This window comes from Mchenga conophoros, linkage group LG8 (genome assembly GCF_057382185.1).
Source record: "Mchenga conophoros isolate Kocher_MC1m ecotype Shallow Benthic linkage group LG8, M_conophoros_male_GT1.1, whole genome shotgun sequence".
Taxonomy (NCBI): Eukaryota; Metazoa; Chordata; class Actinopteri; order Cichliformes; family Cichlidae; genus Mchenga; species Mchenga conophoros.
The window spans coordinates 493,011-551,396 of NC_140533.1; the positions used below are offsets into that span (position 1 = coordinate 493,011).

Consider the following 58,386-nt stretch of genomic DNA (forward strand, 5'->3'; position numbering starts at 1 on the left):
ACTGTTGCACTATGACCCTGCTGGGAACTTGATTCATACTTCAAATTAGGAAATATGTCATTGGTGACAGTAAGTCACTGGGAAAGGAGGATACTGACACTTATAAATGCTTCTGCCTGCAACCATCATCAAAGTGTTCTCCAGTCATTGTATCACACATAGGGATGGGTATCGAAAACCGGTTCTTGTTGAGAACCGGTTCCCACTGTTTCAATTCCTTGGAAGTGTTTGCCATTTTTGCAAACGATTCCCTTATCGATTCCAGTCGCCCTGAATGACGTCATCACGTTGCGGAGCGTCATTTACCTGGCAGGAAACACGACGGCTCAAACGCTCAAAAGTTTGGTTAGACTTTACGAGAACGGATGACAACAGGGCAACTTGCAATACTTGCAAAGTGGATGTTTCATTTAAGGGAGGAAACACTACGAACATGCAAAAGCATTTGCTCACAAAACACACGATGACCTTAAATGAATGTCGTGTTTTTAATTCCGCTCCGGACTCGTGAATCTCAACCCAGCAGCAGCGGTAACGTTTGCACGTCCTCTCCCGTTAATGCGGCAGGTAAATAATCAGCTAACAGTGCATATTATGTTAGCGCGATCTGCCTTATTTCAAAACCTGCCATTACTGCGCATTTAGTAACCATGATGAGAGAGACAGAGTCTGGCTCAGATGCTGGCAGTTCTCGCTGCAGTCTACCGGCAGCGTCTCCTTTCAGGCCAGGATAGACGAATGTCACCGAGCAGTGACTCAGTTTGTGGTCAAAGGCTTGCACCCGTTTGCCACAGCAGATGATTTTCGGTAAGTGAATGTGTTTAATTGTAGGCAGGGACATTTCTGGATATTCTTGTGTAATTGCTACAGAATAATTTATGTTATACTTTGTTATTGCTACAGAAGAATATTTATTTTATTATTTTACATTTACTTTTTTTTTTCCTGGGGACCCTGGGACGCCCCATTGAAGAGCCGTAGGCTGGATCTCTTAAGATCTCACTGTTGGGTTTGTAAGGCCATGTTACTCCTAAATTTCTATCTTGTTCAAAGAGAAGATATAAAACAAAGTTCTAAGCTAATCGACCTTAGTGTTCTCCTTTTTTAAAGAGAATCGATAAAGAATCGAATCGTTAAACAGAATCGAAAATGGAATCGGAATCGTGAAAATCTTATCGATACCCATCCCTAATCACACATACAGAAAATATGTTTTCCTGAAATGTTGTGCTATAATTTTGAGTGTATAACGCTCACCCCTACACTGCAGCAAGCGGGACGATGGACAACTTTCTGAATTTTGGCATTTCAACGAACTCTCCAAATGATACTGTAGAGCGCGACGTTTGCAAAGCACAGAGAGAACTGCAAAGAGAAACTGACACATGTGTTCCTATCATGGAAACACTGAAAAAAGGTCCAGTGTGTAAGTTCGCTGTTTGCACACATGGACATTAGACACACGTCTGCTAAACAGTTGATGTCTCTTCTTTGGTGAGCGCGGATTCTATGAGGACAAACAAAGGAGTGAGTGTCTGCATGTAAAGGTGCGTTAACACCTGTCAGGATTAAGTCAGATCTCCGTTTGAATAACCAGCTAACATGAAGTCACACGAAGGCGAGCACAGAGGTGGTTCTGTGGCAGGACCTGTAAGTGCAGGGTGATCAGAGTCGTGTCCGCAGCTGACTTACCCACTTTATCCACTCCATACTTGTGACCCGCCACCTGATGTGACAGCGGGACGCAGCCGTTCAGGTGAGCCTGGCTCTGGAGCCCTGAGGGTGGCTGGCCGGGCTTTTCTTTAGGGGGTGCGCCTCCGGGGAGCCGAGAGGTCACCCCACCCGCGGAGGAGCTGTGGGCCAGCGCGACAGAGGACTCCATCATCATCTGAGGCTGAGTTCTTGACATGTGTTTAAAACCGTGGATGTGCAGTGCTGGGCAAGAAAGTCACAAGCCAAACGTGTCATTCACATGCTGTCATTACGTAAAGCTCAGGCTACAGCCACGCGCAAATTCAACAAACTGTTCCCGGGCACGGTGCCGTCCAGGCGGGGACAGCACAGCGGCTGCGGCCGCTGCTTCGACCCCTGACACGAACCACGCTGACGGGCAGCGTCAGTGAGCGTACCCCCGCTGTGAGCGCCGGGGAACACGGGCTCTAAAGGCAGAGCTGATTTACTGACTCTCACATCTCGGACAGCAGCATAAATACATCCTGGCCACATCCCACTTCCTACCAGTGTCAGCGCACGCAGAGCCAAGGGCGACTTCCGCTCGCACACTCCAAAATAAAGCCGACCAACGTGGATAGATCATTCGGGATACACGGCACTGGCAAAGGACGAAACGTTATTTTACAAATGACAAGTTGGCTGTAGTTTTGTTCCAGTTGTACTCCTCTGTTTAACCCCAGAAGCCATTTATAAGCGTAAACAAAACTTCTTAGGGCTTTTATTATGGCGGTCAAGTCACACAACTTCCGGTCTCACGTTCTCCGAGTTCCGCCAGCTCCACTTCCTTGCTTCAGAGAAGTAAATACTGATGTCGGAGTAAACGGAGGTGCACGACACAGAGACCCTGTTCCACGCAGCAGCGAGTCGGACACGCGGCGTGATCAGAGACACACAGACATGACACGATAACTGTCCTCAGCCCGGCCTTGTTATCGATCCAGCCCATTAGGCTGCTAACAGTCCGTCCTCGCGGACACACCGCTGCTGTTCAAAGCCTTCAGCACGAGGGCCCTGCAGCTGCAAACAGGTCCGCGCGCTGTGCCGCAGTCCTAAAGCACTGATATGAAACGAGGTCGGCAGAGCCTTCCTCGGCCACAGATATCCAGGTCAGTGTAGGCGGCAGCCTCTACGTAACGAGCAGCTCAAAGCCTCCCACACGTTTGCGACACTTGCCAGTACTGTCGCAAAACCATCAATTTTCATCCACGAACGACAGCACGTGCCTTCATTTGCATTTTCCATGAAATACATTTTACTCTTACGTGACTACATATAAAAAGCGTGTCAGTGTTTCGGTTACAATCAGATATTACTGCGAGTCTAAAAATAAACTGTATTTGTATAACCCCAAAATAGTTAGAACGTGGTTTGAAGAAGACAGTACAAAAGATCAAAATCACAATAAAAAAATAGACTCACATAAAACCTGAACAAATCTGAAGTGAACATAATGGGACAGAGAAAACGAACTGTATAAAATAATATGCCTTTAGCTTAAATAAGTCAGTAATGACATGAGATACACTTTATTTGGGCACAGCAAACATATAACAAGTAGTTTGAACATGTGATGATCAGTGAGCAGCAGTGTGGCTTCATGCTGAGAAAGAGCACTACAGATATGGTGTTTATTATAGAGGAGGTCAGAAAGAGCTTCACTGTGTCTGTAAGGATGTGCATGAGGAGGCCAGGAGTGGCAGAGATATATGTGAGGGTGGTGCCAGAGAGACAGTGGTGAGGTGTTCACGGTGGTGGTGGGATCACACCTGGGATCTGCTCTGAGCTCCTTCCTCTTTGCACAGACTGTCAGATTAGGTCAGGCAGGCGTCTCTGTGGACTATGATGTTTGCAGGTGACATTATGATCCGTAGGGAGAGGTGGAAGAGCGTCCAGAGAGGTGGAGGTACGCTCTGGAGAGAAGAAGAATGAAAGTCAGAATGCACGTGGAGTGGAGAGTCATCAGAGCTGTGACAGTGCAGTCATGAAACACCAAACATATAAAGGCTTGTTTACATCATGTAGCCCTGCTCTGAAACACTGACATAGATGTAACTCTGTCTGTGAAGCTGGATTTAAGAAATAAGTGTTTAAAGTTTATCTCCTGTAAGTACAACATGTTACCTCACCAGGTTGGTTGACTTATATTAGCTTATGTTAGCTAACTAGTGACAGAATTGATAACCCAGTGGAAAATAAGGACACTAAAACTACACATCAGTTTAAGGGATCACCTTTACGCTGCCTCTGGCTGCAACAATGGGTTTTATGTTCACTTTCACTCTCTGTCTTTAGCAGTAAGTGGATCTTTGCTACTTGGCTAGCTGTACTAAAAGGGGAAGATTCACCTGCAAGCTGTAATGTCCACGTTTGTAAAGCAAACTTATAAATGACAACTGTGTGGAGGAGAGAACAGATGAGTTGCTTAAGGTATAAAAGATTTAATGTATTTGTCCTTGTCACAGTGGAGCTCCATCAGTCTGTCAGAGAAGGTCCTCTGCTGCCTGCTGTAAGTGGTGCAGAGGGTGGTCGAAAGCTTGCATAATGACCTCCTCTCCACCACAGCTTCAAATGTTTCCAGTGTGCAGCCAGTCACATGAACACATAGCCATCACTTCAGTCTGTCTGTAGGTGTCACCAGCTATGATGCTGTTCCCCCAGCAGAGCCTCTGTGCTGGTCTTCCTTTTAGCCTGTTGTCATTGTGCCACATCAGCATCCTGCCTCAGGATAGACACGATTTGTCCTCTTCATTCTGAAGTCAGTCACCATTCTTGTAGGTGGAGACACACATCACCGTGGAGCTCCTGTCCTGCACAGGCAGGACAGAGCTCTGCCCTGTTGAGACATTCTGCACATGTCTCAACTCTGTATATTTTTATATATTTTATTTATTGTTTACTCTATTTAAATTGTAAAATATGTGTATACACACACACACACACACACGTAGAAAAATATTTAGTATACACATCCAGAATTTTTTTTTTTTTTTGCATATACTATTATATATTACATATATTTATTAGTTTCAGATGTAGCCATTCTTGTATTTTGCTTGTTTACATTATTGTATTTTGCACAACTCTGTTGCTTGTGAAGCTCGCACACAAGAATTTCACTCACATGTGCTGTACCAATGTACCTGCACATGTGATGTGACAATAAAAGTGATTTGATTTGATTTGATTCTCACATTCTCATATTGTCTGTTAGGTAGTCGGTAATCCATGAGAAGGTGGACGTGTTTGCTGACACTTCCTGTGGCTTATTCTTCAACAGCAGCGGCTGGATCACATTAAATGGATTTGATAAACGAAAGAATGTGATCCTCCATCATGCAGTTACTCGTTTGTTTCTAACATGTAGATAGGAGTCAGATCTCTGCAGCACCCAGATTTAACTCATACACAAACTACAGGAGGAGAGTAAATACAGTGTCTTATAAAATGGTCAATCAATTAATTTAATAATTAACTCTATGGAGAAACAAAGTTAAATAAGTCAAATAAAATGCTGGTATGACCACTCTGTAGGTTTACAATACAATACAAGTTTATTTGTATAGCACATTTAAAACCAGAGGTCCAGTGAAAGCAGTAGCAAAATATAAATGCAAATAAGCTAGCAGGTGGAGAGCATTGATTAACCAAGCATAAGCAGATATCAAAATAAAACTTATAAAGTAAAATCAGTACAAAACATTGTTCAACAAAACAGAAGAAAAGGGCTTGCATAAGAGTACACTTACAAGAAGCGTACTCTAGATAGCCGGGAAGGCTAAACCAAAGTCTGGATTGAGTCAGATGTGCAAACAGCTTGTAGGAGGTTGTTCCAGAGGTTAGGTGCAACTGAGGGGAAAGCACGGTCACCTCTGGTCTTCAGCCGTGACCTACGGTAGGTTGCACCAAGAGCAACTGGTCTGATGATCTCAGTGCGCTACTAGGAATATACAGGCTGAGAAGATCAGTAAGATAGCTAGGCACGGTATTATTTATGATTTTAAAAAGTAAGCAATAAGATTTTAAAATCAATGTGATCTTTAATGGGAGCCAGCGTAGGTCAGAGAGAATTGGGGTAATAGACCCAAACCTACTTGGTTTGGCTTTAGAGATTAGACGTAGTTGGTCAAAACTAGATTTAACTACAGAGGACGCATGTTTGTCAAGCTTAAAGCACGGCGGCTTGTTCGTGACAGAGACTCTGAGTTTGGACATTTGTCCTGCTGTAAAATGAATTTGGGAGAAATTCTTTTCTAATCACTCTGAGGAGTTCCCGGCATCGTTTATAGTTTGGGTGTGTTCATATTTGTTGTTGTTGGTCTCACTAAGCTCCTTTTTTCCGTCTTCTCTTTCTCCTTATCACCCAGCCAATCACAGCAGCTCGCTGCCCCTCCCTGAGCATGGTTACACTCCTGTTTTATCTACTGCAAATGGAGCTTTTTCAGCCCAGATTTGCCATCTGCTGCTCACAATAGATCATCTGATTGATGGGATTTCTCTCTAATATTCCTGGGTTGATACATAAAACACCTTGACATGGCTGCTGTGAACTAGTGCTATATCAGTATAGTTGAAATTGGTGTGGGGGTGGCTGAGGCAGTAGATACTCAAACTGTTTAGGGGGGCAATATCAGTGGCAGGAAAGTTTCTTTTCCACTGACATTCCTGATCCACATGCAGTTCCACTGAAAATGGTTTTAATGCCAAAAAGAAACAAGAAAAAAGCCAATGTTACCTGATGTTTATGGAAGATTTTTCCCCTCCAGACTGTACAAAGCTAGGATAAAGGTGTAATTGACTGATTTAATGTCTGCTACTCTTGATGTAACCTAGAAGTGACTGTGAACACTACAGCTTCTCTGCACCAGTTAAACATAGGCTGTGTCCCAATTCAGGGTCTGCAGCCTTAAAGTACGCAGCCTCAACTATCCTCAAGGGCCGCGTACTCAAAGACCGCTAAGGCCGGAAGTGCGAGGCTTGTGAAATGGGACGGTCTAGCCTCCGTTGCGCTGCCCAGGTTGCCTAGCAACCATGATACTAACAGCTGGAAACGTGTCATACAGCTTTGTGTGACAGAAATGAAGGAGAAAATCTTTTGTTCATTTGTTTGTTTCTACATGAGCTTTGATCATTCTCTGTAGGATTAAGCTCAGCTATTGAACGGCGTATATTTAAAGGCTTTAAAACCAAGTTAGTACAAACGTCACTAATGTCACATAACTTTGCCGACATGTGGCCAACAGTAATGTTTAATGTTCTTCGTTATTAAACATTTGCACATAAATAAGTGACATCATATTCAGTACTTACTTTTCACAGTTTACTCTTCGGCCGCTCCGCTTCTGCCGTCTGCGGCAGAATTCTCCACACCGACTGCCGCGCTATGAATTGTGGGATATATGGGACCACGAAGTCTACACTGCCACAGCCTTAAAATTCAGGGAAATGAAGGACGCATTTCAGGGCCGCATTTCAAGCAGCCTTTGAATTGGGACAGCCTTCGGCGTGCCGCTGTGACGTAATCGGCCTTGAAATGCGGCCTTTAAGGCTGCAGACCCTGAATTGGGATACAGCCATAGAGTGTTACTGCAAACTTTATCACAGTACTGCAACCTGACCAGTGTAGCGTGCACTAACCTGCGGAGAGTCTCTAAGGAAGAGGCCATCCACCCTTCAGACAAAGCTCATTTACGCCACTTGTATCCACTGTGTTGTTCTTTTGGTCACTCCTCATAGCTTGTTACTGCGAACTGCTCCAGTGTAAGCTGTAGGCCACCACCTGATGATATCAACAGAGCCACATCTCAGAGACGAGAGTCTGAGACCACCCAAGTGGAAGCCTTCTGCCACTTGGCTATTCCTAGAAATCCTGTCCATGTTGAAGAACACCCACCAGGAACAAGTTTGACTTCTTACCGGCTATGTGGACCAAGCTCTTGCAATGGTTGTTTAAGGATCCAACGGATGGTAGCAACAGTCCAGACACCCCTTTCTCCCAAAGCACTTCCCACAGAATACTCCAAACTGAACAATCAAATGTCCTCTCCACCTCGACAAAACACGTGTAGGCTGGTTGGGCAAACTCCCACGCACCCTGAAGTATCGTCAAAAGGATAAAGAGCTGCTCCAGTGTTCCGTGACCTGGATGAAAACCTGGACTGCTCCTCCTGTATCTGAGGTTTGACTAACAGACGGACTCTCATTTCCAGCACCCAGACATAGACTTTTCCGGGGAGGCTAAAGAGTGTGATTCCCATTGTGGCGGGGCGTGGTCTGTGGAGCTGCTGCAGGGGAGGTGGATGCACCTAAGCGGGATCCACAATCACGCCTCGCCGGCTTAAAGTCTGTGCTCGGACCGATGTCATGTTTGTTGTTGATGTGTGTGGCTGCAAGCTGCAGCTGGGTATTGTGTACAGCAACCGTGAGAGAATAAAAGATGATGCTGAAAAGCATAAAAATGTGGACAGGTCTGTCGTCTGATGATTACAGTGGTGCCGAAACCAAGCAGGAGGGCACAGCAGACCAGGGATGGAGCTGGTGGGTGCAGCGGGAGCAGGCCACAGTGTCTCGCAGCCAGCGGGATGAACTCCAGGACCGGATCGAGCGCCGGATGCAAAGGATTGAATCTGGTGGTTCTGATCCGGTCCTGGCCGACGCTGCCGATACCCCCACTGGCGTTCCCCGGTGGCGTGGGAGTGGAGGAGGTTCAGACTTTTCCAGTGCCCATGCGGACCCCCAGGGTGCGACCAGCCAGGACGCAGCCTGCCGCTGCGTGCTGCGTTTTGTTTTAAAGTTAAATAATCAGCAGATGAATCCATTATAAATGTGTATATTTTTGGTTAATCTGCATCAAATATAAAAACCTACTTTACAGTTTTGAATGAGTAATGATACAATAAGGATATAATAGAGACTTAGAGTCACAGCGGGTATTTTTTCTGCAGTGAGTAAAACTGTAATACATTTACAATACTATTATTATTATGTTTAATACTTGTATTTAAAGTAACACTTTGAATGCAGGACTTGTATTAGATGATTGTTTCAGCGCTGTCAGTATAGGCTAGAGTATTCGCACGTCTTCTAGTTTGTGTCTGTAGTTTGCAATGGTTTTATACAACTTAAGTACATTTGTGGCTTTGGAGAATCTAAACAACATCGTCTTTTTGTGCTCAGAGTGTGAGAAAGTATGAGGCTTTTTCTTTCCTTGGCACACAACCTGTAAAAAGCCAGTAAGTCATGAAATATGGCACCGCGGATGGTCGCCCTGGTGCTTCAGTGCGTTACTTTTGTTTTGTTTTTGTGCATTTTCTCTGTGTCTGGGCACTCCTCTGGATACTCGTACACCAGAGAAGAGCTCCTTAACTACAGGACTACAACGCCTGTGGATTTATTTCCAATATTTGTCGCATCTGCGGCAGATTTACTGCTGACTCTGACCAGGAAAGCGAGACGCCGAAAGAGAGGGAAGCGAGCCGGCGCACTCGTGCGTTTGAGGAGACGCGGACTGCGAACTGCTCTTCCTGGGATCTTCCTTTCTAATGTACGCTCACTCGGCAATAAGATAGACGAACTGGCCCTGATGAGAAGCATGAACAGAGACTTTGCCTCCTCCTGTGTCTTATGTTTTACGGAGTCGTGGCTCTGTGAGGACAACCCAGACTGCGCGCTCAAGCTGGAGGGCTTCCATCTGCTGCGCGCGGACCGGCAGGCCGCTCTCTCCGGTAAAACCAAAGGTGGAGGTCTCTGCTTCTACATCAATAGTGGCTGGTGCACAGATGTGACAGTGATTGCTCAGCACTGCTCTTCCTCTCTGGAATATCTTTTTATCCACTGCAAACCGTTTTATTCTCCGCGGGAGTTTGCTTCATTCATCCTGGCCGCTGTTTACATCCCGCCAGACGCAGATGCGCAGGCAGCTCAGTGCGCACTCGCAGAGCAGATTCTCCACACGGAGCGGACATACCCGGACTCTCTCATCATTGCTCTTGGGGACTTTAACAAAGCCAATCTGAGCCATGAGCTTCCGAAATATAAGCAGTATATTAAATGCCCAACCAGAGAGGAGAGAACATTAGACCACTGTTACAGCACGATCAGCGGGGCCTATCGCGCGGTGCCGCGCGCTTCACTCGGTCTTTCTGACCACGTCATGATCCACCTAATCCCCGCGTACAGACAGAGGCTGAAGCTCTCCAAACCTGTCGTGAGGACTAAAAAACTGTGGAGCAACGAGGCTGTGGAGGAGCTTCGCACGTGTTTGGAGACCACAGACTGGGACACAATGAAGGCTGCTTCTAACAGCTTGGACGAGTCTACGGACACTGTCACCTCCTATATCCACTTCTGTGAGGACAGCATTGTGCCATCACGCACCAGGGTGAGTTATAACAATGACAAACCCTGGTTTACTCCTAAACTCAAAAAGCTGTGGCTGGAAAAGAGAAAGGCGTTCAGAAGCGGAGACAGGGACTGCTACAGAGAGGCCAAGTACAGGTTCACTAAAGAAGTGGACATTGCTAAACATCAGCACTCTGAGAAGATGCAGCAGCAGATCTCAGAGAATGACTCGGCCTCTGTGTGGAAAGGTTTTAGGAATATCACCAACTACAAGCCTAAAACCCCCCACTCCACTGATGACTTGCTCTTAGCCAACACCCTTAACGACTTCTACTGCCGTTTAGACGAGCCATCAGGCAGCCTTCACACCTCCAACGGCCCCAACAATAGAGGCACTTTGGACACTCATTCCCCCACCTCTCCCCCCTCCATAGAGCCATCACCACCTTCAAACACTTCACCTACAACACCCCCCTCCTCACCCCACACAAAAGAGGATTTCACACCACCTCCTCCCACCACAACTCTTCATATTCATGAAGCAGATGTGAGGAAGCAGTTTAAGAGTCTGAATGCTCGGAAAGCTCCCGGCCCAGACGGTGTGTCTCCTGCCACCCTCAGACACTGTGCAAACGAGCTGGCCCCAGTGTTTTCTGGCATTTTCAACTCCTCACTGCAGGCATGTCATGTGCCTGCCTGCTTCAAGTCCTCCACCATAATCCCTGTCCCCAAGAAACCTAGGATCACTGGACTAAATGACTACAGACCCGTGGCTCTGACATCTGTGGTCATAAAGTCTTTTGAGCGCCTAGTTCTCTCCCATCTCAGGACCCTCACGGCCCCCCTCCTGGACCCCCTGCAGTTTGCATATAGAGCCAACAGGTCTGTAGACGACGCCATCAACATGGCCCTACACTTCATCCTGCAGCATCTGGACTCCCCAGGAACCTACGCCAGGATCCTGTTTGTGGACTTCAGCTCTGCCTTCAACACCATCCTTCCAGACCATCTCCGAGGCAAGCTTTCCCAGATGAATGTGCCTGATCCCATCTGCCGGTGGATCACTGACTTCCTGACGGACAGGAAGCAGCATGTGAGGCTGGGAAAGAATGTCTCGGACTCCCGGACCATCAGCACCGGCTCCCCTCAGGGCTGTGTTCTTTCTCCTCTGCTCTTCTCCCTGTACACCAACTGCTGCACCTCCACCCACCAGTCTGTCAAGCTAATCAAGTTTGCAGATGACACCACCGTTATTGGGCTCATCTCGGACGGGGACGAGTCTGCCTACAGGAGGGAGGTTGAACGTCTGGTGTCCTGGTGCAGCCACAACAACCTGGTGCTGAATGCCCAGAAGACAGTGGAGATTATTGTGGACTTCAGGAAGCACACAGCCCCACTCCCCCCCATCATCCTGACTGATACCCCCATCACCTCTGTGGACTCATTCCGCTTCCTGGGTACCACCATCACCCAGGACCTGAAGTGGGAGCCCACCATCACCTCCGTCATCAAGAAAGCCCAGCAGAGGATGTACTTCCTGAGGCAGCTGAAGAAATTCAACCTGCCAACACGGACGATGATGCAGTTCTACACTGCAATCATCGAGTCCATCCTCACCTCCTCCATCACCGTGTGGTACGCTGGAGCCACTATCAGGGACAAACAGAGACTGCAGCGTGTTGTGCGCTCTGCTGAGAAGGTGATTGGCTGCAGACTCCCATCTCTGCAGGACCTGTACACCTCCAGGACACTGCGGCGTGCAGCTCGGATCTCAGCTGACCCTTCTCACCCTGGACACAGTCTGTTTGACCTGCTCCCCTCAGGCAGGAGGCTCCGGTCCATTCGCACCAGAACCTCTCGCCATAAGAACAGTTTCTTCCCCTCTGCTGTTGGACACATGAACAATAACCATATGACTGTTCCCACCACTAACACATGACCCTACGCTGTGTTCACTGCATCATTCCATGTTTGGCACTGATCACCACCTGCACTCATGTATATATCTTTCTACGTAGCACTCTTAATTCTTATTCTCATGTATATATCTCATGTATATCTCATGCACATATCTTTCCACGTAGCACTTTTAATTCTTATCCCTACTTTTATTTTTTTTCCATGTCTATTTAAGTGCTATTTATGACACTATGTTTGCACTGAAGCACCGCAGCAATTTCCTAATGTTGTAAACCTGCTCAGCATTTGGCAATAAACCCCTTTCTCATTCCATTCCCATTCTGAAATATCTGAGGGTTTAACATCGTCGCTGTCTTTCTTGAGAAAGAGATGGAAAAAGAGATTTTGTGCATCTTCCTGTATAATTTCAGAGGGTCCCAATCATGCTGACAATTACCCGTATCAGTTGGAAAGTTCATGTTATCACTGTAATTGGCCCCAAATTTCCTAAACATGAACATCCTAAACATTTCCTAAACAGTTTAAGAAATGCTGTCCAGGCCAGGCTCTTGGTAATGGCACCCTGAGAGTGTTTATGCTGTAGGCTTGCATAACGTCTCTAATTTAGCATCATTTCGTGTCTATCAACACAGAGGCCCAAGTGGGATTTATTCATCGGGTTCCTGTAACTTCAATATAAAAGATGACCCTTGTGTTCGCATATTAACTATTACACAGCGTCGAGGTTAAAGATGTTTTAACTAATATAGACTGAAGAGAAAGACTGAAGCAGTGAGTCAGTGCTAAATACTTGGTGAAGCCAGGCAGAAAGAAGATATTTGAGCATTACACACTATGGTGGCCTGCGGAGGAAGAACCCCCTTTGAACAGGGCGACCTTTGGCAGAACCAGGCTCAAGGGCAGCCATTAATGTCTTTCTACTGGCTGCTGGCCAGTCACAGGAGCATGTTCAGTGAGATTACCTAAATGTACCACCGAACCACACTCCAGCTCCTCCAGGCTGCAGAATTTACACCCTTTGGCACATCCTTTAACAAATAACAGTTTTACAGTTTAGAGTAAAATGTCATTCATATATATTTAATATCTGTAATATCTGGATATATATATTTGTAATTTTGTAATATATTGTATTATTTAATTGAGTTCAGTCAGTTCTTAATGTCTTGGAGTGACTGTGACCACATAATTTCCTCAGGGTTAATAAAGTATTCTGATTCTGACGACAGCAAAACACGAGGAAAATAAATCAAAGTAAATCAGGAAATGGTGAGAGAAGTGCAGGAAACACAGTCACAGACTGAACAAGAGTCCGGGGACACATGTCATAAATACAAACAGTAACCACAACCAAAATACAACAAGGTCTAAGGACACAGGACGCTAAGGTGTAAGGAAAATCTCCCCCAAAAGGCAAGAGCGAAACTAAAACGTTGATGCTTTATGTTTTTATTACAACGTGCTGATGTCAGCCTGCTATGGAAACATGTTATGTGTTGTACTGCTCTTTCCAAACCTTTCATACAATGTATCACTGATAAGTTTTTTTTAATGAAAAAAATTAACATAAAACCTACGTACTCATATCCCACGATGTCTAGAACTTTAGTGTGAAGTTCCATAAAGAAATCATGGGTAATACAGCGTTTGTGCTGTTTGAGGGTTCTACCAGCACACTACATTGGAAAATGATATCTTGAAAACTGTGGATGCTAGACTGCTAACAAACACACAAATGGAGCTGATTACACACTCCCTCCCTTCAGGGGGAGAATAAAAGGAAGAACAAAGCAACCCAACGGAGAACACCTGGTAATAAACAAGACTCCAATATAAAACCCTGGGACTGTTGTGATTTAACTATACAAAGAAATTCAAAGTGAAATCATTGCATCAAGACATCACTGGACACTTTATTAGATACACCTTTCTTATAATGGGTCAGACCTCCTTTTGCCTTCAGAGCTGCCTTAAATCTTTGCAGCATAGACTCATCAGGGTGCTGCAGCTATGGCGCGGCTGGAGATGGGTGCACATCCATGATGTGAATATTCCTCCACATGTCAGAGGTGTTCGGTTTGATCTGGGGACTGTTGGTGATTTTGAGTGAACACATTGTTATGTTCAAGAAACTATATTCATGTTTCAGAGGATTTGAGCTCACGGTTTGTTATCCTGCTTGACGAGCCAAGACTGGTAAATTGCAGTCATAAAAGGAGGCACAGACAATGTTTTCTATTGTTCAAGTTCAGTGAGCCTGTAGCCTCAGTTTCCTGCTCTTACAGACGCTGCGCTTGGTGTGGTTTTCTGCTGCTGTAGGCCACTTTAAGGTTTGATCAGGTCTTCTGATGACCTGGTTTGTAAATGGTTGTGTGGGGAAAGTTCCAATAGATCAGCAGTTTTTGAAATACTAAGACCAGCCCATCTAACACCATCACCGTGCTTTTCTTTCTCATTCTGATGCTCGCTTTGAATTTCACCAGGTTGTCTCCATCATGTATACGTGCCTAAATACATTGGATTGTTATTCTATGATTCTATGATTAGCTGATTAGATGTTTGTGTTATGGAGAGGTGTACCTAATGAAATGTCCAGTGAGTGTATGTAAAGAAACGTCACCAAATGACAGTCGTCCACCAAATAAACTTTGTTTTAAATACATATTACATTTCATCACATGATGAAGGTGAAAGCCGTATATGGTTGGAACTGTGGGATGTTTCTGATTTCTGAACAACAAGAAAAACGAGTGTTCTTCTACCAGCAGCGACTTGTTCAGCTTGTAGTGGATTAAAAAGATGAAGCATTGAAAGGCAAGAACTAAAGGTACCTCAGATACTTCCTTAAGTATAGCAGTTAGGGTTATTTCTGAGATACAAGCATAGCGCACATTCAGAACTACATTTCCCGTGATCCACTTCGAGGGGACGACCGTAAACAGAAGAAAGCGGAAACAAAAGAGGTTTTTATAAAAACACAAACACGTCCCGGCTGTCGAAGTACTCAGGGAACAAACTACAACCATTGACTTGGCCAGCAATAATCCTACCAACACGAGCGAGGAGTGAGCACGGGAGCGGACTGCGTCAGTTAGCATGGCACTGAAAAGAATACAGAAGGTAAGTTTAACAAGCTAGCATTGGTTGCCAGCTAAAGATAGCACAGCAGAGGCTAACGATAGGATTTATTTTTCGCTAAAGGTGTATTCATACAGAACTTACACTCCCCCCGCTTTGAAACAACTCCGCTCAAACTTCGTCATATTTTTGATAATAATGGGGCCGCTGACATCTCTCCTAACGGACGAAGCAGGCTGACAAATCCAGTTTCATGCTAGCTCGCTAACAAATGACCAAAGAGCGTAGTTAGCTCATTAACTACCCTCTTTGTGCCCTCCATGTTAGCCTGTCTCTGTGTCAGAAGCTGTGTTGTCCAGCTTGTAGTGAGGGCTGGGACTGCGGTGACCAGGGAAGTTTGCACAGAGTTCATTTCGGTTCTCTGTAGTGTGGACTAGTTCACTTCCTTTGTGGACTGTTGAGGGCGCACGGAGAGGACTACCAGTCATAATGGAAAAGTGAAATAACACGTTAGACGAGCTTCTCGAAGGCTTGACAGGACTTATCAAATCAAATCAAATCACTTTTTATTGTCACATCACATGTGCAGGCACACTGGCACAGCACATGCGAGTGAAATTCTTGTGTGCGAGCCCCACAAGCAACAGAGATGTGCAAACACAACAACACAAACGAGCAAAATACAAGAATGGCCAACCTGAAACTAATAAATATATGTACAATATATAATAGTGTATGCATTTCTGGATGTGTATACTAAATATTTTCCTACGTGTGTGTGTGTGTATACACATTTTTACAAATTAAATAGTAAAAAAATAAAATAATAATAATATAATAATAATAATAATAAAATATATAAAATATACAGAGTTGAATATGTGCAAAACAAGTGGCATTTATATACAGTGTGGAGTGCATAATAACTACATACATATAACAGTGATGGTTTCTTTCGGTGGTCCGCACTGTCGAAACAAAGTCACACACAAGCACGCTTGCATTAACGGCCTAGTGGGGACTGTAGCGATACCTGGATGGTATTTGCCATTAATGACGGAAAAGATTTCTGCATTTGCAGCTGATTCACATTAAAACTGCCGTGTCACGTGATGTTCAGTCAAACCTCACAGACTGGTTTGTGTTATGTTGACCAGGAGCTGCAGGACCTGCAGAGAGACCCTCCCGCACAGTGCTCGGCTGGACCAGTGGGGGATGACAGTGAGTTCACATCCTGCATGTCGGCCTTGAGACTCTTCATAGTTCCTAAATGTCATTCTACGTTTTATCTTAACAATCTAAAGCAAAACATAAATAGTTTTCAAGAGGATTTATTTATTTATTTTTTGGTAGGGTCAGTTTTAAAAAAAGAGCGGTGGAAGAACGAGTCAAGTAGATATCAGAAGAAAATGTTTCATTTGGCTAAAGAAGGGTCCTAAAAGATTTACTAGGAAGTTCTGCAGAGACGTCAGACTAGCTTCTAGAAAGCCGGACCTCTGCCGAAGGCTGGAACTCCATCCTGATCGCCTGAAAGTGACTGTATGCCCTATGCTGTTTCACAGTGAGACACCCCAGGACTGGACTGTGTTGCTGTGTCTAGGACCAATTTAAAATTGAATGGACAGCCAGGGGTTCTCCAAAGGGTTAACTATGAGCTCCATAGGTTATCTTTTAACTGGGAAATGGGAGCGACGGCTGTTAGTCACCCTGTAATCAGCCAGTTAGAGTAAGGCTGATGACAAAGCACAGCTGTCTGTCTTTTGTGGACACAGTACACAGTGTGCACTGTGCTCTGTACACACAGCATGTGTAACGTGGTGGATGATGGCCTCTGAACATTGTGTTGGTTGAATGTACAGCTTGCGTTCTTATATGTGCCTCTGTTTTGTTTCTTGCTCCTAGTGTTTCACTGGCAGGCAACAATAATGGGCCCGGTGAGTGTCACGCTAAGCTTGCTTCTTCTCCTCTCATAATGTTTTCTGCACTAAATGCATCAGAAATAATGAGCACTGCTTTATTTATCCCATATTTGGGACATTTCTTTGTTACAGTGTTGAAATTATTCTCATATAGAAAAATAAATAAATATAGACAAATGAGAAGTGGTGCCAACCGGTTTGTTCATCTGGGCTGAAGGTGACGGGAGCGAGCCGACTGATTCCACCTGAATCGTTTCACTGTTGTGTTGACAGAAGTGTTTTTTTGTCAGGGTGACAGTCCGTACCAAGGAGGAGTTTTCTTTCTCACAATTCACTTTCCTACTGACTACCCGTTCAAGCCACCAAAGGTAAGAGCCCCAAGCTTTTCTCCTGCCATGCTGCTAGATCTCCTGTCTCACAGAGCTGACAACTTGCATCACTGTGCCACATTTCATACATACACAGCAGCACATCCACACGGCCGCCTCTTAACCACTTATCCATTTTAAGGTCATACGAGGCAGGAAAGGAAGTGAGATGGTGTGAGGGGCAGAGTACACCCTGGACGGGTCACTAGTCTGTCACACAGCTAGTCTAGGGTCACCAGTTCAGGGTGACTGTGCAAACACACACAGGAAGAAGCACAAACACAGTGTGTTTGGTGGGAAGATTGTATAACCTACCTTACATATTGTACACATGTGTTATTCAGTCAGAGTTACTGGAGGGCGGTGGCGGCCTGCTTGGAAGACAAACTGTTCACTTTTGTCCTGAGACATTTCTGTCCTACTAGGAGTGGTCTCTCCTGGACACGTGTACCAGGCTCACTGGCTGATTTGATAAGTAAATAAGGGTGTGTGTTTTGGAAAAATGTTGCTCACTGCTCCAGCAGAGTTGAGACTGGGAGGATCGGTGGCCCAAAGTAAAGTAAAGTAAAAGTAAAGTAAAGTAAAGTGTGCGTGTTAGTCCCCATAGGGAAATAGTTCCTCTGCATTTAACCCATTCACCCAGTGAAGCAGTGGGCAGCTGCCAGTGCAGCGCCCGGGGAGCAGTGTGTAGGGACGGTACCTTGCTCAGGGGTACCTCAGGGCAGACGTTCAGTGGAGTCGAACCCCCGACCTTCCGATCATGGGGCCACCACTCTACCTACTGAGCTATCCCTGCCCGGTGGCTGCACACCTGAATAAAGCTCTTTAAGCAGGTTTTCCACACATGAACTAATCCTGATGCCAAAAGAAAAGTCTGACAAACAAAAAGACTAAACTTAACCTGGGATAGCAAGTGTGGCTTTTAAATCAAACAGGAAGTGACTGAAGTGCAGGCTTTAAGCTTTCATTTCATTTATTTATTCATTTTCAGGCACAACAAATACCTATATTGAACATAAAATACACAAAACAAAAAACAAAACTTGCCTGAAAAAGGAGTGGGACGAAGAAAACTTATTAAATCCCACCCCTATACTCACTCATCAACAAAAAAAAACAAACTTCCCGCAGCTACGCCCATCATTGCATACAGACCCATCATCAGCCCCGGGCAGATACAAGCATCTAAGCGGCAGCTCGCAACCAACAATTAGAGCCTTCATAACTGAATACAGAATATATAAATTATAAATTGCATTACCACAGGTAACAGGCAGTAATAACTACAAGTAACAGACACACATACATATACATACATATATATCTACACACACAAGTACATATATGTACATACATACGCACACTTTATTTTATTTTTTATTTTTTGGAATCCATACCAGCAATGGTAAGAGGACAGACATTACAGAGCACACTAAAAGCATCATTGAGTATACTGTGACCAGACCAACTGTTTGTAGAGGAATTTAAATCTATGAATATTTTTGCATTGTTTCAGTTGTAAACTCAGACTGTTCCAGATTTTCACACCACATACAGACACACAAAAGCCTTTACGGGTTGTTCGAGTTCTGGGTAATTTGAATTCTCCAAAGCCTCTCACATTATAAACCTTTTCTCGAATTTCAAATCTAGTTTGTAAATTTGCCGGTAAAAGTTTAGTAAAAGCTTTATACAAAATTATGGATGTATTGTAATTAACCAGATCCTGGAATTTAAGTAACTTTGCCTGAAGAAAGAATTTGTGAGTATGATCTAGATAACCAGCCTTGTGAATAATACGCAGTGCTCGTTTCTGTACTGTGTGTTTAATTCAAAAGGTTTAACAAAAGTTTGACATTAACAGGATCCCAGGATGTCTCCTGGTCTCTAACTGCTCTGCTTGTTTGTGTGTCTGTGTGCATGTACGTTTGGCGTCAGGAAATGAACAGCTGCTGTGCTTGAGTTTGTCACTTCATGGTCCACTTACTGTTGAGCCTCTGAAAGTCGAGCCTGTGATTTTCAAACAGATAATGTAACATTGTTGTTCAGCCCACTGAATCAAAGCTGAAAGTCTGCACTGCAAGAAATCCACGACGGTGCCCAGACTCCACACAGCAAGACGTGTTGTGTGTCGCTGTCACGATGTCATGGTGGGTCGTGGACGTTACAGGCTTGGGTTACTTTGGAAACGGTATCCTGCTCTTTCATTGGTAGTTGCTTCAGTCGTCTTGACGATGAGGAAGGTGTCACTCAGGACCTGCTCACTTCAGTTATTCCACTCGCTGAATGTTACTAACGTCATTCATTTTTTTAATCCAGGTAGCATTTACAACAAAGATTTATCACCCAAATATAAACAGCAACGGCAGCATCTGCTTGGACATCCTGCGGTCACAGTGGTCTCCAGCACTGACGGTGTCTAAAGGTAATCAGATGTGTGTGTCGTCTGTATTTTAAAAAGTGACATTATGGATCGTATGATTAGGGCCGAGGAACCTCCCTTTGCTCCCACACAGCGTCACGTCTGCCCCATGTTAACTGAAGTGTGTCGTTTCTACACACTCGACAATGAAACTGTCCTCAGTTCACTGACGGGATCCTTTCACCTGTTTTTTGCAGTTTTATTGTCCATATGTTCATTGCTGTGTGATCCAAACCCAGATGACCCCTTGGTGCCTGACATAGCTCACATCTACAAGAACGACAAAGACAAGTGAATACACACACGCGCGCATGCTAACGTCTTTAGTAAAGCGAGTGTGTCTGATGGTGTCATCGATTTGTGTCTTTTTCTCTTCTCAGATACAACAAACTAGCAAAAGAATGGACCCAGAAGTACGCCATGTGAAGAAGATGAGCACAGCGCAAAAACGACAGGCTGACATTTAGTTTCTTTCTTTTCCCATCTGTTTTTTAAAGTCAACACGCACTGAAATTATAGTACGAACTCATGAAATAATCCTACTTAACTTCCACCAAACTGAACTGTTGTCATCGTTATTAATCCGAGGCCGATAACATCTACATTACTTTGGGGGGTTGTTTTTGTTTTTCCTGAAAAGAAGCCGGACTCGGAGCAGGCCACAGCCTGCCTGTGCGCACTCAGTGGATACTTGGGCATTTTTAACGTTTGGCATGTTATTATTGCACCACGGACGGTTCATTTGTGACATTCATGATTATTACAGATTGTTTTCTTTCCTTTTTAAGTACAAGTATAAAATGAGAGGACAGAAATGCCACCAGATGCCAAACGGGAACAAGCCCACGTCAGCTGTGCTGTGAACGGAGATCAGAAGGGCCGCAGCAGGACGTCTTAGCTCGACTCCTGTGTTACTTTACCTAACAATACTTTTGTGTTCCTTACATTATTACTGTAACTGTTGCTGTGTTGATCCAGTCCAGTTGGACACAGCCAATTAAGGCTAATACTTCATTGGCTGCAGAGAGGAGAGATGATGAGGGACAGCGTGGAGCTGCTGGCTGTGAGCACAGCCAGCTGAGGCTGTGCCTGATGTGTGGTTGTTGTTGGCTGCTTCTTTGTCTGAGCTGATGGTGCTGTGGATCTTTCCAGGTTACTACTGAAATCATTCAGTTAGCTGTTCTGACAGTAAGCAGCAGCATGCTGTTGGACACCGACCTATTAGCATGTGAGCACCGATAGCAGGACAGTCGCGTCATGTCTCCTTCCTGTCTAATTGTCCCTTACAGCCTCTGTAGACGAACCCCTGGTACAGATCACACAGAATGTAATGCACAGTGTGAGACGATGCAGAAGTATTGCAAAGAAATGCAAATCCCTTTTCTGTAATACAGGAAAAAGTCCTGGAAAACTTTGGAGCACGAGCTTCAGGCGGCTCCGTCATCCACCTTTCTGCTTCGCGCATCAGCAGCCAGGAAGAAACACTGAAGGCTGAATGTGAAATATGTATGGCCCTCCAACAGACAACAGTACTGACTGATACTAATGTTCTCTTTGCGTCGTCACTTCATCGATGTGCTGGCTTACGGAGGAGTCTTGATGTCGGTGTAGCAGACCAAGTTGATTGAAATGAAACAATGTACTGTGGCAGTGGTCCTGAAAATGGGAGCGACTTCTTATGTGTTGCTGTTTTCTTCTATTGTTGTTGTTATTATTATTGTTATTATTATTGACAACACCTATATTGTATTCAGTCTGTTTGGAATGATTTTTTCTATTTGAACTCAGATTGGAGTCATCACAGTGTAAAGCTCTCATTAAAATGATGTGCTCTTGTCCCCTGATCGTAGCTGTGACGTTGGATTTCCACAGGTACAACAATCAGGCCTTCAGCCCAGTGAGAAGCTTTTTTACACTGTCCTCATTAAGCTGCACTCCATCGTAACAAAGGCTAAAGACCCTGCTTTTTGTTCCTGTGTAAAGTTTTCTACCTGTGTCTCTGAGGCCCATGTGGCACATTTTGTACTGGATTAAAGAATAGTACCGTTACTATCATGACATGATTGTGTAACTCTGCTTTATGTTGACACGAGCAACACACTTTGTATGTGGTGCTCTTATTGCACTTTGACTGCGCTGTGTGCTGGCAGTGTTACATGAAACTAGAGAATATAGAAGCACAGTCAAACATACTGTGCAAAAGTCTTAAGCCAACATCCGTCTCTTTATATTTTGCTGGGAAACGGGAGAAACTGCACTTTTTCCCCTCCAACTTTATTTCAACAGAAACTTTTAACGAGCATAACACAACACAATGGGTTTTACAATTGTACTGCAAAATGATAACACAGAGGAAGAGTATGTCTAATTAAACAAAAAGGATAGAAATACAGATGCAAAGAGGAAAAACGGGACTGAATAATTCAATAAATTAAAATGTTACAAATATTAATGGTTTTTAAAGCTTTCTTATTGTGAGAGGAACACAGAGTTGTGTTTCTCTCCTGAAAGTGGAGAAGTTACATTTATGTGGTGTTTGATTAATGAGGTGAAAAGCACGACAGTCTCACTAAAGTCACCAAACACGTCCCGGGACTCATTCAGATCAGATGCTGTTAGAGATCAAACGACATGTAAAACCTCAGTAAATGTTTCTATATCGCTCTTATATTTTAACAGGGTTAAATCAACAGCAGCTTAAACCAAATCTCCTTTTGAAACCACACTCGTCATAAACAACCATCGAGCCCTCTGAACACTAGGCGGAAACGGAAGTGACGTACAAGCACACCGCCGTTTCGTCTAAATTCAAAATGAACATCAGATGACTTCAGATGTCTTAAAGTTGTTTTGACCACGTTGTCTTTGAGTCTGTTTGTGCTTTAAAGCTGATTTGCTGCTTTGTTGGAAGTAAAGCTTCAACACAGGAAGTTAAAAAAAACAGTTGACCTTTTCCCACAATCCACCGGGAGAGAGTGAAGGCGCGTTTTGTTGGTAGACAGTTGGTGGTGCGTGTCCGTGGGCTCCCTGGGTTCCAGCGCTATCACAGCGTCGCCTGAGCACAGAGACAACGCGTCTGCTCTTCGCTCCCCTGTTTGCGGACTTTCGCGCTGATTCCCGCCGACATGGCTCCGTACTTGCTGACAGCAGGTGTTAGCCTGCTGGCTAAGTCCTTCAGTGTGCTCTCCTGCACTGGCTCTCTGGCAAGGTAGCTAACCCAGGCGTATGTGTTGCATTAGCTAGCTGCAGAGACTCTGCAGTCTGCTGTGTGAAACTCCCTGAACATCGTGTTTTAGAACAGTGAGTGTTGGTGATGGTAGCATACGTAAGCGTAGCATGAAGCAGCCGTAAATATAAACATGGCCTTCGGTTCTTGGTACTGTTGGTAAACAGAAAAGCAGACATCTTGTAAGAGTTCCCGTTTGCTGTCAGTGCTTTGAAGCTTCGTTAGCTGCTCTGTGCTCTTCATATCCGACAGGAAACGCAGTGTAGCTGCAGCTCACACATAGCAGCGCTGCAGTGTTTGCAGGCGAATGCTGACTGTCTTCTTTCAACGCGGACAGTAAAGTGTCACCCAGTTAGCAGTGTGCTGTGTGAACAAGCACACTGTGCGGTCAGACATGCACTGACAGTCATGATGAGTAGAAATGGGGCGGGGCGATCGTGGCTAAGAGTTGGGAGTTCGCCTTGTAATCGGAAGGTTGCCGGTTCGAGCCCCGGCTCTGACAGTCTCGGTCGTTGTGTCCTTGGGCAAGACACTTCACCCGTTGCCTACTGGTGGTGGTCAGAGGGCCCGGTGGCGCCAGTGTCCGGCAGCCTCGCCTCTGTCAGTGCGCCCCAGGGTGGCTGTGGCTACAATGTAGCTGCCATCACCTGTGTGTGTGACTGTGTGTGTGAATGGGTGGATGACAGGATATGTAAAGCGCTTTGGGGTCCTTAGGGACTAGTAAAGCGCTATATAAATACAGGCCATTTACCAAATGTTCCTCACAGATCTCAGGCATGAGTTAGAGTCCAGCTCTGAACCCTGAAATACTCCATGTGGAATAAAGCGTGATGGAGAGGAGAGAGATGGCTGTTCTCATGTATGTTGCCTCCCTGCAGGTGTACCAGCGTGCTGCCCTCTGCATTCTTCAGCCCAGTGAAGTTTCTGACCTCCGAGGCCCGCTCCCCTCCAAAGAGACCTCTGAACGGATACATGAGATATGTTCAGCAACAGAAGCCGCTCATGGCCAGACAGAACCCAGGTATGCACTGTCACACTGCAGGCTGGTCAGCCTGAATGAGCAGACGTGTAAACATTCAGACAGGAAAAGGTTTGAACCTCGTGTATATGAAAGCAGTTAAATGGCAGTGATGGGCTGAGGCTTTAAGACACTACTCTTTGTATTTTGCTACAGAAAATGAATATAGATGTGGCGATTTATTAAAACGTGCAGTCTACATGGACATAAAGTATATATGGCTGCTTTTACGGACACACTGCACACCATGTGCATATATGCCATTGCTATGGTTAATGGCTCCTTGGCAATCACCCTGTTAGTTTGGAAGTAATGTTTCATGCCTGGTGTATGTAGATGCAATGCTGGTTAATCCCCTGAGCGAGGCCTCTCTGTGCCTGAATACTTCACAGGTCAGAGTTAAAAGTTGAAAATGCTACAGCAAAGGCAGTGAAAATGAATAAGAAATCCAGAAACAGAAAGAAACGAGGGATGGCTTCAGGCGTTTGCAGTCCTTCCGACAACACATACATACATATACATACAGAAATGAATCAAGCACCGGCATGCAGCACAGCGTGGATAAAGATAACACATGGGGCCAGGTTGGCGGCTGGATGGGATGGAAACAGCAGCCATGATGGCGTCCAGAATTTCTCCCACAGTCGTGTTGTAGGTATGACGGTGGTGAAGCAGAGGGGGGAGAGGAGAGCCTGTGCACACTTCTGTGGGCGCATGGAAGTGCATCCATGCTTCCTAAAATATCAGTGAGAAGAATCAGCGGCTCGGCTCCAGCAGCTGGTTGTGATTTGTTGCCGCAGGGTGTTTGGCAGTGAGGAGCACCACAGCACTGACCTGATCAGTCCAAAGAAGAGCACGAGGATTGTCCAGTAACACACAGACCATGTTGTCTAGGGCTGCTCGATTAATCGAATTTTAATCACGATTACGATCTGGGCTTTCAACGATCATTAAAAATGACTGACCGATTATTAGCCCCTCCCTCATTATTCCGCGACACCTTAAAGGCCGGTCCGTGAAAATATTGTCGGGCGCAAAAAAGGTTGGAGACCGCTGATTAAGAGGACCCGAGGGAAGCTCGGAAAGCTAAGCAGAAGTTATTTGGAGAGGAGAGTGACTGCCGCTGGTTGAAAAGAGAGGTAAAAAAGAACTTCAGTGGTGTTGCACACTATTTTATATTATTTTTTAAAGTCATTGTTAACCCTTTAAAGCCGGTCAGAGCAGCACGCTCCGTGTTGTGTAACTATTTTTAAATCCCTTTTTATGCAATTTTTGCAAAGCTATGTGTGGAAGGAAACCGTGACCGAGGACAAGCTGATGGCATCAGATGTAAGTACAACTCCTCCGGTTTCATATGCAAAACAAATTATTGCGCTAGCTTACACGGTTCCGGTTCTACAGGGATTTAAAAATAGTTACACAACATGGAGCGTGCTGCTCTGACCGGCTTTAAAGGGTTAACAATAACAATGTATTGAATAATGACTTTAAAAAAATACTATAAAATAATGTGCAAATGTTTGCAATATAAGAAATAAATGAAAAATGTAAACATCTGTGTTTAGTGAGCTTTGCAGTGTTGCTCTGTGGTGCAGCTACGACACCGTAGCAAAGTTTACACACTGTGTCTACTTGATCCACGTCTGACTGAACCCATAATGTTTCCACACCACTGAAGTTTTTTACCTCTTTTCAACCAACGGCAGTCACTCTCCTCTCCAAATAACTTCTGCTGAGCTTTCCGAGCTTCCCTCGGGTCCTCTCAATTGTTGTGACACGTGTTCGAAATGCAGAGAGGTGCGCTCGATTTGCCACACGGAGCAGCGCGAGAGTAAAGCACGAGGGAGGGGCTAATAATCGGCTCAGTCATTTTTAATGATCGTTGAAAGCCCAGATCGTAATCGAGATTAAAATTCGATTAATTGAGCAGCCCTAGTGTTGTCTTGGACAACAATGGAAAACTAAACTGTGAATTGTGGCTAATTGTCAGAGTCTGGGTGTGTAGAGTAGACCGGGCCCACACTGGCAGATGTTACTTTCAGTGACTTTTTCTAACAACCATGAAAACGAGATTATGAAGATTGTTGTGCTGCACTTTGTTGCCTTTAAAGGCCAAAGTCCCTTTCAGTGCAGAGCTGTAGATGTAACACGGGTGTCTGTCAGCTGCCCGGCTCGGCCCTCTCTCCCAGATCTGTATGAACAGTTTGTGAATGAGCCTGTGTGGCTGCAGCAGCTCTGTGAGACACTCTAGATCAGTCACAGTTTCTCTGTCCTTCCTCTAGTGATGCATTTTTGTTGTCATTAAACATTTCCTCATTATTTTCTTCAGAAATCAAAGCAGTGGATCTGATTAAGACGATTGCCCAGCAGTGGAGATCACTGAGCCCAGAACAGAAACAGGTATCTCATTTCTGTGTGTGTATAAACTGTAGGGGTGCAACAGTTCACCAGATCTATGGTTGGGCCGTAGCATCACGGGTTGTGGTCGTGGACTACACGTCACACACGACAATGTTTAAAGTCGTTTCCTTAAATTCCTCTGAAGTACATTGATAGTCATTCTCTACATCTTAACTAAAAGAATACATTTTCTTGATCGTCATCCAGAACTTTTGGGCCTGTTTAGAATATAAAGCCTGAAGTTTATACTGTATTTATACATTTACTGTGATTCTTCCAAACATTTTCTCATTAAATAAAACAGGAAGATGTGAAGAACATCAAAGGCATAAAGTGAAAAGTAGACTCGAGTGACCTGAGCGGGTCGGCCTTTTCTCACGAGCCGTTGCATCCCTAATAAACTGCTTCGGTAGCTCGTGGCGGGCACGTGCAACTGTGATAAATGAAAATATGCTTCTGTCAGGTTGTGTTTGTCGCACACAGGTAACAATAGCACGGCGTTACCAGCGGTGAAAGTGGAAAAGTCCTCTCTGTTGTGACCCGAGTCTTTTGTTTGGTAGCCGTTTCAGGAAGCTTCTCTCCGGGCCCGGGAACAGTTCAAGGTGGATCTAGAGCGCTATCAAGCCCAGCTGACTCCTGCACAGCTGCAGCAACAAGTCCAGGAGAAAAGGCAGAGGAGGGCCAAGAGGAAGGCCATCCGCAAGAAGAGGGTAAGAAAGACAGAAAGGACCAGAGCAGGCTGGTTTTTATCTCCTGTGCACTCATCGTGGGTTTGCTGGGTTGGTAGTTCAATCCTTAGCTTCTCCTGTTCAAACTCTCTAAGGCACTGAATGTGAACTGTGCAGAGTTTTACTGTGTGTGTGTGTGTGTGTGTGTGTGTGTGTGTGTGCGCACGTGTTTTCCAGGAGTTGACAAACCTGGGGAAGCCCAAACGTCCTCGCTCTCCTTTCAACATCTTCATGTCGGAGCACTTTGAGGAGGCTAAAGGAATTACGTCTCAGGTCAGGAAGTACACGTGCACTGATCCAGGGTCAGTGTGACCCTGATTTAAAAACCTGCAGCAGGTATCAGAGTTTCAGTGTTTGGTGTTTATGCCGGCACGCTGGCGCGGCACAGATGACTAATGATGTGTAGTGAAGTCAGCCGGTGGGACGTTACCCCGGCAGCTTCTCTCCGTCTGTCACGTTTGATGTTTGCTGGGAAGCTTCTCTTGCACTTTACAGTAACACCACGTAACATCAGCTCCTGTAAGATGGTGTGAGGAGCAGGAGGCGCTAGTGTGAGCGGAAAAAAGATTAGCACCAGTACAAATGAGGTCATTTTATATGACGATGGTATGGATGCGTTTTCCATATCAGCAAACACACAGAGCCAGAGTTTCTGACATGAAGTGCACCTGCAGAAACTGGACTAAATGGAAATGCCAGTTTGAGATGGAATACAGATTCAGGTGAAACTGGAGCAGCTGTCAGGGTGCTGATGCAGCACCCTGACAGCTGCTCCAGTCATTTCTCTTGTTCTGTGTTGGTCAGCAGCTAAGCAGACACTGCAGGGTTGTTTTGGCCAATAGTTGCTCCTGTCGTTGTTTCAGGCTAAGATGAAGTCGCTGTTGGAGGACTGGAGGAATCTCTTCAGCCATCAGAAACAGGTCGGCAACACGCACCTTTCATCCTTGTAGCTGGAATGCTAATGAGTGCTGTCGGGTCTTCTGACATTTGTATTTGTGCCACAGGTCTACACACAGCTCGCTGAGGATGACAAGATTCGCTACAAGAATGAGATGAAGTCGTGGGAGGACCACATGGTGGAGATCGGAAGAGAAGACCTGATCCGAGAGCGGACCCTGTCTACCAAGAAGAAACCTGCTGCAAGAGCCAAGAAGGCAACAAAGAAGGTAACAAAGAAGGCTAAAACTGTGAAGAAAGCCACGGGAACGTCAAAACCCTCCAAGAAGACCACAAAAAGCAGATCGGCGAAAACTGTCAGCCCGCCGTCCACCAAGAAGACATAAGACGCGTCCAGAGGAGGTGACAGGAGCTGTGATGGCTCGGGCGGAGCTCGGCCTCGCTTTTCTCTGACTTGAAAGTCAGCTGTCTCAGCTGACAGGACAGAACTTTGATAACCTTCAGACAGATCCGCATCATTGATGTCTCCAGATAAACCGCGATGGCAGCATTTGTAAAAAAGGTACCTGTGAGTTTGAGTCCTTCCCTGTGATGCAGACTCACTCCTCCAGGCTTAGATGGAGTAGTAAAATACCAAGTTTGACTTTAAAAGTGTGAGAGCCAAATGAAGCAAGCCTGTTGGCGTCGGAGCGCTGACGTGTACCGCTGTGGTGTTGACAGGAACAAACGGGTTCCTGTTGCCGTCCTAGAACACCTGCAGGATTAATGTGGGCTGCATTTTTTACTTCAACACATCCACACAAAATCCTGCAACAATGAATGAGTCTGAATGTGTCCTGTAAGGTCCACTGATTCTACCTGAACCTGACATAAATCCATACTTGGTGCTGGTGAGTGTGCAGCTTTAAACGCAGCGCTCCGGGCGGTCCCACATTTCCTCTTGAGATCAGAGCACCGCTGTTCACATGCAAGAAACCTGACTGAATTTTAGTGTCATTACTGTCACGCCTGTTGCTTCAGTAGCAACTTTAACGTGTGTCCGTGACCCTGAATGAAACCAGCTGCTTTACACTCTGTACTCGGCTAACGTCCGGTAACATTTGGTCTGTTCTGTTATTATGAAGAGCATAGTGTAGTACTGATAGCTGCTTTGTGTTGTAGAGTGCACAGGTCTCTGTGCTGCCATGTTCATCCTGCTTTATGTCTTTCCTTGTATGGTGTTCTTTTCCTCAATAAACCTTCGTATACAGTTTTCTTCTACATGGCCTGAAATGATTCTGCATGTGTGCATGAAGCCCCCAGTGTCAGGCAGGATACAACATGTCAGCCGTATGACGACGAGGTGTTTCAGTGATCTGTGTTACTGACTTCACCTTTCAGGGCTTTGTGGTTCTTTGTGTGACACATTCATGCAACATTTGAAGTTTCTGGCTCAAGACATGCGTCGAACAAATGAGGAACGCTGTGACTGACGATGACCTGCTGTCCTGACAGGCTGCTTGTTCTTCAGCTCGTTTCCTGAAACGCTGTTACGTTCGTGGCCGAGGGGTAAATCGAAAGTAAGAGCCAAAACAGCGCTTTTCAAAATGCTATGCAGCCATTTATTGACGTCAGCAGTGAGCAATGCCAAAATAACAAACAAAGCTCTAACGGTCCCCAAGCTTCCCTGTCAAATAAAAGTCAACCAAAAACAGTTTATATAAAGTTTTACTTTGACAAACAGACCTGGGTTCAACAGAAAGGCTTCTCGCTCCGACCAGGCTGCTGCACTGGACTACATACACACATGTACAGTGGACGGGTTACAAATGACCTCATTTACGAAGGTCAATGTCCTAGCACCAGACACAAATCAGCTGATACTAATATACCAGCTGGCCACGTGTTCAGTCAGACACTCAAAGCAACACTCAGTAACAGGCTGTTGGGTGGAGGAGAGAGGGCCAGGTGGTGTCATCTGGTGGTTAAGTACTTGTTGTTGAATCCAACCACTCAGCAGGCACTGGTCCCCATTAAGACACACCCATGTGTCTGAGACCCACAGCCATCCTCTGGTGGGAGGAGTCTGTCACACATCCTGGGTCATTGCAGAAGCTGCTCTTTAAATGGGAAAAACCCTGTGGTGACATTTTTACTACAGCTCAGCATCCAGATACTGTACTGCTGCATCAGGCCTTGTGTCAGCCCGTGTGAGTGACACACTATGACGGTCCTTGTGGTCAGCAGGCTGATGGTTCATGGCCCATTTTACTGCGCTGATATCTTCATCCCAGAGAGGGAAACGTCTGTGTTTTAAAAAGATTCATTTCAAAGACTTCACATGATTTAAACACAGATGCATGTTACCTTGATGGTGACTCTCAGCAGTGTACCCTCAGACTGTTCTTCCCAACACATTTACTGCAGTTTCTCCTCCTACAGTGTCTACGGGTCACCTGCAGGGAGACCCTCAGGGGCCCGGAGGCTGCTGTGATGCAGCTTGGCCCAGTAAAGCCTGGAAGTCCGGAGATAAAACCAATTTGTGATGGACGTTTCCCAGCACCATCATATCTCCAGTCCGCCCATCACACAGACGCACAGACACCAGTTGCTGCAGAAAGAGGGAGAGATGGCGTGTGAATAGGCAGTGACGTAATGAATGGTTGTTTTCCTTCACCGTGGACGCCCGTGTGTTGCTGTCAGTGCTGCTCCTCAGCCTCTGAGCAGATACAGTGGCTTGCTGTATTACGCACACGCCACTTTGCAGTTATTTATTTGTAACACATGTTTGGAATCACGTATGATTTTCGTTCCACTTCTCACGTGTGCACCACTTTGTGTTGGCCTTTCACCTGGAATTCCAATAAAATGTGACAAAATGTGGGAAAGTTCAAGAGAGCCGAACACTTTTGCAAGCCACTGTATGTTCTCTGAATGTGGCAACCTTCTTCAGAAGAAGCATCAAAGGGTGTGTACTGGAAGGTTTCAGATAATAATCAACTGTACTGAAGGACATGAGGTTTGTGAGAAGTATTTTAAATATCAGTGAAATGTTTCCTGTCTTCAGCTTTGACAGTAGGGCCAACGTTCACTAAGAACACCGTGAGACGCCTGAAGCTGATCCTTCCTCGTGTGGCAGCTCGACTGATATCATTCAGCCAAGGCTCGGGGTTTGGTCTAACGTGTAGAGAAGGACGCCCCACCGAGGATGACACAGACTGATCACATCCTTTCAAAAGGGTTGAACTTTGACCCCAGCCACAGAAACAACAACGCTACAGCTGTAGAAGCAGAGCAGCAATGCAAAGCCAGCATCCAACATCAGCATGGACGAGAGGGAGGCACTCACATCACTTAGTAATGACAACAACATTGTGACAAAGCAGAGCAGCAGTTGCAATGCTCTCCATTTGCCCCATATGTGTTTACCTTTTTTTGCACATTGTACACATTATTCTGTTTCTATGTATTTGCTATGATTTGCTATTTGTCAAGTAACATTGCTTCACTCACTATCCCGGGTTTGTTTGTGGAAGCGTTTTGTTGCCGGCAAATCAAACATTCTGCAAATTAAGACAAATACTCAGTTACATGTTTCTTTATACTTTATTATGTTACAGATTAAGTCATTTGTTCATACTTACTCTGTTTGTCTTTTCAGTCTTCATGAGGGTCAGGCGTGGGGAAACGCCCACCTGGCATTTCCTCATTTTAAAGTCCTGATGATGTCACACATGACATCAGCAGATCAAACCAAGTGGAGGGGTTTGTTTTTCCAGAGAGATGCTTCCTTTTGTTTGTGTTAAGGTTTAAAGGGATTTGTTGAATGTTTTTCCTTTCGTTAACACTGCCATTTAGTTGTGTAAATGTGCATATTAGAAGTGTGTAGAGGTTTTGTGTTTTTCGATCATCTGGGTAGAGTTTTAGATCCCTCAGTTGAGTGAGTGGTACTGGCTGGGCAATTGGAAGGAAATTGATGGCCCTATTTAAAGCCAGTCTCTACCAGATGCAGCAGAGAGCAGAGGTGAGCTGTGTCACCAGAGCCATGTTATGTTAATAGAGTTTATTTGGGGAGGAAGTTTTGTTAAGTTACATTAAATTAAGTTCACTGTAAATAAATTGCTCACCTTGGAAACCTGAACTGTCGGCATAGTCTGCTTCCCTACCACCTTCCTTGACGTTCGAGTCTGACTACTTCACAAACATCAACATCCTTCCAGTAGACAAGGGTAGGTGCACAGTTCTGCTAGACCAGAAAGACTAGCAGGAGAAAATCTACTTATGAGCCCCAGGAAGCATTCGGATCAGTATTTAAGGTCTGACCCTCGTCACTGAATGGAGCACAACCTGGGTGTCAACACAGAGCCATGCAGACATACACTCATCCCCCCTCCCCTTCCAAACGCCTCCGATGCTTACGGTGGCTCAAAGGGGAGCAGCACATATGCTGCAGGCCCGGATGTGCTGTCTACACGGCTCTCTCCTTTTACTCATCCCTGTTGCTTGTCATGTGTTTCTATGGTGTATTAAGAGCTTTTCATGTGCTATGCGCTGAGGTGATTTTTTTCTGTTCTCAAACTGACCTCCCTGTTGGAGCTCAGTCTGGGGGGGGGTTCTTTTTCCTCCTTGTCCTTCCTCATGTTGTGCATTTTTCCATTGTTCGGTTCTGGGTCGCTGCTCGTGCTGCTGACCGGCCAGCTACCTACCTGTCTCCCCAATGTGATGTTTGTGTATTGCATGTACGGTCGGCACGGTCAGTCTCTTAATTGCCCCTGGGGGATAAATAAAGTCTTCTGAATCTGAACACCATCCCCACAGAGACAGCAGCAGGGAGGAACATCAGGTCAACAAGGCCCTGAGTAAACGTGGACATCTGTCAAAGCTGGAGGCAGGGCTGCAACAATTCATCAACATCCATGATACTGACTATAAAAACTTGTCGACGTGTCATACGTGTTTTTATAACTGTAATACACTACAGGCAGCTATGGGGCAGTATCACCTATACTGTCTGCCAAGACTGCATTTAATACCAACGAAGAAGAACACAGTGCGACCGGCAAAGCAGGAGGACGGAAGAAAACGGAAACTGAGATTTTAAAAAATGTGAAAGCATTTCACAGAAAGCAAAGTTAAATGCAAACTGTGCAAAGCAGAGCCAGCCGTGCACGGCTGGAGCTGTGACGTCACCATTTCACTTTTGTTAGCTAATGTGACAGTAAACCATTAAGCAGGAGTAGTTACAGTCTCCTAGTCCGCCCCCACCCCAGCATTCATATTGGTGAATGTGAGGAAGGTGGTGCACCTGTTCCAGCTAACATTAACCATAACCATATAGGAGAGTTAGACGTGTACATCCAGGTGGACGAGGTGGGAGACGCTCCCCGACACTTAGCCAAGTCTCTGTTACAAACAGAAAGTAGAGGTCATGGAGGAAGTGGAGGCATTTAGATTTATTCACACGAGATCTCTCATTAACCAGACACTGGCCAAACTGGATGAGCAACCCTCCCCATTCATCCAGAGGACGCCTCACCAGCTCGTGGTCCCCGGTGTCTGCAGCTTTTGGTGTTTGTAACTCACAAATTATACTGCAAAGGTCACATGACTGAAACAATAATAAAAATGTCTAAACCTGCTGTAATACTATGTAAAACTAAAGGTAGTGTCATATTATCCTTTTGTTTATTTGAACTTTTTTTGGTGGGAAATTTGAGCATCATATGTAATCCATGACCACACAGGTCTGACAGATCTGCTTACACTAGTTAATGATTGCAATGCAAAAATAATGTTAGAACACAAACGCGTTACCTGCAGGAAGGAGAATGCAGCTCCCTCTGAGACGTCCATGATGATGTCACCCAGCTTCAGCTCCACCTTTCCTGACTTCCTGATCTGCAGCTTACCCAGAAATCCTTCTGGGAACTGCGAGAGCACAGGACAGCCCTCTTTCACTGCACTCTGAGTGCACACACACACACACACGCACACACACACACTCTTTAGAAGCAGTTACAACAGTCCACTGTGCTTCAGTGAGGCTTGATGATGCAGACCACAGATCACGTGATGGTGTTTCAGGCTGAGTGTTTCCTGTGCAGTGGGTAAAATGCGAAGTCAAAGCCACGCGTGAGATGTTAGGAGCCCTGGTGTCTGAACCTGACTGTGGCTGATTTGGGGATTCTGAATTAGACATCGGTGTGGATGTGCGTGTAACAGCTTGTTGTGTTAGTACTGTTATGAGTTGGTGACCTATGCAGGGAGTACGCTGCAGCTTGTTTATGTTTTTATGGTCTGCAGGGCAGCGTCCTGCTGGGGGTAGCTGCTGCTGCCTTGGAGGGCAGCGCTGGGTCCACAACAATCTTTATGTGGGTAGCACGGATGAAGCGTTGTTTCAGCCGCTTCCAAAACACCTGAGAATGAACGAGGACGTGCAACAAAATCCAAAGGGAGGATTTTAGTCCTGGAATCTGTTCCACAAATCAGTGAATTTCGCCAGCAGCTGCTTTACATAATTTTGTAAAATTAAATTAACATAGCATAACATAAATATCTGTGATGAGAGAGGTGTTCACCGCCTCTGTGCTGCAGGAAACACTTGTACAGCTGTCAGGCAGAAACACTGCTGAGCTCTAGGTTTGACCTCACTGGCACAGCTTAGCTGTTTCTGTCAGCGACCGTTAACTAAGGACGTCTGCAGGAAGAGGACTGCATGCTGTACCACTGTATTAGGCTGGAAGCAGAAGATGCAAACAAAAATGGCCGAGGAGCTTATGGATAGATGCAAACAAAGCTTTCAGGGCTGATGTTAGGAATCACGCTCAAACATCTGGATGGGTCAGTCCTTTAACATGTGTTTATCCCGTCTACTCACTTTTGCTTGAAGATGTGGAGTCCTCTTCACTTCATGCTTGCCCTCCTTTGTTGCAGGCGTCTCTGCTGCAGGCCCAGGAGCCAGGTCGACCTTCGCTCCAGACGCTCTGCCTGGCATGCAGTCGGGCAGCTGCATGAAGAAGAGCTCCTCCCTGCCGGACAGGCTGAGATCCTGCAGCAGTTCTACCAGCGACGGCTGCTCTGATTTAGGCCGCTCGGTCCTGCTGGTCCCTGCACAGGACTGAGGTCTGAACACAGTGGGCCTCTCTGGACCTGCCATCACAACACAGAGTGATCACTACTCACAGACAGACATGCAGGAGCTCAGTGAGGACACTGTCTGTCATCCACCACATCACTCAGTGCAAAGTCAGTGAGCTCTGCTACTCTGCTGCCTGCCTTCATGAAGGCCTCCACCTTCAGCAGCTCTGCAAAGGGTAGCTCATCTTTCCCTCTGCTGCCCACGCAGGTCCCTTCAGCTCCTCCTTTTTTAACTTCCCTTTGCTTTACCCTCATTCATCAGGTCAGCGTGACTATTTAGTGATAACAGATCATAGATCTTCATACATCTACATCTCCTCGTGACTGATCACACCATCTTTGATTAAGAATCATTACTTTCCATTTATCATTCATTGACTGACACATTTCCTGCACGTCTTACCAAACATGGCACATTAACAGTCACGTTATTGTTGAAGTGGAAACAGCAGAGCCTAAACTCTGACGTCAGTGCTGTGACTGAGTGAACTGCTTGTGACGCTGTGCAGCGTGGGAGGTTTTCTCACGTGTCCTGGAGGTCAGAGTGCGACTGCTGGACTGACACAGAGGCAGCTGGATGGGCTTCAGCTTTGCATCATTCCTCAGACCCGGATCATCGATGAACTGTAGGTACAGATGCATAACATTAGTTTCCCAATGGTCAGCTGATTATCAGCTGACTGTCATGAAACACTGCACTCACTCGCAGGCCGACGGTCAGTGGTGCAAACTCTTACAGCATTAAACTGTCTGAACACTGCTCACACACATAAACCTGCTCTGCGGATCAGCTGATAGTGTTACAGACACCTGCTGCCAACAGGGAGGTTGGAGAGTGCCCTCTGGTGGACAAACGATGCAACCTTAACGCTCATAATGTGCTTCCTTGTGTGACGTTTTTTGTTTCCATTTACCGGCCGTTACCAACACATCTGCAAATGTGACCTGCCAATACATCAGGTGAAGCACTGAGGCAAAGGTCCTGCTGACCTGCAGCTGAGGGTCGATCCATAAAGATGAAAAGTGGAGCTCTTTGCATCTGTTGGGTTCTTTTAATCTTTTGGTGTCTGTGACGCACACGACTGCATCGGTGCGCTTTCACTGCACATGCATGAACAGGAGGAGGAGGGGGAGAGTTCATACCCTCACACCTTTTTACTTGTTGTAATATGTCAAAACAATGATTTCCAAGTCAATGTGAACACGTTCCAGAATAAACACGAGAAGTGAGAACAGCTAACGTTTATGGGCTCCTGACTACAGTTTTAATTCATCTTTAAAGCTTCACAGGAACGAAACAGGAAGCACTCACATCATCTCGCTGAAGTTTACTGAGTATCTCATCTTCCTCTTCCTCCTTTGTCTCTTTCTTGAGCAGTTTGCAGACAGGAGAGGTGGCAGACTCCTGCAGGTGTGTAGCACCATGCCAGCCTGTAGGCAGAAGCACTGATTGAGTGCGATGAAGAGGAAATGCAGTCTGGAGAAAGACATCCAACAGAATGAGAAGAGGGCTGTGGGTGTGCACCTGTTTTGCGCACGCTGTCAGCAGGACCCTGTTCAAAGATGGAGTGGGACTGGATGGTCTGAGGCCGCTCCTTCCTCCTCCCTCTGCTCTCTCTCCTCCGCTCATTCCTATCTCTTCTCTCCTTTTTCGGAGCCACGTGGATCTCCTCCTTTAGCCTACAGGTGTTCAGGATCATTAAATGACACAGTGCATACACAGATGAAATTCTCATACTGTCGTCACTCACTCGTCTTTACTCTTCCTCACGGCGTGGACGTTAGGCTCAAAGGTTTTCTGTTGGTACAAACCAGGAGAGAAAAGAAACACGTATGTCCTCATTAGGATTCAAACGAGGTGTGAATGCTTTTCTACTCAACTACATGGATATTATTATGAATTATAAACCTTACTTTTAAAACCTGACCAGGAGTTAACAGGCATCAAAGCAAGAATGTGAGCTGTAGCGCTGACCCTGACCTCTTTCCCTGTTTCTATCAAATCCTGCATTAAAAAAAACAGAAAAACTTCCTTTAACTCCCAAACTGACCAAGCTGCAGTCACTGTCCTGACTGCTACTGTCTGCAAATGTTCACAGTGCTAAGTTAGCATTTAAATAACACCTTTAACATACATGTCTCTGTATTTATATATGTGATATATTTCTATTTCTGCTTACATCCTTTTGTAACTTCTGTCGGTGCTGTGAAACAGAATTTCCCAGAGGAAGCCACCCGAGGGATTAATAAAGTTTCATCTAATCTAATTTAATCTAACTTGTTTCTTCTCTGCCTTCATCTGCTTCACATCCATGGCCCATTCAGAGCCCCTGACGAACCTAACTCACATGTTTTGTATTTACACTGTTGTATACTTGTTGGTTTATCTGGAACTGTGAGCGTGTGATCATGTTTGTACACAAACGAGCAATTTGTTCCAGTATATATAACACAAACATCTCTATATGAGTAAGTAAACACAAACGAATTTTATACAGCAACTGCGTGCAGATACAGAAACACAAATCAGAATGAACAAATGTGTGCAGGGTTGTTATAGCCTGAGTATTAGTGTTACTGTAACACGTGATCAGGGGGCGGGGCTTGGCTGAGTGGACTGTAGGAGAGACACAACATGCCACATGACCACCGAGTCCCCCCATCGTAACACGATAACGCCATCAGATGTCTGCAGAGAAGCCCGTGAACGTGTCAGCAGACTTATGACCCCGGGATTACACTCACGGGACTGTGCTTTATTATTTCCACTTCACGCAAAATAAGCACGCGGCATTATTAACACCGGGGCTGTGCTCGGTTACCTTAGTCTTTTTGAAGCCTCCCCCCAGCGTCAGGTCCCGGGTTCTGAGGGACGTCAGTCTTCCAGGCGGAGGTGGGGAGGTCAGAGTCCTGACCCGGGCCGCGAGTGCTCTCCCCAGCCCAGCCCCGCTGCTCGGGGAGGAGAAGCCGGGAACACTTGCTGCATCCCCGGAGTCGCTCATGTCGCGATACCTGCTGTGCTTCCTCTCAGTATTTTTAATGCGTGTCCGTTCAGCTGTTTCTCACGCAGGTCTGTTAATAAACGACGGCTTTTATTTTGAAAATAGGGCTGTTAAAATCCGGTATTTGTTAGCCGAGCGCCCACAGCTCATGGCCCACTGGTCCCTCGGTGTGCCTCAGAACTAGTTTGTTTCACTGAGGTAACAGTGATCCTTAGCGGGGCTCCTCTAAGCTAAATAGCAGCTCGTTCCCCTCCGTGTTGTTTCCACGCGCCATATCGCAGCAGGAAGTTAATCCAATCTGGTTGCGAACGCAACACCGTCTGCCGCGGTTACTGGGTCGCGGTGATGATAAACAGTGTACTGCGTGCAGATGTCCTCTCAGCCGTAACCGACGGAGTGTCCTGTCGGTGGATGCAAAATAAATCAATTGCAAACAACGGTGCCAACAAAGCACGACGCACTTACTGCACGAAGGCGCTGAAACGGCTGCAACACCGCTTTGCTTTTGCCGCCTGCTGTATTTGTCCCGGTTAAACGGCTCTAATTTCCTTCCGCAGTTCGCTGCTATTGTTCTCAAGCAGCACTACACCGGAGCCACCACAAGATGGCGCTGTCTGCGTAGCCACGAAATGTGACGCATGTCAGTTTCTTTACAGAAGCAGTGGGTCATGGTGCCATTTAGTGAAAGTGGTTAATATATTTTTCACGAGTTATTTTTATAAATATGTTTATATTTATGATATGCTATACAAAAATGACCAGAGATGGTCTTTCCCTCCTTGACTCCGCCCTCAAACCAGCGTCCCTCCCTGTCCAGGATGTTACATCCTCATCACTGAACGAGTGTCCACTGGCCTGTAGGTGTAAATAGGCTGCAGAGTCCTGGCCTGACGAGGTGGCTCTGCTGTGTTGTGCCATCCGCTTAGTCAGAGGTTGTTTGGTTTCCCTGATCTATGAATCCGATACTCCTGACACGTACGGGATCACTACAGGTTTTCTCTTAGGCAGCGGTTGTCCTTCTCTCCTGGATCGGAGCTTTCTTTAGGAGCCTTCCCAGCTTTGACAAAAGTCCAGCTGGGATAACCACAGTTACTCAGGGCCTTCTTGATGTTCTTCTGCCTCCCTGGCTGCTGTGTCAGTGGGGATGGTGTTCGCTCTGTGTGGTAGCGTCCTGATGACGCCCAGTTTGTGCTCCAGTGGATGATGAGAGTCAAACCTTAGATACTGATCCGTATGTGTAGGTTTACGGTACTTTTAGATGTCCCCCATTACTGATGGAAATCTCACAGTCTAAGAAGGCTAACCTGCCACTTTTCATATCCTCCCTGGTGAATTTGATGAGTCGGTCCACCGAGTTAATGTGATCCGTGAATTGTGGTACGTCCTGAGATTTGATTTTCACCCAGGTGTCATCCACTTATCTGAACCAATGACTTGGTGGTGTTCCAGGGTAGGATAGCAAAGCCCTCTTTTCCACTTCTTCCATGTACAAATTGGCCACGATGGGTGAAACTGGGGAGCCCATGGCACACCCATGTTTCTGTCTGTAGAACTGACCCTTGTATGTGAAGTAGGTGGAATGAAGACACAGTTCAAACACACTTGGTCGATGCTGAGAGCGGTCCTGCTGCTGAGGTTGGGGTCATCCTGTAATCTCTTACGAACTACCTCCAACGCTTCTGTGACTGGAATAAGTCAAAATGGGGAGATTACTGTTGTCTCAGGACAAACTACCTTGTTTGCTACACTCTGTGTTTATGAGCTAAAAGCAAAATCATTTCCTTGTAAAACTGATTCTGAAGTATGATTTTACTAACTCAGAGGGTACAGCTGTTATCTCCACATTTCAACCTTTTTCTCCAAATAGAATTACGAATAGAATAATTTTTTCTTAATGTGGACTGATACTCCTTTGAATGAGTGCCGGGGTCCATATGTGGCGGTTGCGGTTCTCCAGCATCAAGCTAACGCTACAATAGTGGAGCAAACATAAAGGGAGAGTTTATCATCTCGTTATATGAGATTGGAAAGCGAACAGAACAGCGTGAACCCACCAAAATAATGACATTTCCTATTTTTGTATTTATAGAATACAATTTATTATCACTTTAAACAGACATAAAAGCATTAAACATATTTTGTTACCTCTCACAGCTTTGTTTGACTCCAGATTTACAGACTATATTTATGCACCAATTGACCACAAAAATTATGCTGCTTCAATCATTCACTAGTGATTTACAAAATTAGTATTAAACATAACTATTTTGGTATTTTAGGAACAGCTAGATTTATAGAAACAGGGACGAGAAATCCTCTTTTAACTACATAATAAAAGCAGAAGCTTAAATGCAAATGTTTGGCTCACCTCACTGTTAAATATTGCATCCCTTTTATACACGGTGTAAGAAATGACAATACTGAACACTAATACAAAACCCCGTTACTGCTGAGAGAGCAGTGAGCACCTCTGAATATTCATCACAGCAGCTACAAAGAAAAGAAAGAGACAAAACAAAGTTACACAAGAGCACAACAGACAATGACACCCAAAAACAACCTCCGCCCCACCTCAAAAAAACAATTGCTTCATGGTATCTTAGGAAAGGTAACCTTTTACACAGATAAGATATGACTTTACAAGACTTGGATAAAACTGGATAATGTACTAGATAATGTCTGATGTCAGGGTTCAAGTCAGCTGATGGCTATCGCTGGGATAGACAGAGATCTTATCTCACCAATATACTGCAGGGACAGCTGAATTCACCTTCAACTTAGCCACCCTAGCAGAATCCAGTCATCTTTATTGCAAACGATTAGTTTTTAGTCCAACAGACAAAAGGCTGAAAATGTTTCCATGTAATAAACGTTAGGCTGTGTTCAGCTTCTGTTCAGACTTCATTAAAATGCAGCTGTTTCATTGTGACTGTACACCGCGGACACCAGAGAAATGTTCTTGTTTCCTTTCAGTCTTAATCACTTGACATTTATCAGTAACAGTAACATGTTAATGTACTAAAGTACTAAAAAGTACTTCATGTTTCACATATAAGTTACTGAGACCCATCTAGTGCTGGATGAACCCTGCTGAACAGAACAAAACGGAGTCATGTGAGCATTTACCTGAAAGACTGCGAGCTTGCTCTCAGTGTTCTGCATCCATCAAAGTGACACAAGCGTTTACTTCAGCAGTGGCAGTAAATAACCTCCAGGCAGCGTCTTGGTTCTGCGGTCACGTTAAAAGCTGCCATGCTCTGGTCCTAACACATGATGAACACGATAAAGACATGCAGCACCAGCTGAGGTTTCTCGTGTCTCTTAAACTGAACTTTTTAATGCACGTTGGTGAAATAGTTTAAATCATAAATTGTCTTTGAAGACTGTGTTTGGTGCAAGTCTTGAAACATGTGGAAACACTCTTATCATATCAAACTCTGTTGTTGGAGGTAAAATAAACTCAACCTACAAAAACAGTGTTTCTCCAGGTTCCTTCTACTTTCAGAGTCAGACAGCAGTGTTCAAGTGTCTGTCATGGAACGCCGGGTTGATCTGCTATGACAGGTTTGAGAATATAGACGATAGAACTGAAAAGCATGGCTGGATTCCACCTGTGACATTTCACGCGAGTCTCGTGTATTTTGTTCAAGTAGACACTGCAGAGACAGACAGAACACAGCTTATTATTGATACGAAGAAATCCTCCAAAAAATGTTCAGTCATACCTTTAAAATCATCACGGTCCTTCAGCCCAACCAGGAGTGACATACCAAAATTACTCCAACACTACATCAACAACTGAAGCAGGAGGTCACAGAAGAACTCAGTAAACTGCAGGACTCATGCCACTCAGAGTCAACAATAACAAACAGGATGGGCAAAAATGGTGAAAACCACTGCTGCCCCAAAACAACACAAATGCCCGTCTCACATTGATGATCCTCCCAAAATTGTGGGAAAACTTCTGTGGACTGACACGACCACATTTAACTTTCTGGTAGGTTTATTACTTCTGGTTTAAAATGAACACAGCATTACAGAAACAAGGAAATTACAGCAACAGTCAAACATGGTGGAGGTAGTGTGAGGACCTGATGATAAAACTCTTTTGAAATAAATTTGCTTACTTAATTATTGTGTTATGATTATAGCGTTCAGCTGTGTTGAAATCTAATGAGTGTGGAGACACTGGATTTGATTAAAATCATTTATATTTACTCTAAAACTGTACAGTGAGTCCTGGGGACTGTTAGCAGAGCTGCTCTGGGCAGCGTTATGGCACGATAATCTTAAGGGAGAATAAAAAGTCGACACACATATCTCATTCCTGACGGAGGACTCTACCACTACACTTCTCCAGTGCATTCACAGAGTCGTTGCATGGTAAGACCTGGATGGGATGTGGGCGGAGCCTTTTACCGTCATTTTATTACGGCGCAAAGTACAAACACCTGTGGACACACAATCCAACACTGTACAGTGAGTCCTGGGGACTGTACGGTTAAGCATTCAGATTTTACTGGGGCCACTTATGTTGGTTTTATCTGTTAGCTTTGAAAAAGGGGCTGGCGATGATGGTGAAGGGTGGAGTAGCATAAAGGGCTTTGACCCCATCCAGGGCCATTTTATCCACATTAGGTTGTAGTCCCAGCCTAATGTGAGGTGAGCAGCAGCTTGTTCCTGGTAGATCCTCTGAAAAGTGACTGTTCAGAGTTCTGCAGTGAGGCTGCAGAGCAGGCAGAGCTGACAATCAGACAGAGAGCAGAAAGCCAGGGGAGCAGCAAAGATTTAGACAGTGCTGTAGTTTTACCAACGATCCACTGTGCTCCAGTTTAATGTTTCCTGCTTTTGTAGTGACTTCCAGTAATATACAAGTATGACCAACACTCCAGGACGAAAGAGAAACTGTTTTGCACAGTGTTAGTGGATACACCCCGAATGAATGCATTTACTTTAAAAGGCATATCAGTCAGTACTTATCTGCTCATAATCACGTTTTAAATCTTTGCCATTGGATTGAGGAGCTATGACAGGGAAGGTATGTGTGTGCATGCTTGTGTGTGAAGAGCCTGGACGCTGACAGTTAAACTGCAGCAGGTCAAATGGACTGAACTGCCAAAGGGGATTTTCCTTTGAAGCTTCTTGTAATCTTTGCATATTTAATTAATGGTTCTTTGACATTCTTGCCCTTTGGCAGCTGGGACACATTGACGTAGGGCAATTCTTTGAAGTGAGCTTGCCTGATGAATCCAGCCCATCAGCTCCACTGCACTTGTGGTTCTAGGATATTTAAAAGTAGAATGAAAGAGGGCCCAGCGGTTAAAGCTGGAGAAATCTCTGTGTGCAAGGCTGAAACTTGCACACAGAGACTCACACCTGTGAGTCTGTCATGGAAATGAGTTTCAGCTGGAACACAGCTCGCTCTGCCATCCACAGATCACACATGTGAACACGATGCAGACACTCTGCTGTCCTCTCTGGACCAACGCTCATTTAAAATGGACTGAGGCAAAGTGGGAAACTGTTCTGAGGTCAGCCAAAACGACATGTTTGGACTAAAGACGGGAGGAAGAGTCTGCTTTGTTACCAGCACTCAGCCTTCATTGAATCAGCAGCTGGCACATCTGGAGAGGCCATCAATGCAGGAAGGTGTATACAGGTTTAAGAGCAACAGAGGACGTATTTTTCAGGAGAGACCTGCATATTTCAGCAGGACAATACTAAACCACATACTGCAGCTATTCCAGCAGCACAGCTTCATAGAAGAGTGCAGGTGTTGAACTGCCTGCAGTCCAGACCTTTGACTAACCCGAAACATCTGATACATCATGAAATGAAAAATACGGCAAAGCAGTGAGAAACCGCTGTCAGGGAAGAAAGGGACAACAGTCCTCTCTCTAAAGCCCAGCAGCTGCTCTCCTCTGTTCCCAGATGTTTACTGGCTGCTGTTAAAAGAAGATGGGATGCCTCACAGTGGGAAACTATTTTTTATGAGTCATGTTGCTGCCATTAATACAGGGAGTGCAGAATTATTAGGCAAATGAGTATTTTGTCCACATCATCCTCTTCATGCATGTTGTCTTACTCCAAGCTGTATAGGCTCGAAAGCCTACTACCAATTAAGCATATTAGGTGATGTGCATCTCTGTAATGAGAAGGGGTGTGGTCTAATGACATCAACACCCTATATCAGGTGTGCATAATTATTAGGCAACGTCCTTTCCTTTGGCAAAATGGGTCAAAAGAAGGACTTGACAGGCTCAGAAAAGTCAAAAATAGTGAGATATCTTGCAGAGGGATGCAGCAGTCTCAAAATTGCAAAGCTTCTGAAGCGTGATCATCGAACAATCAAGCGTTTCATTCAAAATAGTCAACAGGGTCGCAAGAAGCGTGTGGAAAAACCAAGGCGCCAAATAACTGCCCATGAACTGAGAAAAGTCAAGCGTGCAGCTGCCAAGATGCCACTTGCCACCAGTTTGGCCATATTTCAGAGCTGCAACATCACTGGAGTGCCCAAAAGCACAAGGTGTGCAATACTCAGAGACATGGCCAAGGTAAGAAAGGCTGAAAGACGACCACCACTGAACAAGACACACAAGCTGAAACGTCAAGACTGGGCCAAGAAACATCTCAAGACTGGTTTTTCTAAGGTTTTATGGACTGATGAAATGAGAGTGAGTCTTGATGGGCCAGATGGATGGGCCCGTGGCTGGATTGGTAAAGGGCAGAGAGCTCCAGTCCCACTCAGACGCCAGCAAGGTGGAGGTGGAGTACTGGTTTGGGCTGGTATCATCAAAGATGAGCTTGTGGGGCCTTTTCGAGTTGAGGATGGAGTCAAGCTCAACTCCCAGTCCTACTGCCAGTTTCTGGAAGACACCTTCTTCAAGCAGTGGTACAGGAAGAAGTCTGCATCCTTCAAGAAAAACATGATTTTCATGCAGGTGTTAAGGTTCAAAATTGAGGAAGGAGAGTACAAACAAGCAGGTCCAGAAGATCTTGGTCAAACAATGATTTTAATGACTACACACGTGTGGGAAGAACACTCTGTACGCAGACAGCAAGTGATCTCCGACTTAATCAAAGCATGAACAGATATTTTATACCATCAGGGCTTGATTTACTGACGCCCCTTCATGCGTCACAGACAGGATATATACACATACGTCAATATCAAAACAACCATGACTTTTAACACAGAACATCATCTTCTATTTTCATGGCCGATTCCTCCGGTCAACCTTTCAGTTCCTCTTTCTTGCCGAGAAGACAAGGACGGTTCCTCTTTTACCGAGACACTTTCACCGTTACAATCCAGACATGACTAATCTCTCTCTCCTCTAAATAAATCTAACTCATGTGTGTGTGTCACGACCTCACATGCTCTCTGTGTCACCTCTTCACCTACTAACTGTCTGTGTCTCGTCCTCAAATGCTCTTTCTCAATTCACCTGTTGCACTTCTGACCTTTCACTAGACCAGAGGCTCACTGAGACTATGTGTATGTCTTCTACTAAATAAATGTTTTAACCAAGAACCTCTACTAAAACCTTAATATAAAATGACCTGATATAAGTGTTTTGTAAGCATGTACGCAGTTTTAACCTTCTATAGCTCCAAGTCACTTGCACAATAGATTGTCCGGACATCGCGCCGAACAAAGCTTCCAACCCCCAATTAATTGACCGAGCTCCAACTCTTTAATAAGCACAGATATGCATTGTGTATAAAATAGTCATAACTGCACCTGAAATACAAGGTCAACATCATCATAAACATCTTAAGGCCATCTTAAAGCTATCTGTTACATTGTTAAAGCCTCGTCTTAGCCTGCTGCTCAAAATAACTTTCACTTCTGCAAACTCTCTGCAAGCCTGTTTCCTGTCAGCCTGTGACTTTTAGCCTTTCTGAAAGACACACACTGTTCAACCCCTGAATGCAATATCCATGCTGCAGATTATATTTATTATTTAACAATAGCAGTAAAATAATTTCCCTGCTCCACACAGGACAATGCTCCATCACACGCGTCCAAGTACTCCACAGCGTGGCTGCAAGAAAGGGTATAAAAGAAGAAAAACTAATGACATGGCCTCCTTGTTCACCTGATCTGAACCCCATTGAGAACCTGTGGTCCATCATCAAATGTGAGATTTACAAGGAGGGAAAACAGTACACCTCTCTGAACAGTGTCTGGGAGGCTGTGGTTGCTGCTGCACGCAATGTTGATGGTGAACAGATCAAAACACTGACAGAATCCATGGATGGCAGGCTTTTGAGTGTCCTTGCAAAGAAAGGTGGCTATATTGGTCGCTGATTTGTTTTTGTTTTGTTTTTGAATGTCAGAAATGTATATTTGTGAATGTGGAGATGTTATATTGGTGTCACTGGTAAAAATAAATAATTGAAATGGGTATATATTTGTTTTTTGTTAAGTTGCCTAATAATTATGCACAGTAATAGTCACCTGCACACACAGATATCCCCCTAAAATAGCTAAAACTAAAAACAAACTAAAAACTACTTCCAAAAACATTCAGCTTTGATATTAATGAGTTTTTTGGGTTCATTGAGAACATGGTTGTTGTTCAATAATAACATTATTCCTCAAAAATACAACTTGCCTAATAATTCTGCACTCCCTGTATAGTGGGGTTGGGGTTGTAGGGGTTGCAACTCTGAATTGGATAAGTGGGAGAATGTGGACAGATGGAAGGAAACATTTTCATAGTATATTTAAGTATGTTCACAAATGATCAGAGTTACAATGAAAAATGGAGAACAAACAAAATCACCGAACTGCTGTGATTCATGAATTATTATTATTTTTATTAAGAAGTGCTTCTGTGCTGTACTTTCACATTTGTATTAAACAATAGAGGATTTCTCAAACTAGATTATTATGTAAAACAAATTTTTAAAAGACAGTTTGCATTTTGTCAGCCTTTTCATCATCATCATCAGCAGCAGCAGCACCACCAGCAGGAGCAGCATGCTTTGGTTTGGATCTGAGAAGAGAGGACAAAAATAAAAAGAATGTGTCAGATAGCAGGATGCAGCATCAGCTTTGTTACAAAATTAACAGTGAAATATTTGCACTTTAACAGGATTTATGTTCACTGTTTTATTGCTTCAGAATATCTCCACATTCCAATCACAAGTTCAGAATTACCTTGGTGACTCTTATGTATGTCTTTCTTTTAGGCTGGAGTATTGTCATTTCTTTACTCTCTGAAAACCTTTATTTGACCCAAAATGTTACAGAAAGAGTACTGAGAGAAACTAAAAGGAGAGGTGTCTTGATGCTCGCTCAGTCATCCAGGTAAGTAAATCCCAGAAGGTTGATTCTGTTCATCTGGACTTTGTTTTCAGTCTCAGCTGACTGCAGGTTTCCCCAAACCCAACCTTACTATTGCTTGCTTAAAGGGGAATTCTTGGGTTTCCTTTGCTTTAAAGTTTTGACCTTAATATGTGAATTGTATTTATGTATTGATTTGACAACAAGCACACTGATAGATGTATCCATGATTACATGATTATAGTACTTTACCTATTTGCTTTTCTCCTTAAACACCAAGTATAAGAAGTTCCCACTATAAAAATCAGAACCAGAAACCCAGCCACTGCTGATAAGCCAATGAAAGCCTGATGATGACGATTTACCTCATAATCTGCAGACAGACAGAAAAGCATGAATAGTTACGACGCAAAAGACAGAGAGACAAAGCTACACAAAGACACTCACACATATCTGAAAAGGTTGGTGCTCTTATCTGAGCAGAGAAGGCAGGATTAAGGGATTTGTTTGGGAATATAAAACTCCCCCCATTCTGTAGTAACAACAGTAATGACATTTATATTTACTGACTGGGAATGGCACTGCATCTGTGTTACACTGTGACACTCCATCTGTGAGGTGATAACAAAGTGATAATTATTATGTAGATTTAGATATCATCATCTACCTCAACTAAGAACAAGCTGCAGTGTGTTTTCTGTCATTTCAACTCAAAAATGTCAGTTGTCTTTTGATGACATGATTTAAAGTTATCATCATCCCTTCACCTCAGGTTTCCACCATCTGGTTCCATTCAGACTCAATGACCCTAGCCTTTCTCAGAATGCTGTTGAAGAGCCCAAGCTGTGCGTTGAAGTGAGCCCGACTAGCTGGTGTCGCTCAACCTCACGCACTAGCTTAGGCTCTTTCTGCACCAGAGAGGTGATGTTCCATGTCCCAGTAGACTACCTCCATAGCTGCCAGGGCCTCTGCCCATGACTGCTGTCCAACACACATTGTAGGGGATAGCTCAGTAGGTAGAGTGGCGGCCCCATGATCGGAAGGTCGGGGGTTCGATTCCCCTGAACAGCTACCCTGAGGTACCCCTGAGCAAGGTACCGTCCCTACACACTGCTCCCCGGGCGCCCAATGGCTGCCCACTGCTTCACTGAGTGAATGGGTTAAATGCAGAGAGGGATTTTCCCCACGGGGACCAATAAAGTACACTTTCTCTTCTCTGTAGCTGCTCCCTACGGGGCCTCGTGCATTTGGTGAGCCTACAGGAGCGCAAGCCCATTTACCACAGTACGGTAGTGATTCATGGAGAATAAATTATCATTTAAAACTGTAAAAATTGCATTTGTATTTACTCTGGTTCTTTTTATTTAAAAAAATAAGAAATTTGGAAGAGAAAATACTTTTCACTGCTCTGTGTATTAGTCAGTTGCACTCAGTTATGTTAGCATGTAAATGGAGAGTCCTCTTCACACACTGAGGTTAGTTATGGAGTTCCACAGGGTTCAGTGCTAGGACCAATTCTGTTTACATTATACATGCTTCCCTTAGGCAGCATCATTAGAAGACATAGCATACATTTACACTGCTATGCAGATGACACCCAGCTCTATCTGCCCATGAAGCCAGATAACACGCACCAATGAGTTAAACTGCAGGAATGTCTTAAAGACATAAAGACCTGGATGGCCGCTAACTTTCTGCTTCTTAATTCAGATCAAACTGAGGTTATTGTACTCGGCCCTGAAAATCTTAGAAATATGGTATCTAAGCAGATTCTTACTCTGGATGGCATTACCTTGGCCTCCAGTAACGCTGTGAGGAACCTTGGAGTCATTTTTGACCAGGACATGTCCTTCAACGCACATATTAAACAAATATGTAAGACTGCTTTCTTCCATTTGTGCAACATCTCTAAAGTTAGAAATATCCTGTCTCAGAGTGACGCTGAAGAACTAGTTCATGCATTTATTAGTTCCAGGCTGGACGACTGTAATTCATTATTATCAGGAAGTCCTAAGAACTCCCTGAAAAGACTTCAGTTAATCCAAAATGCTGCAGCAAGAGTCCTGACAGGGACTAGAAAGAGAGAGCAGATTTCTCCTGTTTTGGCTTCCTGTTAAATCCAGAACTCAAAATCCTGCTCCTCACATACAAGGTCTTAAATAATCAGGCCCCATCTTATCTTAATGACCTTGTAGTACCATATCACCCTATTAGAGCACTTCGCTCTCGCTCTGCAGGCCTACTTGTTGTTCCTAGAGTATTTAAAAGTAGAATGGGAGGCAGAGCCTTCAGTTTTCAGGCCCCTCTTCTGTGGAACCAGCTTCCAGTTTGGATTCAGGAGACAGACACTATCTCTACTTTCAAGATTAGACTTCAAACTTTCCTTTTTGCTAAAGCATATAGTTAGGGCTGGACCAGGTGACCCTGAATCCTCCCTTAGCTATGCTGCAATAGGTGTAGACTGCTGGGGATTCCCATGATGCACTGGGTGTTTCTTCTTCAGTCACCTTTCTCAATCACTATGTGTTTATACACCTGACTGCACTAAATTATTAGTGATTCTCTTCCACAGTGTGTCTTTGTCCTGTCTTCCTCACCTAACCTTAACGGGTCACAGCAGATAGCCCCGCCTGTCCCTGAGCCTGGTTCTGCTGGAGGTTTCTTCCTGTTAAAAGTTTTTCCTTCCCACTGTCGCCAAAGCACTTGCTCATACCCACATAGCAAAATTGGTATGGCCCACACAATGTACTTACACATGGCCCACATACCGCAAAGAATGATGGCCCTTTGGTGGCCCAGATCAGGTTTGCCAGATGTGGCCCACACATGGGCCAGCACAAGGCCAGTTGCAGACACACTGGTGGTCCTGTGTTGGCCCATGTGCGGATTACCTCTGGCAAACCCGATCTGGGCCACCAAAGGGCTGTCATTCTTTGCTGTATGTGGGCCATGTGTAAGTTGTGTGCAGCCATGAGCCAGTTGCAGACACACTGCTGGCCCAGAACAGTTTCAGCTCTGGCCCCAGATGTCAGCCTAATGTGTAGCTTAATCAAGCCATGTAATAACAACATGTGCTGGAACATAATAGTGCAAAAGCAACATGACTAAACTCTGTTCAGTGAATGGACTGATTCTTATATAGCACTTTTCTACTCTCCCAGATTACTCAAAGTACTCATTACACATTGACCCATTTTCTCTAAACTGGGTGCTTCCTAACTACATTCACACTATTGACATGCAGACTGGAGGAGCCAGGGATCAAACCACTAACCTTCCAATCAGTCGGTGACCTGCTCTACCTCCTGAGCTACAGCCACCCACTGGCAAACATGAGTAAACCCTCACTAGGTTTTGGATAAAGTGTACACTCATGAACCTGTCAAACCTGCATTTGAAACGCTGGCTACCATAGCAGTATAGTATTGCAACATGGCATTTGGGTCTTCTAACTAAAATGGGAAAATAGGAACATAAACAGTGCCATCATTGCCAGACCTGGCCCACATCTGGTTGACATACACTCTGCCATGACACCAGTCAGTCAGAAGTACCAGCTTGATGCCGGACTCAGGGAAGACCTGTTTTGTATGAGCCTGGGCCACATGCACCAAACCACAATCGAGCCAGATGTGGCATGCCATCACATAAACAGTGCCATCTACGCCAGGGCTGGCCCACATCTGGATGACATACGGCTTATCATGCCAGAAGTCAGCCAGCAGTGCCGGCTTGATACCAGATCCGGGCCAGACCTGCTTGATATGTGGGTAGAAGGGTCATATGATTGCTGTGGTTTTCTATGTTTTGATTTTTTTGTGTATTGTTGTAGAGTCCTTAAATTACATTAATAAAACAACTGTTGTTGTGATTTGGTGTAACGCTAAGTTATTAAAGGACTAGTTTATGTCAATGGATGAATTTACTGACTGACGCACAGAAGAAATAGTTCTTTATGGAGCCTAGATGGTGTGAATGATGAGACCAAAAACTGCAATGTCTTGTACCAAAAATATATTGAATAAATAGGGGAAAGGGGAAATGGAACAAAATAATTAACACAACACACAACGTAAATGTCCACAATTAAATAATAAATCAATGCTGTGATTTTTCTGTGCAAGAGTCCTTTTGCTAAGAGTCCTTTTTTTTGGTCCTTTTCTTTTTAAAGTTCACTTTTAAGGTATTCCTCCTTAGGGTCCAGCTTCATACAATGGGAAATATGTCCGTAATCCAAAGACGGCTAAGTGGGGGAAAAGAGGGGAAAACAAAGAATGGTCCTACCGGCTCGCCACTTCAATATGAAGAAGATCAATTCAAAGGGGAAAAAAAACCTGACCGCTGAGTTTAAAGTTTAAAGATGAATTGAGGAGAGAAAACGCTTTGTTTTCCAATACCGCTCTAAATGCCATAAGCTCACAGCCACAGCAGGAGTCGAACCCGGAAGTATCCCTCCACAGCCGGTTTTCAGAGTTGCTGCGACGTGAAAGGAGCCAATCAGAAGAGGGACCTCAAATCAGCTGATGTGGGTCATGTGACAGGCAGTAGTTGATATGGGTTACAGCTTGTATAAGAATTTCTTATATTTATGTATTATTCATATTATGTTATTGTATAATGCCTTGGTGCCACTGGATTTTAGCATGTCTCACACTCATGCAGTTACACAGATGGTGGGAGTCTGGTAAGGAAGTTGGGGGGAAGCAGAACTCCACAGGAACAATCTTTTGTCTCTTCGAGGACTCTGGGAGGTAGCAAGGGAGTGTGAACCTTAAGGTGTGAAACAGCGGTGCACTGCCTTTTGTTCCTGAAGAAGGTTTTTAACTGAGAGCCACGCTAGGCTCAGGGAGACTCTGCTGACCGTCTGCCCCGCGGTCATGCAGGCTCTCCACCAAGCTTGGTTTTCTGTTCTTTGTTTTGATTAAAGAATGTTAGCTGCCGCTCACCGTATGTATGCAGGCTTTATTTAATGGAAAACTTCCACAACATTCCATACAAATAAAATCTGTGCAAAAAGCAAGACTGAGAAAAAAGATATTTTTTAGCACCAAAAATGGTGTTTATGTATCCGAGGTGCTACTTATGTGTTTAGTTTGTACAAATAAAAGAAATACTCTACACCTAAAATCACCTACACCAACAAGCAGTCATAGCTAGGGATCGGGATTGGTCCCAGTAGTTTGATGCTGTGTAAGTCAGTCCAGTTACCATTTAAAAATGGGGCTTTATCTTTTATCTCTATAGCACAAAATTTGCCAGTGCTGTTGTTACCTTCTGTGTTTTTCTTGGGGAGCAGCATTTGCTTGGTATTGTCGAGGTGTCCATCATTGATCTCTGGGTTTATTCCTAGTAAATGGCACATGAGTGGGTACACATTAACAGTCTCAAAGGGCCCAACCACTAAATCCTTCTGGAAATCAGGCCCAACTGCCCTGAAGAAAGGCTTCATGTCCATCACTTGATTGTCAAAGCCATGCTCTCCTTTGTTGAACTGCACAGGGAAGAACTAGAAGTTGAGAGAAAACAGAGAAAACCATGAGTTGTGGAAAAGAGTAAGTATATGTAACTATACATTTGATCATTTTTGTTTCCCTGAGTTATGATTTGAAGTTTTACTCAGTAGGACCACATCATGCTGTGCAAAAGGGTAGTTGATGTTATCCTCAAGGTTTCAGAGATACTAAGAGCATGGCAGGAGTTTACCTCTTATTATCCACTAAGTCTTGGGTGATCTGACTAGGGACAGTGTTGGGTTGTAGCCACATGCTAAAGAGTCACATTTTCAGAAAGTAGATGGGCATGCATTCTCTCACCCCATTGATTACGTATCCTGGATCAGCAAAAAGGATGATGGGAAGGAGTCGAGCATGTTTACTATAGTGCAGCCACGCTGGCATCTCTTCCTTTTTATACACATGAAGATGTGGGTGACTTCCTTTGAGGGCACTGTAGACCTTCTCAAGCATCCCATCCTTAGGAAGCAGCATCCCAACAGGTCCATAGTCCACCAGATGGAACTGGATATCACTGAAGTTGAAACCAGGAATCTTATAGAGGATGATCTCTTCAACCTGTGCACCCCGTAGAACAGTAGTCATCCCATGGTCAGCAGTGATAATAACGTTGAGTCGGTCAGTAAGGCCATGATTTTGGATTTTATCCCTGATGTAGCCCACAGTACGATCCACTTGTTGAACCATTTCCCGGCGTTCTGGGGAATCTGGTCCATATCGGTGCCCAGTCCCATCTGGTTCTCCAAAATACAAAGAGACAAAGTCCAGGTCCTGTTGGTGGAACCACTCTCCAATCACTTTGTCGATGTTCAGCCTCCACTCTGTTTCATTAGAATAATCATATAAACGTGGTTCCACTTCCCTCACCCTGACAGTCTCCCCTTTGTAGGTGGCTGCTGTGCCAGGGAAATGTAGAGATCCTGCTTTGAGACCCTGGAAGGAGATGTAGGAGATGAGGAAGGACATTAAACTACATTAAAACAAGGGAAACAGCTTCATGACACAGGAACTTTAAATCATTGAGGTACGGTACAGACAAATCTAAAGAACCTGTCTCTGTGCTGTTATCCAGATGGGTAAGCTGCCGTTGTCCCAGTATGAATCAACAAACTGAGTCATGTAGTACCCCTTCTTCTCCTGAGTAGTAGTGTTGAACCACATGTTATGGATTACTCCGTGATTCTCAACATAGCGTCCTGACAGACAGAAGAAAGAAACACTAATGAGGAGCGTTAAGAGAACGTAAGGGTAAATGTTAAAAGTCCTTCGGTAATATACCATATTTTTCGGACCATAAGGCACACCAGATTATAAGACGCATCAACCACTAACATCAAAATATGATCCTTTGTGTTTGTTCTCAGATTTATGTACAAACACTTCTGAAAGGATGGTCTTGCAGCAGATGTAGATCACGTTGGCTTCATCTTTTTAAAAGACTGTTTCTATTTGTGTTTGTTTGAATTCTGTTTCTATAAGTCAGTCTGCCACTGTGAGCAGGGATGACTGTGGCTCAGCTGAAGAAGCTCGTTGGAAATAAAGGTGCATCTACCATCACATCCACTACAGTGGACAGTTGGTCAGACCTGAGCTAAATCTACATCTCTTTGTACTAGCAGGTTTGTTGTGTACCCGTGGTCCAGCCACTGCTCAATAGACACAGAGACTTTAGTAACATCTGAACAACAACCACAGTCGTATTTACAAAAATGAAGCACAAATTATGAAAGGAAACATGTGCACAACTTTTACTCCTCAGTATCCAGGAGAAAGTATAAAGTACACTTCAAACCAATGGTGTGAATGTTATTAATGCACTAGATGAAACAAGTAGGGATAGTTTATAGTGAAACAACATTGCTTTAATAATACTGCGATATAACTAATATTTATTAGATTAATTCTTAATCAGACATCAGTGATGTCTGTATAAATCCAATGAATTCACAGTGATCTTTGCAGTCAGGCATATCTTATTATTTTTTATTGATAAAGCTGCACACAGCCTTCTAGCTCTTCTTCTTTATCCCAGCTGTCTTAGGGCGAGAGGCGGTGGGCAGGTCACCAGCCTGTGGCAGGGCTAACACATAGAGACAGACAACCATTCACATCTATGGGCAATTTAGGGTTCCCAATTAACCTAACCTCACTAACTGCATGTCTTTGGACTTTGGGAGGAAGCCAGCGAGAGAACCCACATGAACAGTGTTAACCACCATGCAGCCCTAAGTGAATAACTAATATCTCTCTAATATCGTTCTCTTTTTCAATTCAATTTATTTATAGTTTCAAATCACATCAAGAGTCGCCTCCACGCTGGATCTCAGCGCGCTTCATCAGACAGCTGCAGCTTAATGTTGGTCTAAACGAGGACTGGTTTATACCCGTTCATGGACAATTCTGTTTTTGTACCAGTAAGGTGCAACAACTTATCTAAGCTCTCTAGAATATAATATTATCCAGACGTTAAGACTTTTTAAATACCTGTGAGCAAAGTGAAGTGCGTGGGGTTGGTAATGGTGATGAAGGGCGGTGTGACGTATTGTGCCTTCACCCCATCCTTAGCCATCTTATCCAGGTTAGGGGTGTCCACATCTTGGTCATAGTTCCAGCGGAAACCATCAAAGGAGATGAGCAGCAGCTTGTTCCTGGTGGGCTGAGCTCTCCTAGTGTCCCGCATTGGGACAGCAGCACAGGAAAGGCTGCCTACGAGGCAGAAGGCAGTCAGGCAACACAGCAGCATCACAAAGGATCTCAGGCTACACTGAGCTGTGTCAGCATACCTGCTTCTCTACTCACAGTATTGCTGTTTCCAGTGTTGACGCCTATGTTACTGCTGTTACATAAGTATCACATGTAATCTGATCTGACAAGATGCTCTCTCTTATCAACCCATAAAAAACTGAAATCTAAACTCATATCATTTGATCATGAGTTACAGGTTAATCCACTGTTATTGCCTTTCAATTACTTTATCTGGGAAGGAAGAACCCCTCAGATATCATGAATTGTTGGGAGATGAGGTCAAAGAGAAGACAGCAAAGAGAGATTTGTATCTTTCAAAATGCACACCAAGGTTGTATTTTTGATGTGAATTATGTTCAATTGTATTTTATTAACTTAATTGGTCTCAGCTAAATTGCCTCATTATTATATCACATCATAACAAAGAAGAAAGTTCATGTTCATGAGCACTACAACATCCCATAATAGAGATTGAAAATGTAACGTCATTTCCGGGGTAAAACCACAAAGGATTGTAGGTACGAGTGGCAAGCGGTACTAGCGCACGCAGGCTTTCACATGAAAACAGTCACACAGCGATAAAAAGAAACACAAAGAAAGGCAAGAAGCTGTTGTATTATTAACTGCAATAGCCGGTCGCATCACAGCCACGGGAAGCCGACGGGTAAAGAGATCGGTATTTATCAGATTCCGTCGTGGAAGAGAAATTGTTCAAGTCATGTTTCCGAAGTAACAGAGCCACGGATGGCCTGGGTTGCAGCCATTCGAAGACGTCCCAAAACACTCCAGCTCACAGGTTAGTCTGCTCCAAGCATTTCCACAAAGGTCAGTCTTCTGTTGTAGTTATTATGTAATTTATCATAATTGTTGATGAAGGTTACAAATAAGTCTTATATTGATTTGAAGTGAATTCGTTGCTTTGCTGCTTTGTTCACTGTGGCTTTGCAGGCTAATGTTTGTTGTGTTTTGTAGGAAAACCAGCCTACAAAATGCAGGAATGTGATCCAGACTGGGCCCCTCTATCAACCTGGGCAGAGATGGGCAGTAACGCGTTACTTGTAACATGTTACTGTAATCCGATTACTTTTTTCAAGTAATGAGTAAAGTGAGGGATTACTATTGCAAAAAGGGTAATTAGATTACCGTTACTTTCCTGTAGGAACGCTGCGTTACTGCGTTACTAAAACCATGATTTTTTTTTTGCGAGAATGTCTCATGACAGTGACATAAGCGAGTGCGACGTTCGTGGCAACAGCTGTGTGCAGATCAACAATGGATCATATATCGAGTGAAAAAGTAAACTGGACCTGGGCTTGTTGCAGGGGTCTGAAGTTACTAAACATTTTGTGAGTGTATGCACTAAAACTTAGGATCATATAATAATAAATATGTGCATGATGAAAGTTGGGCAGCACGCTAACGTCCTTACTCCCCTCTGTATGCTCGTGTGGGTCTGACCCTTTCACTCCTTTGATTTTTTCCTCCTCCGTTTTTTGCCTTTTCGTCACGTATGTCTTTGTACGGAGCTGCCGTGCTCTCCGTCGTTTCGTACATAACTCTTTTTGGGGCAAAAAAAATTGCAGGTATGGATTAAGGTATGGTGTTCATCTGAACAATAGACTGGACTGGACTCATAACTCAGACGCCCTCTACAGGAAAGGGCAGAGCAGGCTGTACCTGCTGCGGAGACTCAGGTCGTTTGGAGTGGAGGGCCCACTCCTGAAGACCTTCTATGACTCTGTTGTGGCTTCTGCTATCTTTTATGGTGTGGTCTGCTGGGGTGGCAGCATCTCTGCTGGGGACAGGAAGAGACTGAACAGGGTGATCCGAAGGGCCAGCTCTGTTCTAGGATGCCCTCTGGACCCAGTGGAGGTGGTGAGTGACAGGAGAACGGCGGCTAAGCTGTCATCCCTGATGGACAACATCTCCCACCCCATGCAGCAGACTGTGACAGCACTGAGCAGCTCCTTCAGTGGGAGACTGCGGCACCCACGGTGTGGGACGGAGAGATTTCGCAGGTCTTTCCTCCCCACTGCTGTCAGACTCCATAATAAAGACTTTAACTGATCAAGCACACACATCCATACATATGCAATAATACTAAGTGCAATAATCCTTTCTGTCATCGTTGTATTTTTACTCAGTTGTATATAGTATTTGTATTTGTATTCTATTTTTATCTTATTGTATATTTATTTTATTTTATTCTACTGTATATAGTATTTTATTCTATTCTGTACAGTTGTGTACTGTATTTATTCTTATTGTATTCTAATTTTTGCCTCATAACTTTTGCATTGTCCACTTCCTGCTGTGACAAAACAAATTTCCCACGTGTGGGACTAATAAAGGTTATCTTATCTTATCTTATCTTATCTTATCTTATCTTATCTTATCTTATCTTATCTTAAAACTGTAGAATTAATGATAACTGGTGCTGGAAATGCTAGCACTTGATGCAGTGTTTTGATTCTGCTGCCACTCGTAGCTACAATGCAATGCGCGAAAGTCACGTGGTCTGTCGATCTCTATAGGCCAACCACTCAGCCCACACAACCTCCCAGCAGGACCAGCAGGTGGCACCTGTGCTCTGTGGCAGGGGCAGACCTCTGTCACCCACAGTCTGTGTCCTCCTAACAAACACTGTGTACAGGTGAAGCCCAAAACC

General features: G+C 44.6%; 5 protein-coding genes across 6 annotated transcripts in view; 2 read left to right on the forward strand and 3 right to left on the reverse strand.

The window, feature by feature from the left end:
* The window catches only part of ipmkb (inositol polyphosphate multikinase b), an 18,098-nt gene extending 15,217 nt beyond the window's left edge, over window positions 1–2,881 (reverse strand). The window contains exon 1 of the mRNA XM_085283526.1: window positions 1,693–2,881. Within this exon, the coding sequence (XP_085139652.1) occupies window positions 1,693–1,909 (217 nt within the window). The 5' untranslated portion in view covers window positions 1,910–2,881. The remainder of the gene's footprint in view (window positions 1–1,692) is intronic.
* A 12,005-nt stretch (window positions 2,882–14,886) lies between these two features.
* On the forward strand, window positions 14,887–21,836 carry ube2d1b (ubiquitin-conjugating enzyme E2D 1b). The gene is made up of 7 exons (XM_085283535.1): window positions 14,887–15,111; window positions 16,227–16,290; window positions 16,972–17,003; window positions 17,279–17,356; window positions 19,676–19,781; window positions 19,976–20,069; window positions 20,159–21,836. The coding sequence occupies exons 1-7, from the start codon at window positions 15,088–15,090 to the stop codon at window positions 20,202–20,204; spliced, it is 444 nt and encodes a 147-aa protein (XP_085139661.1). The 5' UTR covers window positions 14,887–15,087; the 3' UTR covers window positions 20,205–21,836.
* Window positions 21,837–21,988: 152 nt separating this feature from the next.
* tfam (transcription factor A, mitochondrial) lies at window positions 21,989–29,299 on the forward strand. The gene is made up of 7 exons (XM_085283534.1): window positions 21,989–22,986; window positions 23,883–24,025; window positions 26,352–26,422; window positions 26,983–27,132; window positions 27,328–27,423; window positions 28,014–28,070; window positions 28,155–29,299. The coding sequence occupies exons 1-7, from the start codon at window positions 22,904–22,906 to the stop codon at window positions 28,431–28,433; spliced, it is 879 nt and encodes a 292-aa protein (XP_085139660.1). The 5' UTR covers window positions 21,989–22,903; the 3' UTR covers window positions 28,434–29,299.
* A 437-nt stretch (window positions 29,300–29,736) lies between these two features.
* LOC146567869 (DNA-directed RNA polymerase III subunit RPC4) lies at window positions 29,737–39,837 on the reverse strand. 2 transcript variants are annotated; one of them, XM_085283532.1, is made up of 8 exons: window positions 37,986–39,817; window positions 36,915–36,961; window positions 36,689–36,843; window positions 36,476–36,594; window positions 35,691–35,787; window positions 34,904–35,175; window positions 33,841–33,990; window positions 29,737–30,637 (listed from the first exon to the last, which is right to left on the reverse strand). In XM_085283532.1, the coding sequence occupies exons 1-8, from the start codon at window positions 38,163–38,165 to the stop codon at window positions 30,497–30,499; spliced, it is 1,161 nt and encodes a 386-aa protein (XP_085139658.1). In that variant the 5' UTR covers window positions 38,166–39,817; the 3' UTR covers window positions 29,737–30,496. The 2 variants fall into 2 exon arrangements, with proteins under 2 accessions (XP_085139658.1, XP_085139659.1); XM_085283533.1 differs by lacking the exon at window positions 29,737–30,637 and adding an exon at window positions 30,650–33,634 and having other exon boundaries at window positions 37,986–39,837.
* Window positions 39,838–46,964: 7,127 nt separating this feature from the next.
* Window positions 46,965–55,653, reverse strand: LOC146567870 (ectonucleotide pyrophosphatase/phosphodiesterase family member 7-like). The gene is made up of 6 exons (XM_085283479.1): window positions 55,458–55,653; window positions 54,024–54,169; window positions 53,274–53,906; window positions 52,732–52,966; window positions 47,713–47,833; window positions 46,965–47,170 (listed from the first exon to the last, which is right to left on the reverse strand). Exons 1-6 carry the CDS (start codon window positions 55,651–55,653, stop codon window positions 47,080–47,082), a joined length of 1,422 nt encoding a protein of 473 aa, XP_085139605.1. The 3' UTR covers window positions 46,965–47,079.
* Between the last annotated feature and the right edge of the window lie 2,733 nt (window positions 55,654–58,386).

Bases quoted from the DNA above. Each gene is read 5' to 3' on its own strand.
- ube2d1b (XM_085283535.1), top strand. From the start codon at position 15,088: ATGGCACTGAAAAGAATACAGAAG. The intron at 17,004-17,278 runs GTGAGTGTCACG...TTTTTTTGTCAG, and splicing joins AGGCAACAATAATGGGCCCG to GGTGACAGTCCGTACCAAGG. The intron at 20,070-20,158 runs GTGAATACACAC...TTCTCTTCTCAG, and splicing joins TACAAGAACGACAAAGACAA to ATACAACAAACTAGCAAAAG.
- tfam (XM_085283534.1), top strand. From the start codon at position 22,904: ATGGCTCCGTACTTGCTGACAGCAGGTGTTAGCCTGCTGGCTAAGTCC. The intron at 26,423-26,982 runs GTATCTCATTTC...TTTGTTTGGTAG, and splicing joins TGAGCCCAGAACAGAAACAG to CCGTTTCAGGAAGCTTCTCT. The intron at 28,071-28,154 runs GTCGGCAACACG...TTTGTGCCACAG, and splicing joins TCTTCAGCCATCAGAAACAG to GTCTACACACAGCTCGCTGA.
- LOC146567869 (XM_085283533.1), bottom strand. From the start codon at position 38,165: ATGAGCGACTCCGGGGATGCAGCAAGTGTTCCCGGCTTCTCCTCCCCG. The intron at 36,595-36,688 runs GTGCACACCCAC...TTCTGCCTACAG, and splicing joins TGACAGCGTGCGCAAAACAG to GCTGGCATGGTGCTACACAC. The intron at 35,788-36,475 runs GTGAGTGCTTCC...CTGTACCTACAG, and splicing joins GTAAACTTCAGCGAGATGAT to TTCATCGATGATCCGGGTCT.
- LOC146567870 (XM_085283479.1), bottom strand. From the start codon at position 55,653: ATGCGGGACACTAGGAGAGCTCAGCCCACCAGGAACAAGCTGCTGCTC. The intron at 54,170-55,457 runs GTATTTAAAAAG...TCTGTCTGTCAG, and splicing joins GCACTTCACTTTGCTCACAG to GACGCTATGTTGAGAATCAC. The intron at 47,834-52,731 runs GTAACAACAGCA...GTCTGTCTGCAG, and splicing joins CCCCAAGAAAAACACAGAAG to ATTATGAGGTAAATCGTCAT.